Here is a 72,089-nt window from a genome sequence, read left to right as displayed (position 1 = left end):
TACATCCCTGCTGAGAAGGGCAGGTATGCTCTCAATAAAGTATTACATCCCTGCTGAGAAGACCAGGTATGCTCTCAATAAAGTATTACATCCCTTCTGAGAAGGGCAGGTATGCTCTCACTAAAGTATTACATCCCTGCTGAGAAGTACCAGTACTCTCTCATTAAAGTATTACATTTCTGCTGAAAAGTACTGGTACACGCTCTCAATAAAGTATTACATCCCTGCTGAGAAGACCAGGTATGCTTTCAATAAAGTATTGCATTCCCGTTGAGAAGACCAGGTATGCTCTCAATAAAGTATTACATCTCTGCTGAGAAGTACCAGTACTCTCTCATTAAAGTATTACATTTCTGCTGAAAAGTACTGGTACACGCTCTCAACAAAGTAATACATCCCTGCTGAGAAGACCAGGTATGCTCTCAATAAAGTATTACATCTCTGCTGAGAAGTACCAGTACTCTCTCATTAAAGTATTACATTTCTGCTGAAAAGTACTGGTACACGCTCTCAATAAAGTATTACATCCCTGCTGAGAAGACCAGGTATGCTCTCAATAAATTATTACATCCCTGCTGAGAAGACATGTATGCTCTCAATAAAGTATTACATCTCTGCTGAGAAGTACCGGAACTCTCTCATTAAAGTATTACATTCCAGCTGAGAAGAGCAGGTACTCTCTAATTAAAGTATTACATCTCTGCTGAGAAGTACTGGTACTCGCTATCATTAAAGTATTACATCCCTGCTGAGTCGAGCAGGTATGCTCTCAATATGCTCTCAATAAAGTATTACACCCTTGTTGAGAAGTACTGGTACTCACTCTCAATAAAGTATTACATCCCTGCTGAAAAGTACTGGTACTCTTTCTCAGTAAAGTATTACATCCCTGCTGAGACGAGGAGGTATGCTCTCAAGAAAGTATTACATCCCTGCCTAGAAGTACTGGTACTCTCTCATTAAAGTATTACATCCCTGCTGAGAACAGCAGGTATGCTCTCATTAAAGTATTACATCCCTGCTGAGAAGTACAGGTATGCTCTCAGTATAATATTACATCCCTGCCTTGAAGTACTGTATACTCACTCTCAATAAAGTATGACATCCCTGCTGAGAAGAGCAGGTATGCTCTCAATAAAGTATTAAATCCCTGATGAGAAGAGCAGGTATGCTCTCAATAAAGTATTAAATCCCTGATGAGAAGAGCAGGTATGCTCTCAATAAAGTATTACATTCCTGCTGAGAAGAGCAGGTATGCTCTCAATAAAGTATTAAATCCCTGATGAGAAGAGCAGGTATGCTGTCAATAAAGTATTACATTCCTGCTGAGAAGACCAGGTATGCTCTCAATAAAGTATTACATCCCTGCTGAGAAGTACCAGTACTCTCTCATTAAAGTATTACATTTCTGCTGAAAAGTACTGGTACAAGCTCTCAATAAAGTATTACATTCCAGCTGAGAAGACATGTGTTCTCTCAATAACGTTTTACATCTCTGCTGAGAAGGGCAGGTATGCTCTCAATAAAGTATTACATCCCTGCTGAGAAGACCAGGTATGCTCTCAATAAAGTATTACATCCCTGCTGAGAAGGGCAGGTATGCTCTCAATAAAGTATTACATCCCTGCTGAGAAGTACCGGTACTCTCTCATTAAAGTATTACATCCCTGCTGAGAATTACTGATTCTTGCTCTCAAGAAAGTATTACATCCCTGCTGAGAAGGGCAGGTATGCTCTCAATAAAGTATTACATCCCTGCTGAGATGTACCGGTACTCTCTCATTAAAGTATTACATCCCTGCTGAAAAGTACTGGTACAAGCTCTCAATAAAGTATTACATTCCATCTGAGAAGACATGTGTGCTCTCAATAACGTTTTACATCTCTGCTGAGAAGTACTGGTACTCTCTCATAAAGTATAACATTCCAGCTGAGAAGGGCAGGTATGCTCTCAATAAAGTATTACATCCCTGCTGAGAATTACTGATACTCGCTCTCAAGAAAGTATTACATCCCTGCTGAGAAGGGCAGGTATGCTATCACTAAAGTATTACATCCCTGCTGAGATGTACCGGTACTCTCTCATTAAAGTATTACATCCCTGCTGAGAATTACTGATACTCGCTCTCAAGAAAGTATTACATCCCTGCTGAGAAGGGCAGGTATGCTCTCAATAAAGTATTACATCCCTGCTGAGAAGTATCGGTACTCTCTCATTAAAGTATTACATCCCTGCTGAGAATTACTGATACTCGCTCTCAAGAATGTATTACATCCCTGCTGAGAAGGGCAGGTATGCTCTCAATAAAGTATTACATCCCTGCTGAGAAGTACCGGTACTCTCTCATTAAAGTATTACATCCCTGCTGAGAATTACTGATACTTGCTCTCAAGAAAGTATTACATCCCTGCTGAGAAGGGCAGGTATGCTCTCAATAAAGTATTACATCCCTGCTGAGAAGTACCGGTACTCTCTCATTAAAGTATTACATCCCTGCTGAGAATTACTGATACTCGCTCTCAAGAAAGTATTACATCCCTGCTGAGAAAGGCAGGTATGCTCTCAATAATGTATTACATCCCTGCTGAGAAGTACCGGTACTCTCTCATTAAAGTATTACATCCCTGCTGAGAATTACTGATACTTGCTCTCAAGAAAGTATTACATCCCTGCTGAGAAGGGCAGGTATGCTCTCAATAAAGTATTACATCCCTGCTGAGAAGTACCGGTACTCTCTCATTAAAGTATTACATCCCTGCTGAGAATTACTGATACTCGCTCTCAAGAAAGTATTACATCCCTGCTGAGAAGGGCAGGTATGCTCTCAATAAAGTATTACATCCCTGCTGAGAAGTACCGGTACTCTCTCATTAAAGTATTACATCCCTGCTGAGAATTACTGATACTTGCTCTCAAGAAAGTATTACATCCCTGCTGAGAAGGGCAGGTATGCTCTCAATAAAGTATTACATCCCTGCTGAGAAGTACCGGTACTCTCTCATTAAAGTATTACATCCCTGCTGAGAATTACTGATACTTGCTCTCAAGAAAGTATTACATCCCTGCTGAGAAGGGCAGGTATGCTCTCAATAAAGTATTACATCCCTGCTGAGAAGGGCAGGTATGCTCTCAATAAAGTATTACATCCCTGCTGAGAAGGGCAGGTATGCTCTCACTAAAGTATTACATCCCTGCTGAGAAGGGCAGGTATGCTCTCACTTAAGTATTACATCCCTGCTGAGAAGGGCAGGTATGCTCTCAATAAAGTATTACATTCCTGCTGAGAAGGGCAGGTATGCTCTCACTAAAGTATTACATCCCTGATGAGAAGGGCAGGTATGCTATAAATAAAGTATTACATCCCTGCTGAGAAGGGCAGGTATGCTCTCACTTAAGTATTACATCCCTGCTGAGAAGACCAGGTATGCTCTCACTAAAGTATTACATCCCTTCTGAGAAGACCAGGTATTCTCTCAATAAAGTATTACATCCCTGCTGAGAAGGGCAGGTATGCTCTCAATAAAGTATTACATCCCTGCTGAGAAGACCAGGTATGCTCTCAATAAAGTATTACATCCCTTCTGAGAAGGGCAGGTATGCTCTCACTAAAGTATTACATCCCTGCTGAGAAGTACCAGTACTCTCTCATTAAAGTATTACATTTCTGCTGAAAAGTACTGGTACACGCTCTCAATAAAGTATTACATCCCTGCTGAGAAGACCAGGTATGCTTTCAATAAAGTATTGCATTCCCGTTGAGAAGACCAGGTATGCTCTCAATAAAGTATTACATCTCTGCTGAGAAGTACCAGTACTCTCTCATTAAAGTATTACATTTCTGCTGAAAAGTACTGGTACACGCTCTCAACAAAGTAATACATCCCTGCTGAGAAGACCAGGTATGCTCTCAATAAAGTATTACATCTCTGCTGAGAAGTACCAGTACTCTCTCATTAAAGTATTACATTTCTGCTGAAAAGTACTGGTACACGCTCTCAATAAAGTATTACATCCCTGCTGAGAAGACCAGGTATGCTCTCAATAAATTATTACACCCCTGCTGAGAAGACATGTATGCTCTCAATAAAGTATTACATCTCTGCTGAGAAGTACCGGAACTCTCTCATTAAAGTATTACATTCCAGCTGAGAAGAGCAGGTACTCTCTAATTAAAGTATTACATCTCTGCTGAGAAGTACTGGTACTCGCTATCATTAAAGTATTACATCCCTGCTGAGTCGAGCAGGTATGCTCTCAATATGCTCTCAATAAAGTATTACACCCTTGTTGAGAAGTACTGGTACTCACTCTCAATAAAGTATTACATCCCTGCTGAAAAGTACTGGTACTCTTTCTCAGTAAAGTATTACATCCCTGCTGAGACGAGGAGGTATGCTCTCAAGAAAGTATTACATCCCTGCCTAGAAGTACTGGTACTCTCTCATTAAAGTATTACATCCCTGCTGAGAACAGCAGGTATGCTCTCATTAAAGTATTACATCCCTGCTGAGAAGTACAGGTATGCTCTCAGTATAATATTACATCCCTGCCTTGAAGTACTGTATACTCACTCTCAATAAAGTATGACATCCCTGCTGAGAAGAGCAGGTATGCTCTCAATAAAGTATTAAATCCCTGATGAGAAGAGCAGGTATGCTCTCAATAAAGTATTAAATCCCTGATGAGAAGAGCAGGTATGCTCTCAATAAAGTATTACATTCCTGCTGAGAAGAGCAGGTATGCTCTCAATAAAGTATTAAATCCCTGATGAGAAGAGCAGGTATGCTGTCAATAAAGTATTACATTCCTGCTGAGAAGACCAGGTATGCTCTCAATAAAGTATTACATCCCTGCTGAGAAGTACCAGTACTCTCTCATTAAAGTATTACATTTCTGCTGAAAAGTACTGGTACAAGCTCTCAATAAAGTATTACATTCCAGCTGAGAAGACATGTGTTCTCTCAATAACGTTTTACATCTCTGCTGAGAAGGGCAGGTATGCTCTCAATAAAGTATTACATCCCTGCTGAGAAGACCAGGTATGCTCTCAATAAAGTATTACATCCCTGCTGAGAAGGGCAGGTATGCTCTCAATAAAGTATTACATCCCTGCTGAGAAGTACCGGTACTCTCTCATTAAAGTATTACATCCCTGCTGAGAATTACTGATTCTTGCTCTCAAGAAAGTATTACATCCCTGCTGAGAAGGGCAGGTATGCTCTCAATAAAGTATTACATCCCTGCTGAGATGTACCGGTACTCTCTCATTAAAGTATTACATCCCTGCTGAAAAGTACTGGTACAAGCTCTCAATAAAGTATTACATTCCAGCTGAGAAGACATGTGTGCTCTCAATAACGTTTTACATCTCTGCTGAGAAGTACTGGTACTCTCTCATAAAGTATAACATTCCAGCTGAGAAGGGCAGGTATGCTCTCAATAAAGTATTACATCCCTGCTGAGAATTACTGATACTCGCTCTCAAGAAAGTATTACATCCCTGCTGAGAAGGGCAGGTATGCTATCACTAAAGTATTACATCCCTGCTGAGATGTACCGGTACTCTCTCATTAAAGTATTACATCCCTGCTGAGAATTACTGATACTCGCTCTCAAGAAAGTATTACATCCCTGCTGAGAAGGGCAGGTATGCTCTCAATAAAGTATTACATCCCTGCTGAGAAGTATCGGTACTCTCTCATTAAAGTATTACATCCCTGCTGAGAATTACTGATACTCGCTCTCAAGAAAGTATTACATCCCTGCTGAGAAGGGCAGGTATGCTCTCAATAAAGTATTACATCCCTGCTGAGAAGTACCGGTACTCTCTCATTAAAGTATTACATCCCTGCTGAGAATTACTGATACTTGCTCTCAAGAAAGTATTACATCCCTGCTGAGAAGGGCAGGTATGCTCTCAATAAAGTATTACATCCCTGCTGAGAAGTACCGGTACTCTCTCATTAAAGTATTACATCCCTGCTGAGAATTACTGATACTCGCTCTCAAGAAAGTATTACATCCCTGCTGAGAAAGGCAGGTATGCTCTCAATAATGTATTACATCCCTGCTGAGAAGTACCGGTACTCTCTCATTAAAGTATTACATCCCTGCTGAGAATTACTGATACTTGCTCTCAAGAAAGTATTACATCCCTGCTGAGAAGGGCAGGTATGCTCTCAATAAAGTATTACATCCCTGCTGAGAAGTACCGGTACTCTCTCATTAAAGTATTACATCCCTGCTGAGAATTACTGATACTCGCTCTCAAGAAAGTATTACATCCCTGCTGAGAAGGGCAGGTATGCTCTCAATAAAGTATTACATCCCTGCTGAGAAGTACCGGTACTCTCTCATTAAAGTATTACATCCCTGCTGAGAATTACTGATACTTGCTCTCAAGAAAGTATTACATCCCTGCTGAGAAGGGCAGGTATGCTCTCAATAAAGTATTACATCCCTGCTGAGAAGTACCGGTACTCTCTCATTAAAGTATTACATCCCTGCTGAGAATTACTGATACTTGCTCTCAAGAAAGTATTACATCCCTGCTGAGAAGGGCAGGTATGCTCTCAATAAAGTATTACATCCCTGCTGAGAAGGGCAGGTATGCTCTCAATAAAGTATTACATCCCTGCTGAGAAGGGCAGGTATGCTCTCACTAAAGTATTACATCCCTGCTGAGAAGGGCAGGTATGCTCTCACTTAAGTATTACATCCCTGCTGAGAAGGGCAGGTATGCTCTCAATAAAGTATTACATTCCTGCTGAGAAGGGCAGGTATGCTCTCACTAAAGTATTACATCCCTGATGAGAAGGGCAGGTATGCTATAAATAAAGTATTACATCCCTGCTGAGAAGGGCAGGTATGCTCTCACTTAAGTATTACATCCCTGCTGAGAAGACCAGGTATGCTCTCACTAAAGTATTACATCCCTGCTGAGAAGACCAGGTATTCTCTCAATAAAGTATTACATCCCTGCTGAGAAGGGCAGGTATGCTCTCAATAAAGTATTACATCCCTGCTGAGAAGACCAGGTATGCTCTCAATAAAGTATTACATCCCTTCTGAGAAGGGCAGGTATGCTCTCACTAAAGTATTACATCCCTGCTGAGAAGTACCAGTACTCTCTCATTAAAGTATTACATTTCTGCTGAAAAGTACTGGTACACGCTCTCAATAAAGTATTACATCCCTGCTGAGAAGACCAGGTATGCTTTCAATAAAGTATTGCATTCCCGTTGAGAAGACCAGGTATGCTCTCAATAAAGTATTACATCTCTGCTGAGAAGTACCAGTACTCTCTCATTAAAGTATTACATTTCTGCTGAAAAGTACTGGTACACGCTCTCAACAAAGTAATACATCCCTGCTGAGAAGACCAGGTATGCTCTCAATAAAGTATTACATCTCTGCTGAGAAGTACCAGTACTCTCTCATTAAAGTATTACATTTCTGCTGAAAAGTACTGGTACACGCTCTCAATAAAGTATTACATCCCTGCTGAGAAGACCAGGTATGCTCTCAATAAATTATTACATCCCTGCTGAGAAGACATGTATGCTCTCAATAAAGTATTACATCTCTGCTGAGAAGTACCGGAACTCTCTCATTAAAGTATTACATTCCAGCTGAGAAGAGCAGGTACTCTCTAATTAAAGTATTACATCTCTGCTGAGAAGTACTGGTACTCGCTATCATTAAAGTATTACATCCCTGCTGAGTCGAGCAGGTATGCTCTCAATATGCTCTCAATAAAGTATTACACCCTTGTTGAGAAGTACTGGTACTCACTCTCAATAAAGTATTACATCCCTGCTGAAAAGTACTGGTACTCTTTCTCAGTAAAGTATTACATCCCTGCTGAGACGAGGAGGTATGCTCTCAAGAAAGTATTACATCCCTGCCTAGAAGTACTGGTACTCTCTCATTAAAGTATTACATCCCTGCTGAGAACAGCAGGTATGCTCTCATTAAAGTATTACATCCCTGCTGAGAAGTACAGGTATGCTCTCAGTATAATATTACATCCCTGCCTTGAAGTACTGTATACTCACTCTCAATAAAGTATGACATCCCTGCTGAGAAGAGCAGGTATGCTCTCAATAAAGTATTAAATCCCTGATGAGAAGAGCAGGTATGCTCTCAATAAAGTATTAAATCCCTGATGAGAAGAGCAGGTATGCTCTCAATAAAGTATTACATTCCTGCTGAGAAGAGCAGGTATGCTCTCAATAAAGTATTAAATCCCTGATGAGAAGAGCAGGTATGCTCTCAATAAAGTATTACATTCCTGCTGAGAAGACCAGGTATGCTCTCAATAAAGTATTACATCCCTGCTGAGAAGTACCAGTACTCTCTCATTAAAGTATTACATTTCTGCTGAAAAGTACTGGTACAAGCTCTCAATAAAGTATTACATTCCAGCTGAGAAGACATGTGTGCTCTCAATAACGTTTTACATCTCTGCTGAGAAGTACTGGTACTCTCTCATAAAGTATAACATTCCAGCTGAGAAGGGCAGGTATGCTCTCAATAAAGTATTACATCCCTGCTGACCAAAGCAGGTATGCTCTCAATAAACTATTACATGTCTGCTGAGAAGTACCGGTTCTCTCTCATTAAAGTGTTTCATTCCTGCTGAGAAGAGAAAGTATGCTCTCAATAAAGTATTACGTCCCTGCTGAGAAGTACTGGTACTCGCTCGCTTTCAAATATTACATCCCTGCTGAGAAGAGCAGGTAGGCTCTCACTAATGTATTACATCTCTGCTGAGAAGTACTGGTACTCTCTCAATAAAGTATTACGTCCCTGCTGAGAAGTACTGGTACTCGCTCGCTTTAAAATATTACATCCCTGATGAGAAGAGCAGGTATGCTCTCACTAAAGTATTACATCTCTGCTGAGAAGTACTGGTACTCTCTCAATAAAGTATTATATCCCTGCTGAGAATTACTCATACTCGCTCTCAATAAATTATTACATCCCTGATGTGAAGAGCAGGTATGCTCTCAATAAAGTATTACATTCCCGCTGCGAAGACCAGGTATGCTCTCAATAAAGTATATCATCTCTGCTGAGAAGTACCAGTATTCTCTCTTTAAAATAAAACATTTCTCCTGAGAAGTACTGGTACACGCTCTCAATAAAGGATTACATCCCTGCTGGGAAGACAAGGTATGCACTCAATAAATTATTACATCCCTGCTGAGAAGACATGTATGCTCTCAATAAAGTATCACATCTCTGCTGAGAAGACATGTATGCTCTCAATAAAGTATCACATCTCTGCTGAGAAGTACTGGTACTCTCTCATTAAAGTTTTACATTCCAGCTGAGAAGAGCAGGTATGCTCTCAATAAAGTAATATATCCCAGCTGACCAGAGCAGGTATGCGCTCAATAAACTATTACATGTCTGCTGAGAAGTACCGGTTCTCTCTCATTAAAGTGTTTCATCCCTGCAGAGAAGAGGAAGTATGCTCTCAATAAAGTATTACATCCCTGCTGAGAAGTACTGATATGCTCTCAATGAGGTATTACATCTCTGCTGAGTAGTAATAATACTCTCTTATTAAAGTATGACATCCCTGCTGAGAAGTACCAGTACTCTCTCATTAAGTGCCTCAGTGACTTAAGGGAACCTTAGAGGGCTTCAGGCTCAAAAACTTGGCAAGTGGGATTTTTCAATATGCCCCCAAAAGTTGCACGTGGTGGGAAAACCAGACCCAGCGGTGACAATCCGATCGGGACTCGTGCAGCACTTGCAGCAAAATCAAGGCAAGATAACAGCAATAATGAATCAGATAACATCCAACTGGGTACCCCAAAAATTCCACAAATGTTCTCCAAGGGAAAAGCAACAACAATGATTATTAATACTGATTCTCAGAATAATGGAGGGAGTCAGGGAAAGGGCGGTGGATCATCGGTTAACAGCCAAGACCAATATGAGGCGATAGTAGCTGCATTGGAACACCTGATTGTATCTCCTACAGCCCCTTTGGCAATCTCATCCATAAGCGCCTCATTACCTGACCCTCCCGCTATATCAGAGATACAAAATGATGCCACTCTTAATGGTAATGATGGAGGGGCTATAGAATTGGCTGCACCTCAATTTGAAGGGGTAGAAGGCGACGGCGATGGTGACCCCACAGGCAGCAAAGATAGCGAGTTTTATTCTCTATCTGAACACTCAGTGGGTTCTGACTTGGAAGAGGACTTGGACGAGGACATTGAAAATCCGAGTAACGAGAATATATGTAAGGATGCACATGCTAGTGTTTCTGATGAATTGAGAACAACTAGGTCTTGGAGTGAGGAAACTTCAGAAGGAGATCCAACTGTTATAGATCAAGAAATGGAGCTGGATCTAGCAGACTCTATTCAACAAACTAGTTCTAGCCCTAGCCCTGAAACTCCTAATCTAATGCCTATTGATATAATACTGAAAGCTATATCGGAGCAACGACTAGAGGCAAAAGCAGAACACTTGAAAACGCATAATGCGTGCAAAAAACTACAGAATACGGTACGACGCCTAGCTAAATCATGCAATGATTTTACGGACAGGATGGCAGCAGCAGAAGGACGCATATCCTCATTGGAGGATCAAGTAACTCAAATAAAAACCAATTTGGATAACTCAAAAGGGTTGAAAGAAGATGTGAACTCTAAACTGGTTGATTTAGAGAATAGACTCCGTCGTAATAATTTACGAGTTTTGGGTGTTCCTGAAGGAAGTGTGGGGCGTGATGTACGACAGTTTGTTATCGAACTCTTTGAGGAAGCCTTTCCCGATGTCAAGGATTGGGATTGGTCCATGGAGATTCAGAGGGCACACCGATTCCCCTTTCGTAAACAAACGGCACGGAACACCCAAACAAGGCAATATCCTCGTGCCATCTTGATATCCTTGAATAACTTCTTGGCGAGACAGAAATTGTATGATCTGGCTAGGCCAGACAAGAAGCGCTCTGGGAAGGGTATAGAATGTTTTGTGTGTCCTGACTACTGTCATTCTACGGTAGAAAATCGTTGGAGAATGCGTCAAATGATCGAACCATTCCAGAAAAAGGGAGCACAAGCTTTTCTGCTTCAACCTTCCACGCTTAAAATCGTGTATAAAGGCCAAAATAGATTCTTTACCGCCGAAGCTTTAGCAAAGGCATATCTGAATACACTAGAGTGAGAAGTAGGACTTGAAGATTAGTACACTAAGTGTATAGTATGGCATAGACTCACTCTATCTAATGCTCGGACTCTTGGTCTTGCCCAAACATCTGTGGCGCTCTCACATACATCACCGGGGCAATAGGCCCCTTTGCCTTAATGAAGGGGAAGGGTCACGGGGGGGGTAGCAGTGTTGGGTGAGGGATTTGGGGAGGGAGGGTTCTTCACGGGGGGTGTGCGTGGGGGGAAAAAGGGGGGAAAAACTCAGTCAAAGTCATGGAACATTATGTTGAATTAAATAGCTTTTTTGATGTTGGTGGAATGGTACAATGCTATAAAGTAACATTCGCAAGGAACTTCTATTATTTTCATGGCAAACTCTAATTTTCGAATATGCTCTTTTAATGTATGTGGTCTCAATAATGTGCAAAAGCGTAAACGTGTGATGCATGAAATTCGGTTAATACAACCTGATATAATATGCATACAAGAGACGCATATACCATGGGTGAAAAGACAAGTATTAACCGATCTTGGATTTATAGTGCTCGCTGCCTCGCAACAATCAACTACGAATAGAGGGGTGGCTATCTTAGGTCAACGTTCTGTAACTACGACGGGGAAGGTTAAAGTAGATAGTCTAGGTCGGTGGGCAATTGTGGAATGTGTAATTGGCAATGTTGTGACAACGATTTGTACAGTATATGGATCTAATGTGGATGACATCTCAGTTATAGAATATTTAAATGTAGAACTAGCCCTGTGGAGTACTCCATTATTTGTATTGGGCGATTTCAATATCCATGGGGAATTGAATACATGGGACCCAAACTTTACTAGATATTTAGGTAGGAAACCCAAGGTTTTTAAGGCATTACGTCAACTTTTATCCCAACATGGGTTGATTGATGGATGGCCTGTGACCCATTTGAAAGATCCTGGATATACTTTTTTTTCTTCACCCCATAAGAAATTTGTTCGAATAGACTATATTTTTATACCTAGAAATATGGCACAAGGATCCAATATGTCTGTTAAACCACGCATTACCTCAGATCATGCTCCAATTGTTATGGAGCTACCTATATCTAATACATATAGAACACATAGACCTTTCACTTTTAATAAGAAATTGTTATTAGATGAAACATATGTGAATCAAATTATGGATTGGGCCCTGCAATTTTTTGATCATAACAGAGCCTCTACATCTTATGCAATGGTATGGGATTGCTTTAAGGCAGGGCTACGTGGCGAAACCTCTAGTTATAGCTGGAGTATACAAAAGAAAAGGAAAAATATAATGATAGAATTAATACGAGATTTAGCTAATGCAGAGTTTGATTTAATCCGCGATATTAGATTACAACGTAATAGTGAAACATCACAAAATGAAGTCGCGAAATATAAAGCGAAGATAAATGGGATCTGGAGTCAGGACATAGCATTACAAAATAAGGTGTTTCGCGCAGAGAGATATGAATATGGGGAAAATGTAGGCAGATGTTTAGCACAGAGAATGCGCGGGAGACAGAATATGCAGCGCATAAATTCTATAGAAAATAATCAGGGAATTCGTGTAGAATCACCAGAGGGGATACTTCAAGTGTTTTATGAATACTATACAAATCTTTATACTCAAGAAGATTCCTCTCCTGATTCACTTAATCAATACATAGATAATTTGGAATTGCCCCATCTAAATTTAGCACAGCAGGAACAATTAGAGCTTCCTATCACAATTGAAGAACTTGAGATCTCTTTGAAAGAATTAGCCCTTGGGAAGGCCTTCGGTCCTGATAAACTTCCATTAGAAATTTACAAAATCCTATTCCCTATAATAAAAACAGACATGCTTGCAACGTTCCTAGAAGCTCAAAAGGGCCACTCCCCACCATCATGGGAAGATGCTAGCATAGTTGTATTTCATAAAAAAGACAAACCTTTGCATCTACCTGGCTCGTACCGCCCAATCTCCCTTATAAACGCAGACGCAAAACTATATTCTAAAATCTTCGCCAATCGACTGAGCCAAATTGTTCCAACCTTAGTTTCTCAACAACAACATGGCTTTCTTCCAGAACGCGGCACTATTAATCATATACACCGGGTTATTGCAACACTAGACTATGCCACTGCGCAACATAAAGACGTCGGATTGATACTTTTAGATGCTGAAAAAGCATTCGACCGCGTTTCATGGGCATTTTTGTGGGCAGTTATGGGGAAAATGGGATTTGGTTCACGACTTATATCTTCACTACAAATTATGTATAGGCACCCGAGGGCCAAGATCTGTATATCTGGACAAGAATCTATGGCGGTTAATATCACGCGGGGTACACGACAGGGGTGTCCCTGTTCACCATTATTATTTGCTATTTATATAGAACCCTTGTTAAAGGCACTAATGTCATCTCAACAAATCCAATCTATGGTTCTACCAGGAGGCGATATAAAGGTGTTAGCTTACGCTGACGATATTGCAGTGGTAACTTCTGAGCCGGAATCTGCACTAATTGCAATAGAAAACCTTACAGGCTTGTTCGGCAATGTGTCTGGATGTAAACTTAATAGCCAAAAAACTCAGGTTATATGTTCACCAGGCCTATGTACTAACGATAGCAGGGTTTCTATAGAGGCCAAATACTTAGGTATTAAAATTAGACTCATACCTCAACAGTTAGTTTCGTCAAACTGGGCTGATATATTAGTGTCAGTAAAAAATCAACTTGATAAAATAGAATGCCTGCACCTATCGTTAGTAGGGAGACGTAATGTCCTTAAAATGACTATTCTTCCGAAAGTCTTATATTATTTCCGAGCAATACCACTGGAAATACCCATATTAGAGTTAAAAAAATTGCAATCTATAACTGATCGATTTCTATGGAGCGGGAAAGCAACACGGAGAGCATCTAAATTTATGACTTTACCAATCTTAAGGGGGGGCTGGGGAGTCCCGAACTTTGCACTCTACTATTTGGCATGCCTTATACAAAATCTTAAATACTTCTTAATTGGTGGAACTCCACCCTCATGTGAAAGCCCTGATATTTTCTCTCTTTTATTAGGTCCATAATCTCGTCAAATGCTACTTCGTTTTACAGAACCTAGCTATTACAAGAGAACGAGATTCAAACTTATATGGTCCGCTTTCAAAGGATGGCGTTCTATTCGTAAACTCATCTCATTGGGTCGTGTTAATTTTTACACTCCGTGTAATTCTATAGAACTTCTTCCGGAAATCTTCAGGGATCACATTATGGGTATTTGGCGTGAGAAGGGTATAATAGCTATTGGCGATATGGTTAAAAATGGCATCATTGTCTCATTTCAGGAGTTAAGAGATCAATTCAGTCTCTCTAAAAATGACTTCTTTAAGTACTTGCAAATAAGGGATTTTTTCTCTTCACATCCATATATTGTACCATTATGTTCCAATGAATTTATGGAAATATTAAAAAAACCAACACGCATAGGGACTATTTATAATTATCTGTTAAACCTACATCAGGATGATATGGACCAACAAGCATTAAAATGGTGTACGAGACTAGGCACATCAGTAGCTCCATTTCAAGAATCAATAGTCATGGCTGATAAAATTATTCTTTCTGCCAATTTATATTCTCAACATTATAAAACTTTATTTAATCTCTATCACACACCACTTAAAATGTTAAAATGGAGTAATGCATATAATGGGAAATGCTATAGGTGTCAATGTGATTTGGCAGATATTATACATATATTTTCAGACTGCCCTATACTAAAACCATTTTTTGTATCCATAGAACTTTTTTTAGCACATATTACAAAATGTGATGTAAAAATCTCTAGAGAGATGATTATTTTTGGTTTATCGAATGATAATGAATTATTTTCAGGTTATCAAGAGCATAGTTATATTATATTCATGGCCATGGCTGTAGCTCGCCTTTGTATATCATCGATGTGGTTAAAACTTGAGGCACCTGTAGAAATCACTCCAGAGAGTCCAGGAAATATGTAGAGGAGTTTATTCAAGAGACAGCTTAGACAACCACCTTCAGCATAACATCAGTAAGATCTGAATGGATGACCACACATAGAATGTGGGGATAGGAATGTACAATAACAATTCTAATAGGGAATTCTATACTTAACATGGAATACTACACACCTTCCCCCTTAAAAACAAAAAAAAACCAAAAAAATTGAAAATGTGGAAACGAAATAAAAAATTAGAAAGGAGAAAAAAAAAACTTCAGCATAAGTAATTGTTGGAAATGGGATCCCCGGCTGGCCAGGGCTTTCGCCAAAGTCAGTCAGAGACCACCACTCCCAAGTCAGGGCAAGGGAGTTACACGCCAAGATAACCCCTACTCACCCTCTAGGTAAAGTGGCGCGAGCAGCAAGGCTAAACTTGGAGGCGATGTAAGTTAAGTATTTGCACATGCACCCCAGCAACAACAACCAAAGGCCCACCACAAAGGAAACTCCACACAAGGTTATATAAAAATAGCCTTTGTATTACACCAAAACACATTAGATAAAACACACACTTTACAATGTGCCAGAGGCACGGGCAGAATTTACAAGGGGATATTTACAAGACAGGGCCACCTGGACCACTGTCAGGAATCAGAAGTAGCACTTTCAGAAATAGCACTTAGTACATAGAATATAAATTTACTTTAGCACAAAATAGCACACAACCAGTAACTACTGGTAACAGGACCTCACTAGCACCACCTGCACTAGGGAGAAAACAACCACCTATGTATCACAATACCTGTAGGGGTGTAAGAACATACACATGATGCAATGCATAACATTCATTCAGAGGTGTAAGGGGGGAAAACACATGATGCATCACAATACATTCAGAGGTGTAAAAACAATAACAATTGCGCCAAACTCACAAGTCACCACCTGTGACTGTCCATGTGTCCCAATGTCAGGGCCTAAACGAGGCAGCTGCCCACAAAGTGCTGGGCAGCTGGAGATGAGGATGGGGCCAACGCTGGAGCCTCACAGGCTCTGCAGCAACAAAATGTCCCCCTGAGCCTCGCTGGGCTCTGAATAAACAAATGGCCCCTGAGCCTCTCTGGGCTCTTAAACAACAATGGGGGGCTCAAGAGCCTCTCTGGGCCCTTCACAACAACTTTGGCGCCTGGAGCCTCTCTCCGGGCCCTAAGAAATAAAGGTGACCCTCCAGAGCCTCACTGGGCTCTTCACAAATGGAAAGGCACTCAGGAGCCCTCCTCAGGGCGCTACACCAATGACTGGCCCTCCCGAGCCTCTCAGGGCTCGTAAAACCACTGTGCCCCCTTGGAATCCCCCTCCTGCGGACTCGTAGCAAAATGGGGGTGCCTAGAGCCTCTCTCAGGGCTCAGAAACCAATGCGGGTCGTGGGGTTCCTCTCAGGGGACCCGGCGGAACAGGGAGGCACTAGAGCCCTCGTGGCTCTATGAACAAAGGTGCCGGTTGGAGCCTCGACCGGCTCAAAAGAAATGCAGCCCAACAGTAGAGTCCTTCTCTGGGACTTGCAAAGGAAATGCCCCCGGGGCCCCACTCACCGGCTTCCTCCGGACGGGCGGGGCTCTCCTCTTCACACGGGAGCCTCGCTCCCTGCAGCACTTCTCCCCTCTCTCTCCTGGGCTCTCCCTCGCTTTGGGAGCCTGGGGGGACACGAAAAGACGCCGGCTTCTGGCTCCACTCTCTGTCCTGCCCCCGGCCTGCCTGACTTCCGGGTCGCGGCTGCGGGGGCGGGACTTCCGACGGCGAGCTCCCTGATTGGCCGGCCGGCCAACCACTTCCGGGTCGTCGCGGGCAGCGCGGCGGCCCGTTTTCGGCACTTCCAGGCGGGGGGTGAGTTTACCGAGGAGTGGGCTCCCTCGAGGTAAACTAAAAATATAGCGGCAAGGTCCCTGGCAGGGTGGGCACCTGCCAGGGGGCAAATTAACCCAAATAAGCGAGGTGGGCACTCGCTAGGCAGGCAAAGCGCTCCTCAGCGCTAGGGGGCAAATCTAGCCCCGCAAATCAAGGGAAGCGCTCCCAGGCGCTCGGAGGGAAATCCTCAGCGCTCCTAGCGCTAGCAATAATCCCAGCGCTTCCAGGTGCCCTCAGCAGGGCAGGATCACAGGGAAAGTTCCTTGTAGGGGGGGCAAGGCTGGGCCCAGAGCCAGCACACTGGGTCTCCAGGCAGGGAGACACCCCAAGTGGCGGTCCTCTGGCCCAGCAGCAGCAGCAACAGCCCCCTCAGGATCCTGGAAGAGAACAACTTCAGTGGGGACACAGCCCCATTTTTATACAGTGCATTCCTTTGTCTGAGGGTGCAGAGTGGGGGCGGAACCAGTCGCAGCTGGTTCTTGAGTACTCTGTTTACCTCAACCACCCTCTCTATTCACTGGCAGGGCTTGGGTCATTAGACACACCACAGGGGGGCGGAGCCAGCATTGTGTGGGGAAAACCCAGCCCATCCAGGACACAGGTACACTCCTCCCACACATCACTCATGCTAATCTCCCACTCACCACCGGGCAGACCCATCCAGACTTCCTGGAGCCTGGCATGCCAGCCAGCTCCAGCCAATCACACGCCAGCACCCTCACAGCACACGTACAGCCATGTCTAGAAATGGCGCTTCGCTACTAGACACATACATGCTGCATACACCGTTGCGCAGCATTCACTCACACGAGTTCACACATACCAGACTCAAGCCTGTACACCCCACGCATCAGGAACTACCAGGGACACATACATTCCCCATGCATTCCTATGGGCGGGCAGGCCTAGCTCAGCACATGCACTCAGAGTGCGCACGCACTTTCCACTGGGACACAGTGAAAGTGCGCAGAATCCCTAAAATCACCATTGCCAGGTCACCATTTCTAGCAAAAAGTCTAGGGGTGAACCTGCCCTAAGGGCCAAAGTCCAACATAACCCCCTTCCAGCCAAAACGCAGGGGAGACCAATCACCACCGTGATGGACTTCCCTGCTTGGGGCGATAGAACACGGACGCGGGCCCACAACTGCAGGGACACCCTCCTGTTCTACGCCACGGTGAACCCATGGGATTCCTTCTCAACACACTGTCTGGACCAACTGGGCTACCCCACTGGTACTCCCAAGTTGTCCGCGGCCAGGACCAGGCCCTGGGCCACCCAGGTGCCACTGGTCCATGCCAATTCGCAGAGCGGGGGGTAGTAACCCCTGGCACATAGGAGCCATTCTCCACTCTTCCTGTCCGCAAGACAGGACTAGACTGCCACTGGTTCTCCAGCCTAAGGCCTACAACCTCAGGCGGACCAGGAGTCTCAGGGAAGGCTCTCCTCCCCTTACCTCTTCTCCTAGGGTTCCTCCTCCCTCTGCGAGGGGTACCCCTAGAACGCCATTCCAACCCAGGGCTTATCCACTCAGGTTGCACCGGGGTCAGAGGTGGGCTCTCCCACCCTCTGCACCCCCTTCCAGAGGTCTGCCCTCTCCCACCTGGAGAAGTTCCTCTGGAAGAATAACCGGTCAGGACACTGGTTACAGTCGTCCTACCCTTCAGGTCAGGCTGACCCTGAACCTGGCCTTCCAACCTCCGGTCTAAAACCTTTGGTGGAACAATTGCCTGGCACTCCAGGACTTCTGGGGATTCACACGCAATCCCCCTGAGGCTAACAAATGTCACATCTGTTGCGTGACTGTCTGTCTGGCGCAGATCTCCCGCCCTCTGTCCACCTGACAGTGCGTGACGATCCCCCAGACCAGAAGTGGTGTTACCATGGTCACTACACGGGAACCTAGCCCAACTGGGTAGTCCCTGACCCACTGGTCCTTCCACTGGGGAACTCCCCCAATCACTCCTCACTCTGGACTCCTGTACCCTCCCTATCGGAGCGGTACTGCCAGACTCTAGAACCACAGGAGCTCTGGTTACAGACGCTCCAGGTCCTCTACTCACTAGGAGATCCTCCTCAACTGGGTTAACAGGACAGCCTAGGTCCCCAACCTGGTGTTCCCTCAAGAAACCACCCAGGTTCTGAGACAGGGCTTCGGGCCTCTGGGGGCTCTCAGCCACCCACTGACTCCTGCTCCACTGAGCCAGGCAGTCAGCCCCTACACCCTTCTCACTAACCAGGGACCTAGCTGGGCTACACTGAGCCTCTTCCACCACGCTGGGCTGGAAGATCCCTGACCCACTACTTTTGGAGTCACTCACCAATGACTCTACAGAACCTCTGGTCCCTTCCCAGCGGTCTGCTTCCTCTGCCAGCTCACATGGTTCAGACAATCCACACCCTAACAGGTGTTGGCGCAACCCTGGTGAACAACAACTGAGCAACTGCTCTCTGAGAACCATATCGAACAATAGGTCCCAATCACATTTCGTGGGCTCCCGTACCCAATCACACAGGGCTTCACAACAGTCATCCTCAAAGTCTTCCCAAGACTGATGAGACGGTTTCCTAAGGTTCCTAAACCTCAACCTATTCTCCTCCTCTGGGGAAACAGGAACCATACTCTGGGAACTGGGAATTTCTACACTGTGATTTAAATAGCTGCCACCACTGGACCCAACCCTCCCTGGGGGATCCAGACACTCAACACTGCGCGCAGGGGATAGTCTACCCTCCAGAGCTACTTTGCCTCTGGTGGCGGCCCTCTCAGCCTCCTCTATCCTGTCCTGCGCTAAGACCCTCTCGGTCTCCAGCTGTTGCTTCTTAACCTCCAGCTGTTGCCTTCTAATGCCCAGCTGTGCCATAGCCTGGGCATGCTCCAACCTGAGCTTTTCTAAAGCCAGCTGGTGCTCCCTTTCTCTCCTCCTATCTTCCAGCTCCTCTGGGGACAGGGAAAGGGATGAGGCGCTGCCTCCTAAACTGGACCCAGCAAGGGACTCCCTATCTATGGGGTCCTCACTATCTGCTGGCGTCCCTGTGCTATCATCTTCTCCCTCCTCCTCAGACTCTTCAGGGCTCCCCTCTGACCCACCACCCTCATGGTGTGAGACCCGGGCCCTCTCCGCACTGTGCTCACGCTCCCAGTCATCCTTCTGCCATTGGATCAGGTTACCCCTAAGTTGGGACTGGGTGTCTGACTCATTCACTGCAATGTCTCTCTCTTCGCAAAACTCTCTCAGTTCATGCAAAAACAGACCCCAGACATTAAAAGCAGACTCCATCTTGGCAAGATGCTCACAGACACGTGCAACACAGGGGACTGAACAATCTGAAGTAAGAGGACACAATTCCAAAACTTCAACAATCTCCTTATCAAAGAGAACTCATACTCATGCGTCCAGGAAAACACACCATTCATCCACACACACCCTCCCCTCGGATCGGTAAGGCAGTTTCTACCACCCCTGACTTCTCAACCTGACCAAAAGCGACACAGGTACCAAACTCTGGAAGCAGGGCGGGGGACAAATGTACTGAACACAATCAAATGACACTCTTCAGGAGAAGAAACAATGGAATTTCAAAAACAATCCCCTAAAATGTGGTCATCTAAAATGCAGAGTTTTGTGGTGCAGCCAGCCACTACTAAGGTACAAGGCAAACACAAATCCTTATCCCGCCGCTTGCCGCCAATGTTGGAAATGGGATCCCCGGCTGGCCAGGGCTTTCGCCAAAGTCAGTCAGAGACCACCACTCCCAAGTCAGGGCAAGGGAGTTACACGCCAAGATAACCCCTACTCACCCTCTAGGTAACGTGGCGCGAGCAGCAAGGCTAAACTTGGAGGCGATGTAAGTTAAGTATTTGCGCATCACCCCAGCAACAACAACCAAAGGCCCACCACAAAGGAAACTCCACACAAGGTTATATAAAAATAGCCTTTGTATTACACCAAAACACATTAGATAAAACACACACTTTACAATGTGCCAGAGGCACGGGCAGAATTTACAAGGGGATATTTACAAGACAGGGCCACCTGGACCACTGTCAGGAATCAGAAGTAGCACTTTCAGAAATAGCACTTAGTACATAGAATATAAATTTACTTTAGCACAAAATAGCACACAACCAGTAACTACTGGTAACAGGACCTCACTAGCACCACCTGCACTAGGGAGAAAACAACCACCTATGTATCACAATACCTGTAGGGGTGTAAGAACATACACATGATGCAATGCATAACATTCATTCAGAGGTGTAAGGGGGGAAAACACATGATGCATCACAATACATTCAGAGGTGTAAAAACAATAACAATTGCGCCAAACTCACAAGTCACCACCTGTGACTGTCCATGTGTCCCAATGTCAGGGCCTAAACGAGGCAGCTGCCCACAAAGTGCTGGGCAGCTGGAGATGAGGATGGGGCCAACGCTGGAGCCTCACAGGCTCTGCAGCAACAAAATGTCCCCCTGAGCCTCGCTGGGCTCTGAATAAACAAATGGCCCCTGAGCCTCTCTGGGCTCTTAAACAACAATGGGGGGCTCAAGAGCCTCTCTGGGCCCTTCACAACGACTTTGGCGCCTGGAGCCTCTCTCCGGGCCCTAAGAAATAAAGGTGACCCTCCAGAGCCTCACTGGGCTCTTCACAAATGGAAAGGCACTCAGGAGCCCTCCTCAGGGCACTACACCAATGACTGGCCCTCCCGAGCCTCTCAGGGCTCGTAAAACCACTGTGCCCCCTTGGAATCCCCCTCCTGCGGACTCGTAGCAAAATGGGGGTGCCTAGAGCCTCTCTCAGGGCTCAGAAACCAATGCGGGTCGTGGGGTTCCTCTCAGGGGACCCGGCGGAACAGGGAGGCACTAGAGCCCTCGTGGCTCTATGAACAAAGGTGCCGGTTGGAGCCTCGACCGGCTCAAAAGAAATGCAGCCCAACAGTAGAGTCCTTCTCTGGGACTTGCAAAGGAAATGCCCCCGGGGCCCCACTCACCGGCTTCCTCCGGACGGGCGGGGCTCTCCTCTTCACACGGGAGCCTCGCTCCCTGCAGCACTTCTCCCCTCTCTCTCCTGGGCTCTCCCTCGCTTTGGGAGCCTGGGGGGACACGAAAAGACGCCGGCTTCTGGCTCCACTCTCTGTCCTGCCCCCGGCCTGCCTGACTTCCGGGTCGCGGCTGCGGGGGCGGGACTTCCGACGGCGAGCTTCCTGATTGGCCGGCCGGCCAACCACTTCCGGGTCGTCGCGGGCAGCGCGGCGGCCCGTTTTCGGCACTTCCAGGCGGGGGGTGAGTTTACCGAGGAGTGGGCTCCCTCGAGGTAAACTAAAAATATAGCGGCAAGGTCCCTGGCAGGGTGGGCACCTGCCAGGGGGCAAATTAACCCAAATAAGCGAGGTGGGCACTCGCTAGGCAGGCAAAGCGCTCCTCAGCGCTAGGGGGCAAATCTAGCCCCGCAAATCAAGGGAAGCGCTCCCAGGCGCTCGGAGGGAAATCCTCAGCGCTCCTAGCGCTAGCAATAATCCCAGCGCTTCCAGGTGCCCTCAGCAGGGCAGGATCACAGGGAAAGTTCCTTGTAGGGGGGGCAAGGCTGGGCCCAGAGCCAGCACACTGGGTCTCCAGGCAGGGAGACACCCCAAGTGGCGGTCCTCTGGCCCAGCAGCAGCAGCAACAGCCCCCTCAGGATCCTGGAAGAGAACAACTTCAGTGGGGACACAGCCCCATTTTTATACAGTGCATTCCTTTGTCTGAGGGTGCAGAGTGGGGGCGGAACCAGTCGCAGCTGGTTCTTGAGTACTCTGTTTACCTCAACCACCCTCTCTATTCACTGGCAGGGCTTGGGTCATTAGACACACCACAGGGGGGCGGAGCCAGCATTGTGTGGGGAAAACCCAGCCCATCCAGGACACAGGTACACTCCTCCCACACATCACTCATGCTAATCTCCCACTCACCACCGGGCAGACCCATCCAGACTTCCTGGAGCCTGGCATGCCAGCCAGCTCCAGCCAATCACACGCCAGCACCCTCACAGCACACGTACAGCCATGTCTAGAAATGGCGCTTCGCTACTAGACACATACATGCTGCATACACCGTTGCGCAGCATTCACTCACACGAGTTCACACATACCAGACTCAAGCCTGTACACCCCACGCATCAGGAACTACCAGGGACACATACATTCCCCATGCATTCCTATGGGCGGGCAGGCCTAGCTCAGCACATGCACTCAGAGTGCGCACGCACTTTCCACTGGGACACAGTGAAAGTGCGCAGAATCCCTAAAATCACCATTGCCAGGTCACCATTTCTAGCAAAAAGTCTAGGGGTGAACCTGCCCTAAGGGCCAAAGTCCAACAGTAATCATGTAATTTCACAGGAATTTGCTTGGAACGAGAACTTTTCCTCTGCATTGGACAAGGAACTGCGTTTTGTTGAGAAGAAGAGCATTGGGAAATAGGAACATTTTCCTGAACGTTGGAATTATTAACATCACACTCATTAACAACTGGGGAAGTATGAGGAGGAGGATCTAACGCAGGAGTAGGAACAAAGGGTAATGGGCTCTCTTGCAAAAAGGTATCAACCATGGCAGCATAAGAGGTACCATCGTCTTCAACAGGATTCTCAGGTAAATTGAGTGGAGGGGGTTTGGATGCAGATGGAATAATATCTGCCTGACTCAGATTCTTGCATAGAGACACTCTCCTGAAATTCCATACCTTACCTCCTTCAACTCGAACAGCTTTAGAAAAAATTTCAATCACTTTACAAGGATCCGACCATTTGTTCCATTTATTTCCAACAGACCTTCCAAACTTGACTCGTACAAAGTCACCAACCTTGATCTTGCTACTCTGGCTATTTAAGGACAAAAATTTGTTTTTCATTTTCTCTTGGTATTTCAAAACTCTATCTTTGACCTCATCACAATTAAAGGAAGATTCAAACGGGAGCTTGGTTTTCAACCACCAAGGAAGAAGCTTGGAACCAGGCTTCCTACCTCTAAGCATTTCAAAGGGAGATAGACCTGTGACCGAATTAGGAGAAGTTCGGTAGGACAAAAGTGTAGCACGTAAAGATTTCCTCCAATCAAGGTCACTCTTGATGGCCAGTTGAATGGACTCTTTGATAACCCTATTGAAGCGTTCCGTTTGGCCATTGGCCTGAGGATTATAATTGGACACTCTCTTATGCACAATTCCACACCTATCAAGAAAAGATTTGAATTTTCTACTGATAAATTGTGGGCCATTGTCAGATACGATCTCAGCCGGTATTCCTTCCTTACAAAAGACTTCATCCAGAAACTGGATAACCTGTGTGGAGCAAACTTTATCCACAACCTTAAGCTCAGGCCATTTAGAAAAATAGTCGATCAGGACTAAAGCAAATACCTCCTTATTCGGAGACAAAGAAAGGGGCCCAATAATGTCAATTCCAAGTTTTTTCCAAGGACAGGTTACAAATTCAATAGGGGAAACATTCGTGGACAGAGGCTTGACAGACTTGTCACTCTTGGCACAAGGAGAACAGGAACTTACCCATTTATCCACCATTCTATCAATCCCAGGCCACCAGTAAAACTCACGAATGCGTCTTTTAGTGCTGGACATTCCCATATGGCCATCATGCGCCATAGAAACAATTCTTTCTCTCAAAGAAGAAGGAGGAATGATTTTGTCACCTCTGATTACGAAACCTTGGTCAAACATAAGTTCATCCTTAATTTTAAAATACGAGAGAACATCACCAGAAAGATACCTCTCTTGGGGCCAACCATGTTGCAAGTAATCCCCTATTCCCGACAAACATGTGTCATTAGCCATTGCTTCTCTCCAAACAGTCTCAGATATGCTATCAGATGAGTTGGAAGAACCACATTCATTAACATCATCAATATTAAATACAACATCAGCATCACTTTGTCCAAGATAAACAGAATTAATCAATGGTAACCTGGACATACAGTCGGCATGTACATTTAGACGACCAGGGATGTACTCTACCACACATTGGAACTCTTGTAGTTTCGCTGCAAGGCGGGCTAAACGTGCAGTTAAAGTTCTACCACCTCCAGCTGCCAACATATTTATCAGAGGCTTATGGTCAGTTCTTAAACGGAACCTGGTTCCCCAAATAAACTGCCTGAAATGCTCACAAGCCCAAGTACATGCTAAAAGCTCTTTTTCTATAGTAGAATAGTTGTATTCAGCCCCACGCAGTGTTCTTGATGCATATGAGACAACATATTCATCACCTTTGTCATTCTGGATTAAAACGGCACCTAACCCCACATTGCTCGCATCCACGCATACTATACATTCTTTACCCAGATTGAACGGTTTAAGGAAAGGAGCATTAGCTACTTCTTGCTTCATTAAATCAAAGGCAAGTTGTTGTTCGTTACACCAAGCGAACTTTGCATCTTTCTTTAACAGAGATCTTAAAGGATGTACTTTAGAAGCATAACTCTGAACAAATTTGCTATAAAATTCAGTTAATCCTAGGAACGACACTAGTTGTTCCTTGTTCAGTGGTGCGGGTGCCTTTAAAATACTCTGTATATGATTGAACTTAGGCTTGATGCCATCTGATGATATTTCATGGCCAAGGTATTCAATTTTACTTTGCCTGAATTTGCATTTTGATAGCTTTAAAGTTAAACCTTTTTCTTGAACACATTTTAGTACTTTTTCAAGATTGGCATCATGCTCTTCATGATTTTTCCCATAAATAAGGATATCGTCTTGGAAGGCGATGGCACCCAAGCAACCTTCCAAAACAGTCTTCATTAGTCTTTGGAAGACCGAAGCAGCACTGGCTAAGCCGAAAGGCATTCGGCAATACTGAAACATGCCTTCTGGTGTGATAAATGTTGTTAAGAACTTTGACTCCTCATGAAGTAACACTTGATCGTATGCACTAGTTAGGTCGAGAGTAGAAAATACAGAGGCTCCCGACAAAGTGGAAATTAGTTCATGGATATGGGGTAAAGGATGTCTATCGATCCAAATTTCCTTGTTTAAACTCCGAAGGTCAACACATAGACGGAGTTCGCCATTACTTTTGAGGGACAAAACTACTGGCGAAACCCATGGGGATGATTCCACCGGCTCTATGATTTTCTTGTCGACTAGATCTGTTAAAATTCCCTTAAATTTTTCACGGTAGGCTAAGGGAACATTTCTCACTCTATGCCGGATAGGAATAGCAGAATCCTTGAGAATGATGCGGTGCTTGAAGTTTGTGAAAGTTCCCAAATTATCAGAGAAAATGGATGAAAATCTTAGCTTCAATTGTATAATGAAATCATTTTCAGGAGGTACGACATAGACAGGGGGTGAAGCGTTTGGATCAAGCTTGATACCAAGATCATGTTGATGAGGCCAACATAGTAGTGATGCGCCCTTAGAAGAAACATAAACTTTCCCCTTAATAGTTCTATCTTTAAATTTTATGTCTGCCCACATATAGCCTTCAATATCAATCTTCTTACCCGTGTACCCACCAGGATGTACATCAGATGGTACTAACTTAGTAGAGTGCCAATAGCGATCAAAAACATTTTTACCAATTAGTGTATACCAAGCACAAGAATCTATTAACATAGGAATCTCCTTACCATTAATAGTAATGATATCGGAGGGAAACCCTTCACATTTTGAATCACCCACACACAACAAGGTGTTGATTTCGGAAGGTTGTTCGATATCCTCATATTCCTCATAGGATTGTTGTATAGCTCCTATATATCCTTATATCGTGTTAAGTTAGCATAGGTACATTTCAGATTTAAACGCCATTTTTCCTTTCTTGCAACTTCTGCACACGACCCTTAATTGTTGACTTAGCTTTCAACCTAGTAGTTTGCCGTGGTGAATGTGAGAATAATATGTTATTGCTCTGATATCTGCTTTGTTTAATATAACATGTCTGCACGGAGAGTGCTGAAGTTTCAGGAGCAACACGATATGGAATTGTTATGAGGTCTGATCTCCACGCCTTCATAGTCATAACACAAGTGCAGCCTTTGCCAACTTGGGCTTGAGGCGGGATTGATATTGCTTTGCACGAGAATAGTTAACACACTTGATGCGGTGCACATGCAGAGAGAGCTGGTGTATGCTGATGTGATTCCTTCATGCTAGGACACTAAGGTATGGGCCCGCCCTAAAACAACCCAAAGAGACCTTCTTAGATAATAATATAATATATGTGTTAGGGAGGGTGAGATATAAGTGTTGTTAACTCTTATTCATTACAGCATGTTAACATGCTGTCACCATTCGCTTTTTATGTCTTAGTAACTATGCTGATAATTTTGCTACTGATAATAAGTATACTTGTATTATCAAAGATACTGCGCCTGAGAAGACGGCATTAGTAAATAAACATTTCAAATGCACATGTGTCTTCTTTACTCCATGTTCTGGTTTGTAATGATAATATAACGAAAGAGTGTTCATGAGTCCCACGTACCCTGAGGTACTGTAAGTTCATGTTCTGGTTTGTCTAAACATTGGGTGTTTGGTATGTCCAATGAGACACTGTAGCTAGCTCGGTAAGGGGTGAGTTGGTTGCTAAGGTAAGTTTTGGGACATCCTAATTTGCCGAGGTTCCACTCCTCTGTGCACAGTTCTGTGTGAGTACAGAAACCCTGCAACATGGCGCCCAACGGTTTCGGTGGTCTTATATCATGACACTCGAGTAGTTTATCGTTCATGCCTTAACCCCTTCACATCCGTTTCCGGAAAACGGGGTGTTGGTGAAACCTACCTATTTTTTGAAATAGGTCTTTATTCAAGCTTGATTCTTACTCAAACGGTTTCTTTGAGTTACTACCCAGTTGTGCTACAAAGTGTTCTTTGTGTTTTCTTGTTTCCAATTCTGTGATGGCGGCAGCGGTGGCTATTGCGCAGCATAGTCGCGTAGCGATACGCAACCATCTTCAGACGTACCAAGTCCCAGTAGATGGGATGGCTGTGATTTTCGTGGTAAGTGCAGATCCGGCGTTTCCTTACGAGTTGTTTTACTCTTGGGTTACGTTTCCGGCTGTGGACGCTAATTCTGGTTTGTACCACTCCTACGCCGCCTCGGATGTCCCGGCTGAATATACGCCATACAGGGCATTGGAAATACCTATTGATCATTGGCAGCATCGAGTTTGGTTTGATGGCGCCCTCCCCCACTCTTTGTCCCGTGCGAGGTTAGGTCCACTCTCGATTCCAGGTACTAATTGGCCTGCGTTGGGTGGCTTTACCCCGCACCCGAATCACGGGGCTTGTACCCTGGCAGAAATTCGCAGGCTACATGTAGTTTCCATTTCCGTGATTCGTGCTTTAGTGCAATACATCGGTCGACATCTTCCTGGTGGTCCCCAGGGGGGTGCGGCCGCTCCCATGGAACGAGGCGGAATGCGTCTCAATCCAGTGATGGTAAATTCGGTTTTTGGTGCGCGTCCTGTTGACAACGATGACTTCCCATTCTGGCTAGCTGAGAAGTTTGATCAACTGGAGGCGGTTTTTCCGAATTCTACTCCTGCAGATAAACATAGAATGTTGACGATTACTCTACCGAAGGATATTACTCCTGAACTTGCTGACTGTGACAGCTGGGGAAAAACTTTTGCGGCAGTTTATACAAGGTGCTTCGGCACCCCGTCTATGACTGCCCTGCCTGAAATCGTTCGACGTGTTCAGAATGATCACGGTCCAGAGGCAGCGGTTGAATTGGGTATGCGCCTGTGTGGTTCTTTTGAGATTGTAAGTGATCTCATTCTCTCCAATGTTAAAGGAGATGCAGTTAACTTTCAGGTGTCGAATGCTTTGGCTGCTCTGCCCGATGCCGACAACCCCCGCCAGTTAGCAAAGATTGTGGTGGCCGCTTATAAAACGATTGGCCGCACAAGTAGAGGTCTGAAATATTTTCCAGTGAAGGAGAAAAAACAACCACAGGGACAATCTGCAGTGACAGATGCCCAGCCCAAGTCCAAGAAACAAAATTGGCCTAAAAAACAGACACAGGGGAAGCAGACAATGCAGACTCAGGGTTCTTTTCCTGCAATAGAAGCTCCTGCGCCATCCGAAAAAGTTTATGATTTGCGCGACCGCGCGATGATTAAATCACCTGATCGTTTTCAGGGTTCTGATCAACGCTCTCCTCGTTCCTTTCAGGACACATCGGCCCCGAAAACCGGTGGAGGAGGAGGGGGTGGACGTGGACGTGGTGGCCAACAAGGACGTGGTCAGTCCCGCCAGACGGACGGCGCAGTGAAGCAGGAGGATTCTACGCCTAGGCGTCCGCAGTTTGCGAAAAAGAAAGTCGCAGCCTTAACAGCGCATCGATATGCCACAGATAGTGAGAACGCGGCTTCGGAATCTGACTTGGGCTCTGACCTTGCTGGACAGCGCGGCGGAGATAACCATAGTCAGAGAGACGCTGCGTCCACTACTGAGGGTGACAGCGACTGATGTCTACGTTGTGATGGAAACGGCGGATACGAGACTTGCTCCCCCTGAAAGACTATATGAAATTGTCCTGTTAATTGAAGGTGACATACAGCGTACCGTTAAAGGTGTATTTTGGGAGAATATGTCTTCTACATATGATATTTTACTTTCGGAGGCTGACTGGCCCCCACCTTTTGTGCTCGCGGCGCCGCGAGGGGAGGAGGTAATCCTACCCAGTTTCGCAAACACTGTCTCGAAAGAGCATGCGCAGCATTTTGCAGAAGAGTGGGCTCGGGCTCTCGCGCCGGCTCTGTACCGTAACCAATGTGGTTGGGATAAATTGTCGCCTTGCCACGAAATACCGTTGCGGTCTCAGCCGCAGCCTCAACCTCAATATCCCATTCGGCGTGAAGCAAAATCTTCCGTCGCGGAAATCCTTGAACAATTGGAATATCAGGGAGTTATTGAAACGTGTGTGTCACCGATGAATAGTCCCCTTTTTACTGTGAATAAACCTGACGGATCATATCGTTTGGTTTTGGATTACCGGCATTTGAACTCGCATTGCCGTAACTGTGCAGTACAGAATACCCACGGCTCTGCCCTAGTGGATAGTCTCGTGCGTAAGCGTTTCAAGACAACGCTTGACATATCCAATGGTTTTTATGCCCACAGATTGGACAGCTTTAGCTCCCAATGGACCAGTTTTACAAGCGCTGGAGTCCAAAAGCAATTCCGGCGTCTTCCAATGGGCTACAAGAATAGTCCTGGTGTATTTACCGCTCGAATTGTCTCTATTCTGGAGGCACTCGACCCTGATGCTTTTTCGTATGTGGATGACATTTATCTCACAGACGACGATATTTGGGAGCATCTGTGTCGTGTAAATTCTCTTGTTTGCAACTTCGCAGACATGGGTTACAAATTCAACTTTGCAAAATCGCACATTGCTGAACACACAGTGTTGTTTTTGGGCTATGAGCTCAACAATGAAGGTAGAGGTTTGGCTCCTCACTTCTTGGAGAAGTGCGCACAATTGCGCGCACCAACAACACTGAAGAAATTACAATCCTTACTGGGCTTTTTGAATTTCGGCAGAACTTACATTCCGGAATATGCCCAGCGTGTCAAGCCTCTGTATGCTTTGATACAACCAACTTTCTCAAAATCATGCTGGCTGCCTGAGCATTCAGCCATTTTGCAATCCTTGCAGGCTGATCTGCTCGCTTCTAAATATTTACTGACTCGTGATAACCACACCAACCTGGTAATAAGAATAATTCCTGGGACGGTGGGTTTCACCTACCTCACTTTTAATGAAGGTGACACAGTACCCATTGCTTACAAGTCACACTTGTCCACCTCGGCTGAGATGCGGTTTCCCACCATAGAAAAGGTTTTAACTGCTGTACAGATGGCAATTCTAAAAGAACGTGCTCTGTCACAGGGGAAACGCATGCTGGTGGTAACACCCTGCCCTCATTTGGAGGCAGTAACGAAAGCCAGTGTACCAAATTCGAAAGCTTTGCACCCTCGGTGGATTCAGTGGGCTGCGTCATTGTCATCCTCGGATGTCATGTTTATTTTTGACGCTTCCTTACGGTCGCAGGAGTTCTTGCAGTATGAATTCGTTCACCCTGCTCCTCTGGCGATGCGACCTTTGGAGGACTTCCATTGCATCATTTACACTGATGGGTCGGCGCAGGTTGCGCATGGCTCTAAACATGCCTACGTTTCCGCATGCGCCATTGTGGTCGGTGCTATGTTGAATGATGAGTTCATTTCCAGGGAGGTACACACGTTGCCCCTGGGCGATTGCACTGCACAATTGGCAGAGCTTCGTGCTCTATTACTAGCTTTGGAGTACGCAGATCCAAGTGTTACTACTCTAATTGTAAGTGATTCTTACTACTGTGTCCAGTCTTACAATGAAAACTTGTTCTTTTGGATTCAGAATGACTTTCGTGATTCCAAGGGTAGCACTATAAAACATAAAATGATCTGGGTTCGAGTGGCAGAGCTTAAGTCTAGGTTGCCACTCGTTTATGTGATTCATACTCTCGGTCATCAGCGCGTGGGAGTACACGCTCTTGGCAACTCGCTTGCTGATGAAGCGGCGAAATCAGCAGTATCTACATACTTAGTTGCAGCAGTTACTAGGTCTAAAACCAAGATTGATAGCGACATCTTGGCAGCGGTTGCTGCCTCTGAGAAGGGAAGTAAACATCCTTCGGGATTCCCTTCGAAGTATAAATACCACTTAAGTCCCGAAAAGGTTCCTTTTGTGACAATTCCTGATGTTGGGGAACGGCTGATTCCCAACTCGGATCGCAGAACAGACTTGATTACAGCGGCTCATGAAGGTGTGGCGTCTGCGCATGCGGGCGTCTCAGCCACTGTAACGCAACTACAACAACGTTTCTGGTGGCGGGGACTGTACAAACAGACGCGTGATTATGTCCTTCTTTGTGACATATGCCAGCAGATTAAACCTTCAACTGCTACGCGTCCGCCTCAGACTCAGTTGTACATTTCTAATAAACCACTAGGCTGTGTTTATTTAGATCACTGCGGTCCATTTTCATCTGATACTGCGTATAAATACATCTTAGTAGCAGTTGACTCATGCACACGCTTTGTGTGGTTATGGCCACATCGCAGCGCTGATTCCCGGACTGTCATCAGAGATTTGCGTATCTTTATAGGGATTTTTGCCTGTGGTACCTTCCATTCGGATCAGGGTCCGGCTTTCGCCTCTAAGGCGTATAAGGATGCCATGACTTCGATGGGGGTCCAAGTCAAGTTTTCGTCACCCTACAGACCCGAGGGTAATAGTGTAGTTGAACGAATGAACCGTGATTTAAAGCAATCTTTGACAGCCCGAGTTATAGGCACTGGCAGAAACTGGCTGGCTCACCTCTATGGCGTGCAGCGTGCTCTTAATAATCTCCCTAGAAGGTCTCTGGGTGGGCGGACCCCATACGAAATGCTCTTTGGCATCAAGATGTTCGTCCCTGACCTTGACGGTCTAGACTCGGTGGTTCGCGCCACTTCCTTTGACGCAGATGAACATTGCAATGTTTTACAGAATCTACAAAAAACGCGAGACACTCTTGCAAAGGAACATTTGCCCTCCACATCGGATGATGCGTTGCAGATCCCGGTAGTTGGCTGGCTACCCCAAGTTGGAGAACTGGTTCGAGAGAAGATCGACAACAAAAAAGAGTTTGGTCCCTCCTATCGAGCTCCAGTCCCAGTGCTTGGAGTGAAGGGCACAAGAACAGTCATTCTACCACCGCTTCCAGGTCGTAAGGAAAACAGGTTTATTTCTATTGACGATGTCAAGATACACAGAGTGGCCGATTCTTCTTAGCATGACACCGGCTGTTTCCTGTCCTTCCATTGTGAGAAATTCAATTATGCCCACTGCTTCTGATAATGGACCTGAGGTGGCCATCGAATTACCTGTTGTTTCCAGTCCATTATTGAATAATTTACCAGGAACTAACCTTGATGAGACAGACTATACATACCCCACTGATTTGTCCATGCCTGACCTGCAAGCTCGTTTAGCCACGGAATCCAGATTTTCATTTGACTCTGCTTCCCTTGCCTCGAACAAACCCTCTAAAATTGCAGTATATGCTGGCCTGTTTAAAAAACATTTTTTGATACCTCCTTGGATATACATTTGGCTGGTTCTTTTTTCAGTTTACCTTTTTATGTCAATTGGTTTTGTGTTTTATTTTTTTCGGATTATGAATGGACACTATGTCGAGGAGAGAACTTGCATTACTCATTTAAATGGAACATTGGCCCCACTTTCCTCTTCACATTCTACACACAGATTAAAAAGAGACTTGACTTTGGTTAACATCACAGCGTGGCCTGTTCTGGATGGAATCGCGTGGGATGCAGTTCGTTTTCAGATTCATGGTCCAACGGAAGTCGTTAATGTCCCTAATGTACTAAGAGTTAATATGGGGGATGTGGTGAAACAAAACATTCGTTCTGATGATTGGGATGTTAATGCTGTGGAAAGTTTGTTTTCAGATTTGAAATATTATGCTGCTTTTGATGCTGAGGATTTATATTTAGAATCTGCTAATTATGGTGAATTGTTCTGTTACCAACATTATGGCAATCACTTCTTACACAAGACATCTTCCCGAAGGGATGCGGTTAATTTTACTCAGTGGGAACATTGCCCAGCACCAACACAAGGGAGTTCAGAAACGTTTCTTAAGAAGTATACTTATTTCACTGACTTTAATCAGTCCAATCCCGAGTCCTTTTATTTTAAATTTCACAAACAGCCACTGTCCAAGGTTCGACTTACAAATACAAAATTGTTATATTCAAAAGCCTTCCTGGATCGATTAGTTACTGGAGGGTATGAGTTATGGAAGGATACCATAGACCTTAAATCAGTTTGGGGCTCAAGGGCCTGGCAGGTACAAGGCACTGAGGCTTTGCACCGTGCATGTCTCATCCCAAATCATATGTGGTTTTTAAATGAAACCATTTCCCAGACCACATGCTTTGGATTGGCTACATCTAAAAGGTTAAACACCCCGTCTTTCCCGGAGTTGGAGGAATATGAGAATTGGAGTAATTTTACTAAATTGTCCATTAGAGAGATACAGGCTCTGCTTCTGAATTCCTCCTTTAACATTTCCAGTATGAACCCCAAGGGTTGGCTGCTTTGGCACCGTAGTGCTGATTCTTGCCAAAAGAGATTTTTAAATATGACTGACGGTTTTAAGACTGTTAGATCTGATCCCCGTTTTGATTTGAGTCATACTGTCACCTCTTACTCAGTGGGCAAGTTGTGTCAAGCTTGGCTGAAACATTCAACTTTACCTGCGGTTAAGTATCACCTTTCCAAACTGAATGCAGACGTGGATTTGAATGATTTCATTAAGGGCCCAGCTAGTGGCAGGTCGAAACGCTGGTTATATGGTGTTTACAATGAAATTTGGAAACTCTCACAAATTGAGGCTGCTTCACGCCTTAGGGCTATTGATCAGGCGAATCTTGAGAAAGTTCTTGCAGTTGTTGACAATAGCATTAACGTTCTTTCCTCTAGAATTTACACATTAGATAATATTGTGTCGTCTGTTGTTGATATTGTGCATGATGAAGTGTCTGTATTATACCATGGTCAAAATCAATTACGTTCAATCATGCAGTTTGCATGGACACTACAGACTCTAAAAATGGGTAAAGTTCCCTGGGGATACATGAACGTTTCCTCTTTATTTGCACCGTTTAATTTGACAGACAAACAACGCTTGCTTTCAATGCGTGATGCTTCTTTTTCTATGCTACATATTGAAAGGTTGGAATCTTTACCTTTTTCTGTGGCAGAATCCACTGCTGCTACGTGGCTTATCCACGGTTTAATAACACTGCCTTTTGCTTTATATAAGTTTTCAAATTGTATGAAATATGTGCCAATAGGTCGTTTTGAACCCTTAGGTAGCGGTTTTCTTCATGAGGTCTGGTCACTCCCATACACATACAGATGTTTCAAGGATGACCAAGAGGTTTATCTAACAGGCGATGAGTGTACTGAGACGCCAGATCATTCTTTAATGTGCAGACACATACAGTTACACGGTTCATGTAACAAGGACCGCCCGAATATGGCTTGCGTTTTACAGGGCACGCCAGTTCCTGCTATCATCCCCACGTTTAAATTGTTAGAGAATGGTAGTTATTTAATGCTCAATAATGAAAACTGTTGTGGTTTAATTAAAGGTATAGCTTTCATAGTAACGGTTAGTGAGCGAGTTATTTGCTGCAGAAATGTTCTTTATCCTCCCACACGTGAACATAGGGAGTCTTCCATTTGGCCACAGATACCGACCTTGGGAGCAGAATTCAGCGGCATGGCTAGAATAAGAGCTCTATTGTCCCAGAAAGAGGTGGCCTTGAGCTCGGCCCGTGAAACTTTCGTGCTTCACATTGCTAACACCCGCACGGAGGTTCAGGCTCTTTTAAACACTGATTTGCCCTTGCATTTCGGAGCCATGGTCCGTTCTATCTTTAACGCATCCTCCACAACGGGCCTAGCACATTTTTTTAAAGTTGTTAGCGGTGGTCTCGTGACTTCCTTTGAGAAGATTTTTGGAGTCATCCCTACTTTCTTCCATTCTATTTTTTCATCCTTATTTGGAGGGTTCCCGTTTTTACTTGCTTTAGCGGCTGGCGCATTGGTGGTTTTCTGCCTTTTTAAATATGGATGCCCTTCCTGTGCAAGACCACGCTCAGCTGCTACTGAGGCGGTTTCGCAACCGCATTCTTGATTACTATGGCACACTGCCGTTAGCGACTCTAAGCACGGCGTTTGGATTATCTTTTCGGTTCTCCTATTTCACCTGTGTCCAGCCTGTATTTCGCTGCCTGACCTGTGATTTCCTTTGGGCCATTGATTTGTGTCTCTGCGGACCAATATCTGCTGACGTCGATTTTGATCAACTGATGAGTCCTATCATTGCTCACGAGTTGGTTTGTTCTGACGAAAGGATTATGGCCTTGGCGGTGGCACATGGACTAATGGGTCCCTGGGATGTGTTGTCGGCAGCGCAAAGTTTCTTGGAACGAAGTTTTCTTGAAAACCCACCGAGCTGTCCTCTGATGGTTATAGAGGATCCGGTGCTGGAAGATCACGTATGTTCCTTTCATCTTTTAAATTGGATGGCTGAACTGTTTTCGGATGAGGACAGTGACTTCCTCCTGGAGGCTGTTGCAGCTTACTTTTCATATACAGTATTGTCATAGACAATGCCTCAAATTGGCATGCTGATTGATAGCATTTCCTTAATTTTATTGACTTCTGGTCAAGACATTTTTTTTGCGTGCCTATTGGCTTGAGCCACATTATATTTGTGGGCTATTTTTTAGCATTAGTTTTTATTATTGAATTTTTATTCATGCTCGTTTATAAATGGATTCTGCTCTCATGTGATGGCACTTCTGTTACCTTATTTAGTCCGTTCTCGGATCATGGGGGGGTGTTGTATAGCTCCTATATATCCTTATATCGTGTTAAGTTAGCATAGGTACATTTCAGATTTAAACGCCATTTTTCCTTTCTTGCAACTTCTGCACACGACCCTTAATTGTTGACTTAGCTTTCAACCTAGTAGTTTGCCGTGGTGAATGTGAGAATAATATGTTATTGCTCTGATATCTGCTTTGTTTAATATAACATGTCTGCACGGAGAGTGCTGAAGTTTCAGGAGCAACACGATATGGAATTGTTATGAGGTCTGATCTCCACGCCTTCATAGTCATAACACAAGTGCAGCCTTTGCCAACTTGGGCTTGAGGCGGGATTGATATTGCTTTGCACGAGAATAGTTAACACACTTGATGCGGTGCACATGCAGAGAGAGCTGGTGTATGCTGATGTGATTCCTTCATGCTAGGACACTAAGGTATGGGCCCGCCCTAAAACAACCCAAAGAGACCTTCTTAGATAATAATATAATATATGTGTTAGGGAGGGTGAGATATAAGTGTTGTTAACTCTTATTCATTACAGCATGTTAACATGCTGTCACCATTCGCTTTTTATGTCTTAGTAACTATGCTGATAATTTTGCTACTGATAATAAGTATACTTGTATTATCAAAGATACTGCGCCTGAGAAGACGGCATTAGTAAATAAACATTTCAAATGCACATGTGTCTTCTTTACTCCATGTTCTGGTTTGTAATGATAATATAACGAAAGAGTGTTCATGAGTCCCACGTACCCTGAGGTACTGTAAGTTCATGTTCTGGTTTGTCTAAACATTGGGTGTTTGGTATGTCCAATGAGACACTGTAGCTAGCTCGGTAAGGGGTGAGTTGGTTGCTAAGGTAAGTTTTGGGACATCCTAATTTGCCGAGGTTCCACTCCTCTGTGCACAGTTCTGTGTGAGTACAGAAACCCTGCAACAGGATAAAAAGTTCACATTCTGAGGAGACCTGCACATCTTACTAAAATGGCCAGATTTTTTGCATTTAATACAGATTTTGTTCCACGCAGGGCATCCTCTGTAGTTGCCTACGTGGTCATTTGCGCCACATCTATAACAGATAATTTGAGTCTTTTTGATAGGAAACCTATTTTCTTTCCCAGGAAAATCCTTTTTAAAAGGGGTGGAAGTTTTCTTAAAATTGTTGAAACTTTTTACTAAAGAGACCTCAGGGATAGTTACTTTATTTTTGGCATCTTGGTTCCTAATTTCATTTACAAACAGTTCAGATTGTTCTATACCCTTGGCAATGTTTAACACAGCACTGAGAGAAGAATCAGTACCCATCCAGAGACGCTCTTGAATCTTTTTACTTTTAGTGCGCATCATAATTTGATCTCGGAGAACCTGATCAAAATTTATAGTTTCAAAAGCACAGGAGCCAGCTAAGGTGCGTAAAGCAGCTACGTAGTTTTCTATGGATTCATCGTCTTTTTGTATTCTGGAATAAAATTTAAATCTTTCCATTACTACGTTGATCTTCTTTCCGAATCTAGTGCTTAGTTGTTTTATAACTATATCAAAAACATTTACATCACCGGAACCATCATTTTCAATGGGAGGTAAGCTTCCTAGCTCTTTGAGTCCTGCACCACCTAAACAGTTTTTTAATAAAGCTAACTTCCTTTTAGGAGAGCAACCATCCTCTTCAACGACATCCACATAAGCTAAAAATGTGGGGTACCAAAGATCCCATTCTACCTTTGGATCTCCAGCAGTTGGTAAGAAATGTGCAGGTGAACTAATGTTGTTAGACATTGTAAATCAGAAATATTTTCTATACTATAAATGACAGGATTACAAGTATAAACGTGCCCAAAATAAAAAAAAAGTAGTCACCGTTGTCTGTAGTGAAGCGAGGAACAGGAAATATCTCACAGTCAAGTCTCTCAATGTCTGTTTTCTTCTTCTTCTTTTTTTTTTTTTTTTTTTTAAGAAAATGATAAACGTTAAATATATGTAGAAATAGAGATTATTCTTGAAAACGGAGTACTTTGTAGTTGAAATGAGAGGGAGTGACGATCAAAATCACTTAAAGTGGACAAAATACAATTGTGGCTTCGTTGCTATGGGAACGAAGAAATTGTAACAACTAAGATGGCCGCTAAGACGCATACGTAGAGACGTGATGCGTGGTGACGTTGTGTTGGAGTGTTGTGCTCCTTAGTTGCAGGTCGGCGTTGAGAGAACGGGAAGCAGCGCGCAGCGCGCGTTCGGTGAGTACACAGTTTTTTTTTGTTTTTTTTTTTTAAATAATGCTGGAATGGTGCAATTAACACAGCGCGCGTTCGGCAACTTCTAAGTTTCAAATAACGCAATGTGCTAACACAACAGCACAACACGGGAAAAATGTCTAACAAAAAGCAGAATGCGTCACATGAGCAGTACTCGACAGTAAAGGGCCAATTAGAAATGGTTATCCAAATAAAGAGAGTCCCGCAGAAAAAAAAAACGAAATAGATTAAAAAAAACTCCCGCTGGTGCAATCAGGGCACTTGACACTTTAAACAGCCGCTGGTGCGATCTACATACACATTAAACGTGGAAAGTAGCAAATACCTGGTTGGATTTGAGCTGCAAAGGCGAACGCTGTCAGTTTTCTAAAACTTCCTCAAAATAGAAAACGCGAGGTTTTTCTCTTCTCTGGATCACTGGTTCATAAATCCCGATCGTCGCCAAATTTATGTAGAAATCACTCCAGAGAGTCCAGGAAATATGTAGAGGAGTTTATTCAAGAGACAGCTTAGACAACCACCTTCAGCATAACATCAGTAAGATCTGAATGGATGACCACACATAGAATGTGGGGATAGGAATGTACAATAGCAATTCTAATAGGGAATTCTATACTTAACATGGAATACTACAGCACCTACATATGAAATGTGGCGAGCAAAATTTTATAATATCTTTAATTTGGAGTTTAACCTTTATCGTGTCAAATCAATCAGGAAAAAGAGAAGAGGGTACAAAATCTGGCAGACTTTGATAGATCATTTGGATCATTAGTTATTATTATTTATGCCATTTAAGAATTTGAAGATGTTGCCTAGATTGTACTTATCTGTTGTTAAGACCACTTCATGAATCTGTATCTTTATGTATGTCGAATATTCGGTTTTTTCATTTTTTTTGTGTATACATGACTTTGAACTGAATCAATAAAAAAAAATAAAAAAAAAAAAGTGCCTCACCGCAGCTGGGAACTGATGGTCAGGGCCAAAGCTTGGTCAGTAAGATTGAGGGGGATGAGCTTCAGATTTCCCAACAACCACGCTGGAACTAATACATTATACGAGAAGCCGGGCAGGAGGGGGGCTTAAGGTGCAGTTTGAAGGGAAAGGAGTGCGGTTTGAGAAGGGTAATTATAACTCAATATTTTGCAAAATTACACGTTTTTAAGACCTTTAAAAGAGAGTGTGATCTTATGTTTTTGTCTGCATGTATATGTAAAAATACCAAGTGAAATCCGACAAACATTCTCAACATACACGACTTTATGCACCTGTACCCACCTATTTACTACAGAATACATTTATTATGGGGGTGTAACACCCCTGCTGATAGTACATCAGTTTTCAAGGTAAAGGTGCACAGGCTGCTTAATTTGTGGACAAATAAGTGCCTGGGCCCCCGTCAGGACACCACTGCAGCTTGCACCACCTGTCAGAGCTGCCAATGACAGAACCCGCACAACTACTAACCATCACACTCATACAAGTGTATTCTGACTATTCCAGGTACCCACAGCTTTATGAATGGCTTGGGCGGCAGGTATTAGTGTTTTTTAATGGACATTGAAGTAATAAAACAACTGTTGTTATGCTCATCTCTAAAATAGACAAACAGTGCCACCATGTGGCAGACTGTCATAAGTGCTGGAGTTGAATATGAAGTGCTGGGGCTGAGCAGTGGCAACCACCGGCTCAAATTAAGCACTGCCACGGATATTCAGTACCTGCCGATTTAAACCACTGCACATATTTAAGCTGAAAAGATGGAACGGTCCTTTGAAGCAATGAGAGAAATAGTGCTAGTGGTTAAAAAGTGTCTCGAGTGTTTTCATCATATTCTGTGTTGTACGTGGAGTCTTTGCCAGTGGATGGGAGTCCCGGCCTGGAGTTCTTGACCTGTACTGAAACAAGAGTAACATTTCACTGATGCGGCAGAGACATATGTATAGTGGCTTGCATTCTCGTGAAGAGAGAGTGAGGACTTGTGAGTAGGTCCAGAATTTTATGTTGGGAGAGGGGTTAGGCTGATTTGTATGTGATTGGTCTCCTTCTATTGTAGTACAGACTATCTAAGAACAAGCATTAGCAAAGCCAATCATATTGCATACGGCTGAGGCATGCCTTGTGCAGGCTGTTCAAACATCAAACCTATTGACCCAAAGGCTGACACAAGCATCTGAAAAATGGATAATATAGAAGATAAAGCAAACCTTTTTCCTATTGCATCCATTTCAGGTGCTTCAGTGAGCACCGCCTCTCCGTGCGACCAGGTGCATTAGATATTTCTGTTTATAGTTGCTCTCAGTTGGCTTCTTTAACAAGCATGGAAGGAGTGGTTTGCCCTCTCCTAAGTGCACAGTGACTGTTTGTTCGGCCCTCTCGGGCCACCTAAACCAGTCATGCGCACTTTCCCCTTACTTTTCTTGCACCCGCCCTTTCGACCAAGCTCCCTTCCCAGCTTCTCTCCATCTCTGATTACAAGCTCTTTCACGGGGAATTAAAAACCTGGTTATTCGATCTTCAATAACGTTGTCATATCAGATCACCAGCTCATACGGAGTTTTCGCAAGCGCCATGAGACCTTTTTGGTCATTTGTGCTCTCAATAAGTTCCTTTGACTTTGACAATGCATACTCCGCAGTTCCTGCTACTTCGTGTTTTTTGGGAACAATCCCCTCAGAGTGACCTCTCCAGCTTCGGTTGTCTGGTTGCCCAAGGTCCAGGGTTTGAACATGGCCAGCCAATGCCCGCTCAGACCACAAGAGGATGCTTCGTTATCTGTTGCGGGGGACCAGGCCATGCCCAACCCAGCGAAGCCAACCTGGGAGTACCAGTGGGAAAAAGAGTGAATTGTATGAGGACACTGTGACAGAGGAAGGTTTGAAGAAGCAATGGAAATAAATGGAGGTGTCTGTAGGGGTTTCTCCATTGCAACTGGTCATTTCTTACATAATCAAACCCCCAAGGGATGAAAAATGTGGCAGGGGCTCTGAGAGGGGGGCTGATTCACAGAACTAATCTGAGATAAATCCTACATTTATTACGTTTGGTATTCACAGAAGGCATTTAGTAGTAGTAAAGTTAGGATTTGGTCTTAAGTTTGACTTCGGACAAACTTAAACAGACTTAAGACAAACTTAGACAGTCTTAAGAAAGACTTAAGACAAAATCCTAACTTTACTACTCCTGAATGCCTTTTGTGAATACCGAAAGTAGTAAAGTTAGGACTTTGTCTCAGATAACTTCTGTGAATCGGGTCCGGAATTCATGGGTTTCAATTCAAGAGACAGGTAGAGCTGGAGCGGTCTTCTGCTTTCACTTTGTCTTCAAAGGTGTTCGATTAACAGAGGTCGCACTTGGATTCTTTCCGTATCCTACTGAGTACAGCATGGAATATGACCAACAGTCCTGCATCTTAAATTCCACCCCACAGACCTAGACGAACACCCTGATCTAACACACTGCAACGACTCCAAGTGCCACCCATCAGTAGCACCAGGCTTTGAGACCACCCATTCTTGGTGCAAGCCAACAAAAGATGGAAGACCCTCCCATCCAGAGCAGAAAACACCAGATGAGACCACCCATTCTTGGTGCAAGCCAACAAATGGTGGAAGACCCTCCCATCCAGAGCAGGAAACACCAGATGAGACCACCCATTCTTGGTGCAAGCCAACAAATGATGGAAGACCCTCCCACCCAGAGCAGGAAACACCAGATGAGACCACCCATTCTTGGTGCAAGCCAACAAACGGTGGAAGACCACCCCATCCAGAGCAGGAAACACCAGATGAGACCACCCATTCTTGGTGCAAGCCAACAAACCGTGGAAGACCCTCCCACCCAGAGCAGGAAACACCAGATGAGACCACCCCTTCTTGGTGCAAGCCAACAAACGGTGGAAGACCTTCCAATCCATAGCAGGAAACACCAGATGAGACCACCCATTCTTGGTGCAAGCCAACAAACGGTGGAAGACCCTCCCATCAAGAGCAGGAAACACAAGATGAGACCACCCATTCTTGGTGCAAGCCAACAAACCGTGGAAGACCCTCAAACCCAGAGCAGGAAACACCAGATGAGACCACGCATTCTTGGTGCAAGCCAACAAACGGTGGAAGACCCTCCCATCCAGAGCAGGAAACACCAGATGAGACAACGCATTCTTGGTGCATGCCAACAAACGGTGGAAGACCTTCCCAACCAGAGCAGGAAACACCAGATGAGACCACCCATTCTTGGTGCAAGCCAACAAACGGTGGAAGACCTTCCCATCCAGAGCAGGAAACACCAGATGAGACCACCCATTCTTGGTGCAAGCCAACAAATGATGGAAGACCCTCCCACCCAGAGCAGGAAACACCAGATGAGACCACCCATTCTTGGTGCAAGCCAACAAACGGTGGAAGACCCTCCCATCCAGAGCAGGAAACACCAGCTGAGACCACCCATTCTTGGTGCAAGCTAACATACCGTGGAAGACCCTCCCATCCAGAGCAGGAAACACCAGATGAGACCACCCATTCTTGGTGCAAGCCAAGAAACGGTGGAAGACCTTCCCATCAAGAGCAGGAAACACCAGATGAGACCACCCATTCTTGGTGCAAGCCAACAAACCGTGGAAGACCCTCCCATCCAGAGCAGGAAACACCAGATGAGACCACCCTTTCTTGGTGCAAGCCAACAAACGATGGAAGACCTTCCCATCCAGAGCAGGAAACACCAGATTACACCACCCATTCTTGGTGCAAGCCAACAAACGGTGGAAGACCCTCCCACCCAGAGCAGGAAACACCAGATGAGACCACCCATTCTTGCTGCAAGCCAACAAACCGTGGAGGACCCTCCCATCCAGAGCAGGAAACACCAGATGAGACCACCCATTCTTGGTGAAAGCCAACAAACGGTGGAAGACATTCCCATCCAGAGCAGGAAACACCAGATGAGACCACCCATTCTTGGTGCAAGCCAACAAACCGTGGAAGACCTTCCCATCCAGAGCAGGAAACACCAGATGAGACCACCCATTCTTGGTGCAAGCCAACAAACCGTGGAAGAACTCCCATCCAGAGCAGGAAACACCAGATGAGACCACCCATTCTTGGTGCAAGCCAACAAACCATGGAAGACCCTCCCACCCAGAGCAGGAAACACCAGATGAGACCACCCATTCTTGGTGCAAGCCAACAAACCGTGGAAGACCCTCCCACCCAGAGCAGGAAACACCAGATGAGACTACCCATTCTTGGTGCAAGCCAACAAACCGTGGAAGACCCTCCCACCCAGAGCAGGAAACACCAGATGAGACCACCCATTCTTTGTGCAAGCCAACAAACGGTGGAAGACCTCCCCATCCAGAGCAGAAAACACCAGATGAGACCACCCATTCTTGGTGCAAGCCAACAAACGGTGCAAGACCTCCCATCCAGAGCAGGAAACACCAGATGAGACCACCCATTCTTGGTGCAAGCCAACAAAAAGTGGAAGACCCTCCCACTCAGAGCAGGAAACAACAGATGAGACCACCCACTCTTGGAGCAAGCCAACAAACCGTGGAAGATCCTCCCACCCAGAGCAGGAAACACCAGATGAGACCACCCATTCTTGGTGCAAGCCAACAAACCGTGGAAGACCCTCCCATCCAGAGCAGGAAACACCAGATGAGACCACCCATTCTTGGTGCAAGCCAACAAACCGTGGAAGACCCTCCCACCCAGAGCAGGAAACACCAGATGAGACCACCCATTCTTGGTACAAGCCAACAAACGGTGGAAGACCACCCCACCCAGAGCAGGAAACACCAGATGAGACCACCCATTCTTGGTGCAAGCCAACAAACCGTGGAAGACCCTCCCACCCAGAGCAGGAAACACCAGATGAGACCACCCGTTCTTGGTGCAAGCCAACAAACGGTGGAAGACCACCCCATCCAGAGCAGGAAACACCAGATAAGACCACCCATTCTTGGTGCAAGCCAACAAACCGTGGAAGACCCTCCCACCCAGAGCAGGAAACACTAGATGAGACCACCCATTCTTGGTGCAAGCCAACAAACCGTGGAAGACCCTCCCACCCAGAGCAGGAAACACCAGATGAGACCACCCACTCTTGGTGCATGCCAACAAACGGTGGAAGACCTCCCATCCAGAGCAGGAAACACCAGATGAGACCACCCATTCTTGGTGCAAGCCAACAAACCGTTTAAAACCCTCCCACCCAGAGCAGGAAACACCAGATGAGACCACCCATTCTTGGTGCAAGCCAACAAACCGTGGAAGACCCTCCCACCCAGAGCAGGAAACACCAGATGAGACCACCCACTCTTGGTGCAAGCCAACAAACCGTGGAAGACCCTCCCATCCAGAGCAGGAAACACCAGATGAGACCACCCATTCTTGGTGCAAGCCAACAAACCGTGGAAGACCCTCCCATCCAGAGCAGGAAACACCAGATGAGACCACCCATTCTTGGTGCAAGCCAACAAACGGTGGAAGACCCTCCCATCCAGAGCAGGAAACACCAGATGAGACCACCCATTCTTGGTGCAAGCCAACAAACGGTGGAAGACCCTCCCATCCAGAGCAGGAAACACCAGATGAGACCACCCACTCTTGGTGCAAGCCAACAAACGGTGAAAGACCTCCCATCCAGAGCAGGAAACACCAGATGAGACCACCCATTCTTGGTGCAAGCCAACAAACGGTGGAAGACCCTCCCATCTAGAGCAGGAAACACCAGATGAGACCACCCGCTCTTGGTGCAAGCCAACAAACGGTGGAAGACCCTCCCATCCAGAGCAGGAAACACCAGATGAGACCACCCGCTCTTGGTGCAAGCCAACAAACCGTGGAAGACCCTCCCATCCAGAGCAGGAAACACCAGATGAGACCACCCATTCTTGGTGCAAGCCAACAAACCGTGGAAGACCCTCCCACCCAGAGAAGGAAACACCAGATGAGACTACCCATTCTTGGTGCAAGCCAACAAACCGTGGAAGACCCTCCCACCCAGAGCAGGAAACACCAGATGAGACCACCCATTCTTGGTGCAAGCCAACAAACGGTGGAAGACCTCCCCATCCAGAGCAGAAAACACCAGATGAGACCACCCATTCTTGGTGCAAGCCAACAAACGGTGGAAGACCTCCCATCCAGAGCAGGAAACACCAGATGAGACCACCCATTCTTGGTGCAAGCCAACAAACCGTGGAAGACCCTCCCACCCAGAGCAGGAAACACCAGATGAGACCACCCATTCTTGGTGCAAGCCAACAAACCGTGGAAGATCCTCCCACCCAGAGCAGGAAACACCAGATGAGACCACCCATTCTTGGTGCAAGCCAACAAACCGTGGAAGACCCTCCCACCCAGAGCAGGAAACACCAGATGAGACCACCCATTCTTGGTGCAAGCCAACAAACCGTGGAAGACCCTCCCACCCAGAGCAGGAAACACCAGATGAGACCACCCATTCTTGGTGCAAGCCAACAAACGGTGGAAGACCACCCCATCCACAGCAGGAAACACCAGATGAGACCACCCATTCTTGGTGCAAGCCAACAAACCGTGGAAGACCCTCCCACCCAGAGCAGGAAACACCAGATGAGACCACCCATTCTTGGTGCAAGCCAACAAACCGTGGAAGACCCTCCCACCCAGAGCAGGAAACACCAGATGAGACCGCCCACTCTTGGTGTAAGCCAACAAACGGTGGAAGACCTCTCATCCAGAGCAGGAAACACCAGATGAGACCACCCATTCTTGGTGCACGCCAACAAACCGTGGAAAACCCTCCCACCCAGAGCAGGAAACACCAGATGAGACCACCCATTCTTGGTGCAAGCCAACAAACCATGGAAGACCCTCCCACCCAGAGCAGGAAACACAAGATGAGACCACCCATTCTTGGTGCAAGCCAACAAACCGTGGAAGATCCTCCCACCCAGAGCAGGAAACACCAGATGAGACCACCCATTCTTGGTGCAAGCCAACAAACCGTGGAAGACCCTCCCACCCAGAGCAGGAAACACCAGATGAGAACACCCACTCTTGGTGCAAGCCAACAAACCGTGGAAGACCCTTTCATCCAGAGCAGGAAACACCAGATGAGACCACCCATTCTTGGTGCAAGCCAACAAACCGTGGAAGACCCTCCCACCCAGAGCAGGAAACACCAGATGAGACCACCCATTCTTGGTGCAAGCCAACAAACCGTGGAAGACCCTCCCATCCAGAGCAGGAAACACCAGATGAGACCACCCATTCTTGCTGCAAGCCAACAAACGGTGGAAGACCCTCCCATCCAGAGCAGGAAACACCAGATGAGACCACCCACTCTTGGTGCAAGCCAACAAACGGTGGAAGACCTCCCATCCAGAGCAGGAAACACCAGATGAGACCACCCATTCTTGGTGCAAGCCAACAAATGGTGGAAGACCCCCCCATCCAGAGCAGGAAACACCAGATGAGACCACCCGCTCTTGGTGCAAGCCAACAAACGGTGGAAGACCCTCCCATCCAGAGCAGGAAACACCAGATGAGACCACCCGCTCTTGGTGCAAGCCAACAAACCGTGGAAGACCCTCCCATCCAGAGCAGGAAACACCAGATGAGACCACCCATTCTTGGTGCAAGCCAACAAACCGTGGAAGACCCTCCCACCCAGAGCAGGAAACACCAGATGAGACCACCCATTCTTGGTGCAAGCCAACAAACGGTGGAAGACCCTCCCATCCAGAGCAGGAAACACAAGATGAGACCACCCATTCTTGGTGCAAGCCAACAAACGGTGGAAGACCCTCCCATCCAGAGCAGGAAAAACCAGATGAGACCACCCATTCTTGGTGCAAGCCAACAAACGGTGGAAGACCCTCCCATCCAGAGCAGGAAACACCAGATGAGACCACCCATTCTTGGTGCAAGCCAACAAACGATGGAAGACCCTCCCATCCAGAGCAGGAAACACCAGATGAGACCACCCATTCTTGATGCAAGCCAACAAACGGTGGAAGACCCTCCCATCCAGAGCAGGAAACACCAGATGAGACCACGCATTCTTGGTGCAAGCCAACAAACGGTGGAAGACCCTCCCACCCAGAGCAGGAAACACCAGATGAGACCACCCATTCTTGGTGCAAGCCAACAAACGGTGGAAGACCCTCCCATCCAGAGCAGGAAACACCAGATGAGACCACCCATTCATGGTGCAAGCCAACAAACGGTGGAAGACCCTCCCACCCAGAGCAGGAAACACCAGATGAGACCACCCATTCTTGGTGCAAGCCAACAAACGGTGGAAGACCCTCCCATCCAGAGGAGGAAACACCAGATGAGACCACCCATTCTTGGTGCAAGCCAACAACCGGTGGAAGACCCTCCCATCCAGAGCAGGAAACACCAGATGAGACCACGCATTCTTGGTGCAAGCCAACAAACGGTGGAAGACCCTCCCATCCAGAGCAGGAAACACCAGATGAGACCACCCATTCTTGGTGCAAGCCAAAAAACGGTGGAAGACCCTCCCATCCAGAGCAGGAAACACCAGATGAGACCACCCACTCATGGTGCAAGCCAACAAACAGTGGAAGACCCTCCTACCCAGAGCAGGAAACACCAGATGAGACCACCCATTCTTGGTGCAAGCCAACAAACCGTGGAAGACCCTCCCACCCAGAGCAGGAAACACCAGATGAGACCACCCATTCTTGGTGCAAGCCAACAAACCGTGGAAGACCTCCCATCCAGAGCAGGAAACACCAGATGAGACCACCCATTCTTGGTGCAAGCCAACAAACCGTGGAAGACCCTCCCACCCAGAGCAGGAAACACCAGATGAGACCACCCATTCTTGGTGCAAGCCAACAAACCGTGGAAGATCCTCCCACCCAGAGCAGGAAACACCAGATGAGACCACCCATTCTTGGTGCAAGCCAACAAACCTTGGAAGACCCTCCCACCCAGAGCAGGAAACACCAGATGAGACCACCCATTCTTGGTGCAAGCCAACAAACCGTGGAAGACCCTCCCACCCAGAGCAGGAAACACCAGATGAGACCACCCATTCTTGGTGCAAGCCAACAAACGGTGGAAGACCACCCCATCCAGAGCAGGAAACACCAGATGAGACCACCCATTCTTGGTGCAAGCCAACAAACCGTGGAAGACCCTCCCACCCAGAGCAGGAAACACCAGATGAGACCACCCATTTTTGGTGCAAGCCAACAAACCGTGGAAGACCCTCCCACCCAGAGCAGGAAACACCAGATGAGACCACCCACTCTTGGTGTAAGCCAACAAACGGTGGAAGACCTCTCATCCAGAGCAGGAAACACCAGATGAGACCACCCATTCTTGGTGCAAGCCAACAAACCGTGGAAAACCCTCCCACCCAGAGCAGGAAACACCAGATGAGACCACCCATTCTTGGAGCAAGCCAACAAACCGTGGAAGACCCTCCCACCCAGAGCAGGAAACACCAGATGAGACCACCCACTCTTGGTGCAAGCCAACAAGCCGTGGAAGACCCTTTCATCCAGAGCAGGAAACACCAGATGAGACCACCCATTCTTGGTGCAAGCCAACAAACCGTGGAAGACCCTCCCACCCAGAGCAGGAAACACCAGATGAGACCACCCATTCTTGGTGCAAGCCAACAAACCGTGGAAGACCCTCCCATCCAGAGCAGGAAACACCAGATGAGACCACCCATTCTTGCTGCAAGCCAACAAACGGTGGAAGACCCTCCCATCCAGAGCAGGAAACACCAGATGAGACCACCCACTCTTGGAGCAAGCCAACAAACGGTGGAAGACCTCCCATCCAGAGCAGGAAACACCAGATGAGACCACCCATTCTTGGTGCAAGCCAACAAACGGTGGAAGACCCTCCCATCCACAGCAGGAAACACCAGATGAGACCACCCGCTCTTGGTGCAAGCCAACAAACGGTGGAAGACCCTCCCATCCAGAGCAGGAAACACCAGATGAGACCACCCGCTCTTGGTGCAAGCCAACAAACCGTGGAAGACCCTCCCATCCGGAGCAGGAAACACCAGATGAGACCACCCATTCTTGGTGCAAGCCAACAAACCGTGGAAGACCCTCCCACCCAGAGCAGGAAACACCAGATGAGACCACCCATTCTTGGTGCAAGCCAACAAACGGTGGAAGACCCTCCCATCCAGAGCAGGAAACACCAGATGAGACCACCCATTCTTGGTGCAAGCCAACAAACGGTGGAAGACCCTCCCATCCAGAGCAGGAAAAACCAGATGAGACCACCCATTCTTGGTGCAAGCCAACAAACGATGGAAGACCCTCCCATCCAGAGCAGGAAACACCAGATGAGACCACCCATTCTTGGTGCAAGCCAACAAACGGTGGAAGACCCTCCCATCCAGAGCAGGAAACACCAGATGAGACCACGCATTCTTGGTGCAAGCCAACAAACGGTGGAAGACCCTCCCATCCAGAGCAGGAAACACCAGATGAGACCACCCATTCTTGGTGCAAGCCAACAAACGGTGGAAGACCCTCCCATCCAGAGCAGGAAACACCAGATGAGACCACCCATTCATGGTGCAAGCAAACAAACGGTGGAAGACCCTCCCACCCAGAGCAGGAAACACCAGATGAGACCACCCATTCTTGGTGCAAGCCAACAAACGGTGGAAGACCCTCCCATCCAGAGGAGGAAACACCAGATGAGACCACCCATTCTTGGTGCAAGCCAACAAACGGTGGAAGACCCTCCCATCCAGAGCAGGAAACACCAGATGAGACCACGCATTCTTGGTGCAAGCCAACAAACGGTGGAAGACCCTCCCATCCAGAGCAGGAAACACCAGATGAGACCACCCATTCTTGGTGCAAGCCAACAAACGGTGGAAGACCCTCCCATCCAGAGCAGGAAACACCAGATGAGACCACCCACTCATGGTGCAAGCCAACAAACAGTGGAAGACCCTCCTACCCAGAGCAGGAAACACCAGATGAGACCACCCATTCTTGGTGCAAGCCAACAAACCGTGGAAGACCCTCCCACCCAGAGCAGGAAACACCAGATGAGACCACCCATTCTTGGTGCAAGCCAACAAACCGTGGAAGATCCTCCCACCCAGAGCCGGAAACACCAGATGAGACCACCCGTTCTTGGTGCAAGCCAACAAACGGTGGAAGACCCTCCCATCCAGAGCAGGAAACACCAGATGAGACCACCCATTCATGTTGCAAGCCAACAAACGGTGGAAGACCCTCCCATCCAGAGCAGGAAACACAAGATGAGACCACCCATTCTTGGTGCAAGCCAACAAACCGTGGAAGACCCTCCCATCCAGAGCAGGAAACACCAGATGAGACCACGCATTCTTGGTGCAAGCCAACAAACGGTGGAAGACCCTCCCATCCAGAGCAGGAAACACCAGATGAGACCACCCGCTCTTGGTGCAAGCCAACAAACCGTGGAAGACCCTCCCATCCAGAGCAGGAAACACCAGATGAGACCACCCATTCATGGTGCAAGCCAACAAACGGTGGAAGACCTCCCCATGCAGAGGAGGAAACACCAGATGAGAAATCCCGCTTTCTGTAAGGCTGTAAAACAACCACCATGAGTTCAGACATATGTTTGCACTGCTACTAACTGTGAGCAAAGCACCTGTGTTACGGGCACCAACCCATGCCAACGTGGCGGGATCCAGAACAGTGTCCTAAAACGCAGTGACCTTCACCCTTGAGGAGTCCCTTATCCTCTGCGGCTTTACCTTTCCTCTCTGTGGCTACATCTGTCCACAAGGGCTTGGGCTGGCAGGAACATGCTGCCCTCCCTGGCAGCCCACCAATGCTTCATCAGGGCAGTCCTTGAGTTTCTGCACTCTCATGTGTTTGCACATCTCGTGCCAGCAGTGGCTTTGGCATTGAATCTGAGTTGAGTGTAGCGTAGCTTCCTAGACCCGATTGGATCAGATCCACATTAATCGAGCAAAGTCTGACGGTGCTCTACGCTGGCATCCAGATTGTAGCTGGGCCAGCAGGGAACGTGACGGGAAAAGACTTGGGGTATATTTACTAAGAATTTAGGCCATGTTTGCATCACAAAAGTGATACAAATCGATGTTGAATCTTTTTAACCGATTTACTTTCCAGTGCGAAACCTGTTTTGCAATGAAGAATCACTTGAAAGTAATGCAAAGCCGTGCTTAGAGCTGCTTTGCATAACTTGGCACCATGGGGGCATTTCATGGGTGGCCCAAGGCTTCTGAGGCTGAACCCTATTTACGTAAAAAAGTAGACTGGAGTTTGTAGCAAAAAACTGGGCCCATTTCAGATAGGCGCTATGAAGGAGAAATGTTTTTTTTCTCCTTTCTGTCCGACTTTGCATGTGTTCTGCACTGTACAGCACACATACAAAGTGGGAAAAGGTTAGTCTAGGCGTATCATTTTGTATGCTAGACTCATGGAGACACCCTTGAACTATGGTGCAAAGGTGTGCACCTGGTGAACAGCAGCACATTTCAGCTCCGGCGCTTGGGAGAAGGGAAGAGAGTACCATAGCGTAGTAAATATGGCGCTCTCCTGCTCTCTCTTTCTCACGGTGCACATTGCAGCATTTGCGGCTGCTGAACTGCGCTGCATAAGAGACTAGTAAATCTGGGTCTTGATGGGAAGAGAACACAACACAAGGGGAACGACAGGCTTTAAATCACTGTGGTTGGCTCTAGACAGCTGTTAACTGGGCCCTTGAACCCAAGGGTCTTTTCAATTGCTGCCCCAACTCCTCCCACCTCTTCCATTGGGGAACATCTTGAGCAGAGACTCACAAACCAACACTAAGTCCAGCCTGTCGTCCACAACCTCAGGAACCAACACCGAGCCCAGCCTGTCGTCCACAACCTCAGGAACCAACAACGAGCCCAGCCTGTCGTCCACAACCTCACGGACCAACACCAAGTCCAGCCTGTCCTCCACAACCTCAGGAACCAACACCGAGCCCAGCCTTCGTCCACAACCTCACAACCCAACACCGAGCCCAGCCTGTCGTCCACAACCTCACAACCCAACACCGAGCCCAGCCTGTCCTCCACAACCTCACAAACCAACACCAAGCCCAACTTGTCCTCCTCAACCTCACGGACCAACACCAAGCCCAGCTTGTCCTCCACAACCTCAGGAATCAACACCGAGCCCAGCTTGTCCTGCACAACTTCACGGACCAACACCAATCCCAGCTTGTCCTCCCCAACCTCACCGACCAACACTGAGCCCAGCTTGTCCTCCACAACCTCAGGAACCAACACCGAGCCCAGCTTGTTCTCCAAAACCTCAGGAACCACCACTGAGCCCAGCCTGTCCTCCACAACCTCATGTACCAATACCGAGCCCAGCCTGTCCTCCACAACCTCACGGACCAATGCCAAGCCCAGCTTGTCCTCCACAACCTCAGGAACCAACACCAAGCCCAGCCTGTCCTCCACAACCTCATGAACCAACATCAAGCCCAGCTTGTCCTCCACACCCTCCCGTACCAACACCGAGCCCAGCCTGCCCTCCACAACCTCACAAATCAACACAAAGCCCAGCTTGTCCTCCACAACCTCACGGACCAACACCAAGCCCAGCCTGTCCTCCACAAACTCACGGACCAACACCAAGCCCAGCTTGTCCTCCACAACCTCACGGACCAACACAAAGCCCAGCCTGTCCTCCACAACCTCACGGACCAACACCAAGCCCAGCTTGTCCTCCACAACCTCACATCCCAACACCGAGCCCAGCTTGTCCTGCACAACCTCACGGACCAACACCAAGCCCAGCCTGTCCTGCACAACCTCACGGACCAACACCTAGGCCTGCTTGTCCTCCACAACCTCACGAGCCAACACCGAGCCCAACCTGTCCTCGACAACCTCACAGACCAACACCAAGCCCAGCCTGTCCTCCACAACCTCACGGACCAACACCGAGGCCTGCTTGTCCTGCACAACATCACAACCCAACACCGAGCCCAGCTTGTCCTGCACAACCTCACGGACCAACACCGAGCCCAGCCTGTCCTGCACAAACTCACGGACCAACACCGAGGCCTGCTTGTCCTCCACAACCCCACGAACAAACACCGAGCCCAGCCTGTCCTGCACAACCTCAGGAACCAACACCAATCCCAGCCTGTCCTCCGCAACATCAGAAACCAACACCGAGGCCTGCTTGTCCTTCACAAACCAACACCGAACCCAGCCTGTCCTCCACATCCTCACGAATCAACACCGAGCCCAATATGTCCTCAACAAACTCACGAACCAACACCGAGCCCAGCCTGTCATGCACAACCTCATGGGTCAAAACCAAGCCCAGCTTGTCCTGCAGAACAGTACAGACTAACACCAAGCCCAGCCTGTCCTCCACTACCTCACGGACCAACACCAAGCCCAGCCTGTCCTCCACAACCTCAGGTACCAACACCGAGCCCAGCCTATCCTGCACAATCACAGAAACCAACCCGAAGCCCAGCTTGTCCTCCACAACCTCAGAAACTAACACCAAGCCCAGCTTGCCCTGCACATCCTCACGGACCAACACCAAGCCCAGCTTGTCCTCCACAACCTCAGGAACCAACACCAAGCCCAGCCTGTGCTCCACAGCCTCACAGACCAACACCAAGCCCAGCCTGTTCTCCACAACCTCACAAACCAAAACCAAGCCCAGCCTGTCCTCCACAACCTCACGTACCAACACTAAGCCCAGCTTGCCCTGCACATCCTCAGGAACAAAAACCGAGCCCAGCCTGTCCTCCACAACCTCACGGACCAACACCAAGCCCAGCCTGTCCTCCACAACCTCACGGACCAACACCAAGCCCAGCTTGTCCTCCACAACCTCAGGAACCAACACCGAGCCCAGCTTGTCCTGCACAACCTCACGGACCAACAGCAAGCCCAGCTTGCCCTCCACAACCTCATGGACCAACACCTAGCCCAGCTTGTCCTCCACAACTTCACGGACCAACACCGAGGCCTGCCTGTCCTCCACAACCTCAGGAACCAACACCGAGATCTGCTTATCCTCCACAACCTCACAGACCAACACCAAGCCCAGCCTGTCCTCCACAACCTCACGGACCAGCACCAAGCCCAGCCTGTCCTCCACAACCTCACAAACCAACACCAAGCCCAGCTTGTCCTCCAGAACCTCACGGACCAACACCAAACCCAGCTTGTCCTCCACAACCTTACGAACCAACACCGAGCCCAGCTTGTCCTTCACAACCTCACGAACCAACACCAAGCCCAGCTTGTCCTCCACAATTTCACGGACAAAAACCAAGCCCAGCTTGTCCTCCACAACCTCACGGACCAACACCAAGCCAAGCCTGTCCTCCACAACCTCACAAACCAACACCAAGCCTAGCATGTCCTCCACAACCTCAAGGACCAAAACCAAGCCCAGCTTGTCCTCCACAACCTCACGGACCAACACCAAGCCCAGCTTGTCCTCCACAACCTCACAGACCAACACCAAGCCCAGCATGTCCTCCACAACCTCACTGACCAACACCAAGCTCAGCTTGTCCTCCACAACCTCAAGGACCAACACCAAGCCCAGCTTTTCCTCCACTACCTCACGGACCAACACCAAGCCCAGCTTGTCCTACACAACCTCATGAACCAACACCGAGCCCAGCTTGTCCTTCACAACCTCAGGAACCAACACCGAGCCCAGCCTGTCCTCCACAACCTCAGGAACCAACACAAATCCCAGCCTGTCCTGCGCAACCTCAGGAACCAACACCGAGCACAGGTTGTCCTCCACAACCTCAGGAACCAACACCAATCCCAGCCTGTCCTGCACAACCTCACGGACCAACACCAAGCCCAGCTTTTCCTCCACAACCTCACAGACCAACACCAACCCCAGCCTGTCCTCCACAACCTCACAATCCAAAACCGAGCCCAGCCTGTCCTCCACAACCTCACAAACCAACACCAAGCCCAACATGTCCTCCACATCCTCACGGACCAACAACAAGCCCAGCCTGTCCACCTCAACCTCACGGACCAACACCAAGCCCAGCCTGTCCTCCACAACCTCAGGAACCAACACCGAGCCAAGCTTGTTCTGCCCAACCTCACAGACCAACACCAAGCCCAGCCTGTCCTCCACAACCTCATGGACCAACACCAATCCCAGCCTGTCCTGCACAACCTCACTGACCAACACCAAGCCCAGCTTGTCCTCCACAACCTCACGGACCAACAACAAGCCCACCCTGTCCTTCAAAACCTCACAACCCAACACCGAGCCCAGCCTGTCCTCCACAACCTCACAAACCAATGCCATGCCCAACTTGTCCTCCACATCCTCACGGACCAACACCAAACCCAGACTGTCCTCCACAACTTCACGGACCAACACCAAGCCCAGCTTGTCCTCCACAACCTCAGGAACCAACACCTAGTCCAGCTTGTCCTGCACAACCTCACGGACCAACACCAAGCCCAGCCTGTCGTCCACAACCTCAGGAACCAACACCGAGCCCAGCTTGTCCTGCACAACCTCACGGACCAACACCAAGCCCAGCTTGTCCTCCACAACCTCAGGAACCAACACCAATCCCAGCCTGACTTGCACAACCTCAGGAACCAACACCGAGCACAGCTTATCCTCCACAACCTCAGGAACCAACACCAATCCCAGCCTGGTCTGCACAACCTCATGGACCAACAACAACCCCAGATTTTCCTCCACAACCTCACGGACCAACACCAAGCCCAGCCTGTCCTCCACAACCTCAGGAACCAACACCGAGCCCAGCCTGTCGTCCACAACCTCACAACCCAAAACCGAGCCCAGCCTGTCCTCCACAACCTCACAAACCTGAGGGTCTATCTGGGTATTTTATTATTAAGTTTCAATTCATCCAAAAAGCAGTGGCTGCCTCATCCCCGATCTTAGCTTGCATACCCATGTCTCCTCTCCCCTGACTAGCCTTCACCGGCTTCCAATTGGCAAGTGCAGCCTGTTCAAGTCTCTCTGCTTCTGCCACTAAGCCCTCTACAGCCTTCCTACCTGAACCTACATTTCTTCTTCTTTTAGGTTGAGCCTTGCGATACTTGTACCTGTGCTCTCGCTTGCAAGACTTTGGTATTCAAAACCAAACCTGTGATTAAATGATTCGCAAAATGTTGTCTACATGTTAAAATGCCCTGGTGGCATGCTATACAGTGGCAAAACAGAACGAAAGCTTTTATCCTTGGCAAAGAACAATAATCTAAAGGGCCTAGAAAAATTGCCTGAATAGAAGACAGAAGACCTGAAAGCCTGGCTAGTTCCCTCAGAGTTAAAAACTCCTGTTTCAGAACATACCTTATCTCTTTCGAATTTTGGTCATCTTCTTTAAGGGCAAAAAGCAGAATCACATTTACTGTATTTATTGTGACATCTAAGAACCCCAGTGACCTGTAGGGGATAAGAATAGATTTCTCCCTGTCTACCTTGAAACCCAAACTCTCCAGAAAGGACATGAACATGTCCAAGTCCTTCAAAACCTTGGCTTTGGGACATGATAAGTGTAGGAACTGGGGTCACCAGTTCCCCGGGGGTAGTCTGGCTCGAGCGGGTAGGCACCTGAAAGCTTAGGTGTTAAGTGACTACACCGCACACACATCCACTGAAACAATATGTGCACGCAAAGACTGAGACCACACCAGTGAGGCTGATTAAACAATGTACTTTTATCTAGAATAAGATCACGGTTTATAGTTCATTCAGGGTGAACAAGTCATCAAGGTAGCATTAACTCAATTCACATTTCCTTAAAAAGCATACTTTTCATTACTCAGCCATTAATATATAAATACATAAATATTAAATATTAAATAACTGTAGGCCTGGCATCAGCCTTGCTCCTAGTCAGCACCTGCAAGAAATTCCTTAGTGGAAACCACCTTCAATATTGCATTTAGCAGGGGCAGAGCTGGTGCATGAGGTCGCAGTCAGCTTCTCAATACATAAGCAACATGAACATCACATCTGGCCAGGATAGACATTTCCTTACATAAAGTAACCATTACACAATATAACTGTGGGAATTCAGTAAACCTCTCAGGAAGCCAGAAAGAACATCTCATTGTCTGCAGTAGCAAGTACAGCTCTTTTAGCAAACCCTGGTAACATTTCCGGAGGTAACTCCACTATCCCACCTTTACGGGGGCCTACTGCATACTCTGGCCCCAGTTCTGACTCATTTGTGGGCTAATTGGGGGCCAACGGGGCCCAGTCACTAGTTTTCCCAGGGGAGGGGCGCACTTGGAGCCTCCCGCCCGCCTCCCCGGGGATGAGCTTTACCATCGGCCCTCCCGGGCCCTTGCTGGGCATTACAGCGTGTTTGGCTGGGGAGGGGGCTCACGCTGACTCCGGAGCCCCCACGCTGGTACTCTCTGCCTTGACGGGAATTAGGCCGATCAGGGGAGGCCCGACGTTGCTCCGGTGATCCGGGGTTTCTCCCGGTGTCTCTAGGCCAATCCCTGACGGTCCCTGGGAGGTGTGGAGCCGGCCGCCAATCCCAGCGCGGCCGGCAGAGGAGTGCAACAGGCCCAGCCAATGGCGGGGCAGTGGGGGCGGAGTCCAGGATGCGCCCCCTCACGTGACGCAGGTCGCAGGCTTCAAGGCCTAGCGCGGCCTGTCAGAAATTCCGGCGGCCCTCTCCTAACACCGGGGGCCGCCGCGGGAGCAAAGTTCACGGCGCTGGTCCCAAGGGGAGAGCGCCGGGCCGCGGCGCTGACAGGGGAAGCCCCGAGGACTCCCGGGCCGCGGCGGTGAGTCTGGCCTTACCGCAGCGCATCTCAGCCACAGCGCTAAATTCCTCACAAGGCAGGGCAGCGATCAGGGCAGCGCGAGTGCAGGCAGTACGGTGCTGGGAAATTATAGCACCTCAGGGACAGTTCCCAGTGCTTTAGAGGCAATTGACAGGACGGCAGGCTGCAGCGCTTGGGGGACGAGTATAGCGCTTCCCAGGGCACAGCAATTCCGGCAGTCCACAGCACTTCTCAGGGGCACAGTAGGAGAGCGCTGGGAAGGTAGGGCAGCCAGATTCGCAGCCCAGTCAGTTCAGTCAGCGCAGGACAGCAGAGGGGATGATGCAGGGTAGCGCAGGGGTACAGGGGCGACCCAGGGCACAGATGGCACAGCCCAGTACCTGGTTGATCCCCAGTTGTCCTTGATAGCACAGGTGGTTTTCTTCTTGGCGCTTGGTGGTTCTGGCACCCTTTGAAGGTAGTTGCTTGAAGAAGGGGGAGGGGGTTGGAGTTGAAGGCTTGAAAAGTTTCCTCAGCAGATCACTTCAGGTGGTCCCTGGGTTCTCCTCCCGCCGGCCAGATCAGTGGGCTAGTTCAGTGTTCCTTACTCAGCTTGGTGGGCAGCGCCTAAACCCTGTCACCCCCAGTGGTATAGGTTTCTGACTAGGCTCCCTACCGCCTAAGTCTCCTTCGTAGGGTCCCCCAGGTCAGTGATGCCCCAACAGACTGGAAAGTTTCCCTCCCTTTTCTTTTATAGTCCCAGGTCAGGTGACCAGTCTCTGAGATGGCAGTTGGTGACCACTCCCCTATTCCGGAAGGTTCCAGGAGCTTCCTCACTCTAGCTAGGGGCATGGAAGGTAGGCTGGTGTCGCAACAATGTTTAGGGGTTCCAGCCAGATCCTGGCTACTAGAGTGCGTCTACAAAGACCACGCTGCAGTAGGTAGGAGGGGTCAGTGGCAGCCATGTTGGGGGAAGAGAGCACCTGCACCTTAGCATTGATTAGCAATGGGAAGGTGCTCAGAGACCTGAGGCCAACAAAAAGAAGGTGAAAAAAATGAGGCAAGGGCAAAAAAAAATAGGGAAAGACCACCCTAGGGCTGACAGGTCTAACAATAAGGCTATTGTCCAAATAGACGATTATACGGGCGCCTCTCTTAGGTAGGAAGCTACAGTTCTCATTACCTTGGTTAAGCACCATGGTGTTGATGAGAGATCAAAGGGGAGCACATGGAATTGCTAAAGTGGAACCCACCAGGTGAGGTGAAGGTAAGGTGACACTCCCTGGTCATAGGATTGGCTCTCTTGGGGGAACAGCTTGAAAGGGTGTTTTCAGGGAAATGTATTCTGAATCCTTGGACAGTTTCTCCGACCCAAGGATCCTGCGTAATTATTTCCCAGGCCCGGGTAAATAGATTGAGGCAGCCTCCTACTCTTCACAGGGAAGAAGAAGAAGGTGAAATCATTGCACTCAGCCTGGTAACTGGCTGAGCTTTGTCCATGTGACATATTTCCTCTTGCACGATGGAAACATCCTCTTTGGGGCTAGACGGTAGGGTTGAACTGGCTTGAGAGCCTCTGCTAAAGCCTCGTTGCCTGTAGTTTATAAAGTGGGATCTATGGGAGCCCCAGCTGGCGGAAAGTGTTTTTCTGCTGACCTATCCAAACTCACCTGGGTTGAAAACCCTGCGAATATTAGATTGGGCCTTGTCAAGGACAGTAAAGGATGTAACATACTTGCCCAGGGTATGGATCAAACCCTAGTCGAAGAGAAGACCCTTGGGGTTCTCGGAGGCTTGTCTCTCCACTAGATCTCCAAGTTTGGGATTAAGCTTCATGAGCACTACTCTACGCCTCTTGGCACTGAGGGCATTGGTCGCATTTCCAAGAAGAACCACGTCCCTTTGGCTCCATCCCCTGGGGATGTCGATATCCAATGGGAGTTTGTTGACATGTGCCTTTTCAGCCATGTCAATAATCCTTGACAGGCGTCCGACCACGTGAAGGAGGCTCTCCTGGTATGATTTTAGGGACCTCTGAAGCCCCTTCCTAGGGTCTCTACCCAACTAAAAGAGAAAGGTGTTAAGCTCTGGGTCTAGGTTTGTTGTACGGCACACCTTATCATGGATTACAGGCTTGAGCATTCGGCCTCTGGGACACTCCGGGCATCCTTCTCAAGTGGGTTCCTGATCCATTGTTTGATGAACTTACCCACGTGGTCAAGGAACCACCGCTCAGCACGCCTAGCAAAAATATTTCCTCTCCTAAAGGATCTTTTACTATACCCTTGGAGGTAGATGGGGTCTTATCTTCCATAAAGAGATTGTCCCCAACAAAGTCCCCCAGATCAAGGTCTAATACATACCAGAAACAAGATTGAACCCCTCCACTGCATCATTCAATAAAAGCGATTCTTATGACTAAATTCACCTGAACACAGACTAAGGATATTTGGTGATCGATCGTACCCGCTCCTTATGCACGATTGTGACAAGGGTCCAACTTGTCAACCCAATCATGGTATTTGACAGTGGCACGACGCACCCGACTCAAATGTTTTCAAACCTTATTGCTTTGCTTCATGTCGCTAAAGTTGTTATGTACTTGTTCTACCAGCTTTCTTGTCCTATACAATTGTCCTCATCCACTGTAAAACGCACTGATATCCGCAAGGATCTTGTTCGCGCTATATAAAACCTTCAGATAAAATAAAATACTAAATTGTATGGGGGCACTTACCTCTGTTGTTTCTCCTCTCTTAAATCAGTATCTTGCGTGCTGCTAGGGGCACCAGAATCCATTTAGCTGCATTGGACACCTCTCAATGTTGTGCCACAGAGGAGAGCAATCCCTTTCATCGGTGGTTAGACCGCCCATCTTATTTGAGGTGCTTATGACCCCCCATCATTTTCGAGGTGCTTGGACCTTCCATCCTCTCAAAGGGTACAGACCCTTACTCAATATGTTTAGTCTTCCTCCTGTTCTTACCTCCTTTGTCCCTGTAATCGGAGTTTCCCTCCGAGAAGGACCTGCAACCATTTTCATAATCAGTGCGCTGGGATGAGGAGTTATATACACGTAAACAAACAACTGGAACATAACCCGCTACAGTTGATCTCACCTCGATGGACATTAGTAAATACTAACATTTTTATCAAAGTTAGTACCATACCAATTTTAACCCACAACAGTTAGGAAAAGTGCTTTCATAAATTGGAAACAGTGTGACAAACACTGGTAAGAAAAAATAAACAGCGCACAAAGACAAACATATGATTATTACAGTAAAAGGAAAGTACTTCTCTGCTTTCAAAAGTTAGGTTTTCAGTAATGCACGGATTATACCTAGTGCAAATGTTTGTTTTTTATCGATTTAATTTAAATAGACAAATGTCAGCGTCTACGAATCAATAAATCCTCTTCTGTCTCCCAGCAGAGTCTAGGTTTGCAGATTAGCCAGGTGCCACGTTTCCATTTCTTTCGGGTAGCAGGCGCTGTGAAGACAAGCATTACCCCACCCCCTCTCCCCTTTCAAGCTGCGGCAAGACAACGACAGTTCAGGAAGAGTTGTGTTTTCACTGATAAAGTATTGCTGTTCGGCCCACTGCTATGGTTACCAGATATTCACCCCCTTAAATGTGAAAATGTTTAACAAGTTATTAATGTTATTATTGCAATGCTGTTTTACATTTTGCATGCTTTTCATTATATCTCTCCCTTTTTTACCTTCTTGTTCCTTCCTTTCCTTTTTGTCCCTACCTCAAAAATTCTAAAATGCATATGCTTTTGTAAAATTGTTTATATTGTTCAAATCGGTTTTTGGTGTTGTTATTGTTAAATTGTTTATATTTTTCTTTTTTTATTCACAGTACTTAATTAGAAGTGATAGAAGTGTTTGAACATTATATGTATATTTTATACGTATATTTTACTTCAAATATTATGTCAATAACGCATTCTAAACTTAAGTAATAAAGTATGGAAACTGTTTTAATCAAATTGCTAAAGATTGGGAACGCCGTCCCCCTGCCCACTTCGACCTCCGGTACGCTAATCCAGGTGCGAACTTTCAGCAATAAGGACATGTGACGTCACCGAGGCCACGCCCCTGGCACGTCTTCTGCACAGGTGGGTGATGGACAGCCCTGGGCACTGCCCCCGCCCCCTTGTGACAACCCAGGAGGTGAGGCTTCCTAAGAAGCACCCCCCTGGACCGAATGCGCCCTCGAGCTCTTCACCGCTGCCTGCCGGGCCTGTCTGAAGACATCTTTATGGCCCCGTTTAATCTTATACTCTTGAAGGATGTGCTGATAAACACGAGGTGACCCCTGGCTTATCTCTCTGAAGCTGAGTACAAAGTGTCCGTCTGTCTGGGGCCTGTCATTGTTCACACATCGCCCCATCCGTTATCTGTCCGGGGCAGGCCGTGCTATGCACCATCACGTGCACACCTGGGGCACTGGGGAGCAGTGCAATGGCTTTCGCCACTCCACGCAAAATGTCATGTTGCTGTCGGAGCGCTCCCTCTCGCCTGAAGCCCGCTGGAATACGGGAAATGACAGTGACACCCCTGTGCCAGACAGAGCCTGCTGCCTGGCACAGAGCGGGGCACTAGTGTAACACGACTGCCAGCCACCCCCCACCCCCACCCCCCTGTACTACAGTGGGGAGAGGAAGCACTGGCCCCACGGGGCGCTGTCCTCGTGCCGGCCCATGCGTGACCAGGATGGCACGGAGCTGAGACCGTGGTGCAAAGGTGCTGGCTCCACCCCTCGCCGTGGGCGGGGCATCACCTCATGCCGTGTGATAATAAACTTTCTTCAGGCCTGTAACTGCCATCTTGCGGTAGAAAAGGGCAGAGCCAGGGTAACAAAGACCACCAGGGACAACAGAGGCCCCCCTTGAGTCCCCTAACTGACACTCACATACCATTCCTGCTAAAGATCCTCCACCCTGCCAGGTGATGGTTTCAGAGCCCATGGTCCCCTCAGCAGCACCTCCACACGAGGAAACTCACCCCTTCCTTCCCTCGCTGCGAGTCGCTGGCCTTTCCACGCTCCCACTGATTTCTTTGCCATCACTTGTTTTGTAAAAAGGGGAGTTTGATCCAATTCTTGGGCCCTGATCACTAGTTCCCTGTTAACTCTGTGGGGAGATAATAGGGCGGGAAATTATTCCAGCCAGTGTGCCCCATGAATTGATAGGGATTTTGAGAATTTCCCCCCTAGAATGTGTAGTAATATGCAGACCCGGGAATACATGGGCAGGTTCTCAATAACAGGCCTAAATTCACACAAATTTGCTTGAGTCTGGTGGTAAATGGTGCAGGGTATTTTTTCCTTGGCCTTGAAGGGGTTGGAGAGAGGCCGGGGGTGGTGAGAGGACAGAGTTTATTTTACTTCACCTGGGAAAGCTTTTTCTGCTCCGCCCATGTTGAAGGTTGTGGGGGCGGTGATGTGGGTGCACCAGCAGCACGTGACCCCGCTGCTCTTCACAGGTCTCCGGGTCCGGGGTTTGGAGTTAGAGGTCTCATTCCAGGCCTGAAGACAACCCACAACTTGTAGTTGGCTGGAGCGATAACCTCTCCTGTGCAACCTATAATGAGGGCCTCAGCTTGGAAATAGTTTCATAGTTCACAGCATTCGAAGGCAAATACACATTTTTATCCATTTCCACACATTGAACACATTTGTTGAATTGAAAGAAACGTATTTACTGATTTAACAATATAACATCGATGTATTAAAATGTATCTGATGATTGAGCTTAAAATGTTACGTCATGAATTCGAATCTCGGATTCTCATCTTGCCCGCTGGGCAGAGTTAAGGAACAAGGGGTAAACGAGACAGAAGTGAAAACCAGAGCTGCAACGGCACATAACACCATTGAAAAGAGACCAAGGGCTTTAAGTGGGCCGGGTCTCACCGGTGCTGAGCACCGGCAGTTTTTTTAAGGGGGCACAGGCGGTCCGTTTTTTCCGAGCTGCAGTGACAGCAGGGACGTTGATGGGCGCTGCTTACACTGCTCACTTCTCACTAGTGGAGAAATTACGGCATGACTTCATGGCAGGTGAGCCTTGTAGGGAAGGGAAATCCTTTAACCCCTTGCATGCTTATGACGAGCTCAGGTTGTCATGAGGCACAGTGGAGCTGTGCTCATGATGAGCGGAGCTCGTCATAACTGCCGTAACCGACCCATGCGCGGCTAATTCCCCGCCTGTGCAAGCGTTCTATGGGAGTGGGCGGAGTCATGACGAGTCCAGCTCGTCATAAGCACAGCTCCACTGTGCAGTAATGATGAGCTGGACTCGTCATGAGAACCGCGGCGCCACGCGCGGCCCCTCCCCCCCGCACCGCAGGGGAATTAGCCCAGCGTGGAAGGTGTTAAAAAGAGTCCTTTTCTCTCTGGATGTCTCTTCTCTTTTTGAAACTCAGGAGCAGTAACACTGTCCTCGTGTCACCAGGGCTTTAACTGGAAGCTTTTTCAATATTGTATATAACAAGCCATAGGTGCTGCTTATTTATCTCATGCAACTAACAACCATTGACAAAGCCAATAGTGCTGACCTGTTGTAGGTATGTTACTTGTATCATATATCTGGATGCAGTGCCAGAAACAGCAAAATACAAGTCGGGCGGCACACTATGCTAAGCCCAGATTTTTGACTACATGTTTTTAAGCCACACCCTTAATTACATTGGCCATGCCCCTTTGGAGCCCCTCCCCCCCCAGTTTTGTTATCCTCCTTAAAGCCCTGAAGAGACCATAGAGGTAGGGGGCTTATTTAGAAGTCCCTTGTGCCGCTGGTGCGTCACTTTTAATATGGGAAAACGTTACATGATGACAGTGCATGGACTTATAAATAAGCTCCAGGGACTCTTCTATGGCAGAAAACCCTATGACTAGCACAAAATCTCTTAAAACAATATCCTTTCCATACATGCCAACAGACCCTATTCAGATGAGAGACTCACGGTTTTCGAAGCCAAAAAAGGGCTTTATTTTAGCTGTCTGCTGCCTATAAATGCTTCTACTTCAATAGAAGTCAATGGGGAAAATACATTCCTCCTGATTCCGTTTTTTTTTGTTAAATATTACACTTTTCTGTTTTAAAAATGTCATTAGCACCTTCAGAACCTATAACGACAGAACTTTTATTTCCTAAAACATTATTTTGTTGAGAAGGGCACGTTTAGGCTAATTCTTGGTAAATATAGCCGATTCCACCTGCCTGCAGTCCCTCCAAAGCCCCAAGTCAGCCGGAAACAGAAGCCCACTCCCAGGCAACTTGCAGCGAGAACCAGGAAGGAGCAGATTCACAGCAGCCGGAAGATATGATTCTCTGCCACTAGGTGGCAATCAATACCCATAAAAGCGGTAGGCAGGCTGACAAAAACAGAGAGTCAATCGGTAAAATGTCAAAGGCACTATAAATCAACTTTTATGCTTATGGCAACGTGGAGTTGGATCTACAACAATTGCCTTGTAAATATGATTAAAAAATACAAAATATTGTGATGCATTGCCTACCACACGAAACCTAAAAAGCAGTGACCTGTCCCAGTTTAGATAGCCACGTAATCTTAACTCCTCCTAATTCTCACCACAATGCCCATGGCTTCACTTATGACAACAATGACATTACTGATGACGTCATTGATGACATCGCCATTGGCATCACTATTGACAGCCTCAATGATGCGACAGATAGTGCTTGTTCCTTTTCACTTTTCGGTTTGGTCTGTATAGTGCTTGTTGAAAAAAACATAGTTAATCACAGAGATTACCGACAGCAGGATCCCCAGACATCAGCAACAGAGACCCCCGACTGAGAAGGCAGATGGCAAATATGAAGCCGGCTACACGCACACAGATCTTAGTATCGATCATGTCACTAAATTCTCACCAAAAGAACAAGCGGTACCGCGCTGAGCTCACAAGCGATAGTAGACACCTTTCCGAGTAACAAAAGTACAAGCGGGTCCTCGCTGAGCTTACAAGCGTCAATAGACGCATTCACGAGTAACAAGAGAACAAGCGGGTCCCTGCTGAGCTCACAAGCGTCAATAGACGCCATCACGAGTAACAAAAGTACAAGCGGGTCCTCGCTGAGCTCACAATCATCAATAGACGCATTCACGAGTAACAAAGGTACAAGCGGGTCCTCGCTGAGCTTACAAGCGTCAATAGACGCCATCACGAGTAACAAAAGAACAAGCGGTGCCTCGCTGAGCTCACAAGCGTCAATAGACGCCTTCACGAGTAACAAAAGTACAAGGGGGGGCTCGCTGAGCTCACAAGCGTCAATAGACTCCTTCACGAGTAACAAAAGTACATGGGGGGCTCGCTGAGCTCACAAGCGTCAATAGACTCCTTCACGAGTAACAAAAGTACATGGGGGGTTTGCTGAGCTCACAAGCGTCAATAGACGCCTTCACAAGTAACATAAGTACAAGCGGGGCCTCGCTGAGCTCCCAAGAGTCAGTAGACGCCTTCACGAGTAACAAAAGTGCAAGTGGGTGACTCACTGAGCTCCCAAGTGTCAGTAGACGCCTTCACGAGTAACAAAAGTACAAGCGGGGCCTCGCTGAGCTCACAAGCGTCAATAGATGCCTTCACGAGTAACAAAGGTGCAAGGGGGGCATCGCTAAGCTCCCAAGCATCAGTGGACGCCTTCATGAGTAACAAAAGTACAAGTGGGTGCCTCGCTGAGCTCCCAAGAGCCAGTAGACGCCTTCACGTGTAACAAAAGTACAAGCGGGGCCTCGCTGAGCTCACAAGCGATAGTAGACGCCTTCATGAGTAACAAAAGTACAAGCGGGTGCCTCGCTGAGCTCACAAGCGTCAATAGATGCCTTCACGAGTAACAAAAGTGCAAGAGGGGCATCGCTAAGCTCCCAAGCATCAGTGGACGCCTTCACGTGTAACAAAAGTACAAGCGGGTGCCTTGCTGAGCTCACAAGTAATAGTAGACGCCGTCATGAATATCTAAAGTGTAAACAATTTCGAATGAGCGAACTGGGTTGAAAATTTCGAGCCTTAGGTGCCAAAGCCCAATACATACCAGCCTCTAAGATGGGGGCATCCAGATGGCCAAGTTGCATGAGTTAAAAAAAACATGGCAGCTGTGGTGACTCTACACTAGAATAAAGGAAACACTTTCTAATTCAAAATCTGCCCCTCCAGAACATTTTATTGCACAACCTAACCAATGATTAATTTGTAAAACAAAAAAAAAAGGAGGTGGCCAGGACCCTTCTCAGGAAGCCACTGCAGCTTGCACCACCTATTGCCTCTGCTGGTGCTGCCAATGACAGCAACAACACAACTACTAACCATCACAGTCCTGCAAGTGTGACAATTCAGACTATTTCAAGCCACCCAAAGCTTTAAGAATGGCGTGGAATAGTCTGAATTATCATTTCTAATGTATAATGAATTATAAACACCATTGTTATGCTCAGCTCAAAACTAGACAGATAGCACCACCATGTGGGAGACTGTGATTTGTGCCGGTGTAGAGAGCAAAGTGTCGGTGCAGAGCACTGGACATCACCAGCTCAAATTAAGCACTGAGCCTAACTCATTAAGATAGTTTAATATTCATGAAATGAAAACTTCTTGCCCTTCATCATCTTTTCTGCTTACCATCATTAAAGTTATCATCAACGTCATTATCGTTGTCATCATCAACATTAAGAGCTGTAAAGGGGTCTGTTGAGGAGTTTCGCTGGTTATAATGAAACTTCAAACAGAGGCGATACAGGCTTGAACGAGAACAACGGAAATTACCAACTTTTAAATATTTTCATTCCTCATCCTCCCAAGATATTTCTCAACCATGACCATTCTAATTATCCATCAATCATGTGTAAACATATAACACTTTCACACATATAAATCTGTTCTTGAAACCCTACAGAAGTGTCTGGGACAAGATTCAGTGCCAGCATTGGCACTAACACCACCCCTAGCAGCTGAGACAATATCGAAAGCCATCCTGTTCTATAACATTACAGTTAATTGCGCCAGTAATTGGGCATTCATTAGCTCAAGAGCACTATCTGGTGGTTAACCACTACCTCCAGTGCTTTAGAGCATCAACAAATCTTTTTAATGCAAAGGGTCATTCCATAGCTTTGCATTAAGATGGAAAAGAACCCAACAGTCTCTGAAATGTCTCTTTTCTTTCGCCCACGGAATTTCGAGTGAGGTGTCTTGAACCACCCAATGGTGGGCACAACATATCCACGGAAGCATGATCCAGATCAGCTGCTAGGTGGCCAACATAGTCTCTGTTACCACAAACTTAGGAAGTTGGAGTTTGATCAGAAACCCCACCGAGCGAACAATACACCGGTTGAGAAATAGTTCTTGGGATCTCAACTTGGGAAATAAACCGCAAGAGAATTGGAGCAGTATGTGTGGGGATGGTCAAACTGCACTCACAGCATCCCCTGAAAATTCTGCAATTCCTTTCTTTGCAAACCAGACTATGAGCAGCTTACCCTGAACAGACAGCAAGAGGCAGAGGCTCTGGGTTGGGTGAAGGCACATTCAAGTCTTCAAGGGTAACAACGGTGAGATAATTATCACAGTCAGGAATAGAGTGCGCTCACAAGCATAGATAAGTGTTCCCTCAGGTGAGTAATGGCAGCACAGTGCTCGTGAAGGTCATGTGCAGGGCCGGCGCTAGGCATGAGCAGTATGGGCAGCTTCCCAGGGCCTCGCATTAAGCCCACCAGCATGGGGCCCCGCACCAGTGCAACACACCACCAAACCTCTTGTGCCCCTACCGATCCCATTGAAGAAAGGTGTCTGTTTGCAGTTAGGCTTACAGGTGGGGCCCCCCTCCCTAGGCCTCTCAGGGATGGGGGACACTTCCGATTTTACCAGTTGCAAGGAGATGTATTTTGTCCTGGAATTAGGCCTCCTGCCTGGCTGCCCATTGAGAGACACTGTGGGACACCCATTGTCAGCACTTTACAGTCTGCACAGTTTTAACTCTCAGCCCCCAAGCTATTCTCACACCTTTCAGCTCAATATGAGCTGTAAAAGAGGTGCTTGAAGGTGGCAGAGAGGGGAGCTTTGGCCCAGGGGGAGTCTTCACAAAGCAGCTTTTGGAGCCCTTAAGTTTTCACTTATGTAAATTAGAGGGGCCTCTCACATTCCCCTTTGCCCAGGGCCCCAGAAATCCTAGAACCAGCCCTGGTGATGTGGATAATAAATACACAAGAGCTTGCTAATGAAACCAAATAAACCAAGTCTATGACGGCAAACAGTCACCTCAATGTTATGCCAGTCTGTTAATGAATGCCTGCTTCAGCTTGTTACTTCTGCTGCTTGCATGATTCCCCCCCCCCCACCCTTCTCTGGTGCTCTGTGTCTTAGTGCCGATATCGGCAACCCCCCGCTTAGCAGTAATTAGTTGCGCAAAAGAAACAGTCCACACAAATTTTGTTGGGAAACAGTTTGCTGCAGGTTTTCTTACGGCCAATCCAAGGGCCGGCCGCAGTGACTAACCTAAGCTGCCCTGCCCGCCTAATGAGCCAAACGGCACCGTGCCAACCCAATCGGTGCTACCATTTTGATGGGGGTTATCCCTCTTCCATATCGTGGACCCCTAGTCCATCCCTTTACTCACATCTTTTAAGGGGCGGAGTGTATCCAGTCAAGCCCCTGGTTGCTCAGGCTTACAACTGCCTGGAGGATTAGTGGGGCACCATCGCTTTTCTCCAGGGTCCTGCCTTAAAGACTCCTGGGGTTTTGGCATAATGCACCCCTATTGTGCTCCTGAAAGGGGACCCCTCGAATCAAAGAGCTTCCGGATCCCCTTGTAACTCCGCCAAAGCCCTGGATGTGGCCGCCTCCATATCCGAGGCCTCCTCACCATGGCAGGCTCCATAACCTCCTGCAACGTGCAGTAATCACTGCAAGTCAAGTCAAAAACTTTTTTATTGTTTCAGTTATTTAAAACCATAACAATACAATTTACTAAAACAGAAGGCTGCAATAAAATGTTGTTTCTTAAAAGTCATAAAAAGTCTTTTGTTCAACTGGAATTATGTATATAGAAAAATCATTGTTAAGAAAAGTGCAGACGTTATCGACGTGCATAGTTTACAATTAGTGAGTCTGGAGGGTTGGTTGACCCCTAGACCGCTATGTAAGATTGAAGAATGTTCCTCCCAGTGTTCTAGTATTATTCTGCATTGTGTTCTGGAGTACAATCTGCTACTGAGCTGACCGTCTTATTTGAAGTTAGCGAGCAGGGCCCAGGGTTCCTTTTTAATGTTTGCGCATGAACCGAGAGGAACTTTATTAGTTGGCAGTTCAATGAAGTGTCTGTTGGTTCCAAGGCCGCTATAATTGCCGATCTACATGTCCTTATGCCTCTAATGTTCATGGCTTGTTTTTAATAAAGTGACTTGTGCTTGAGATAATTTAGGACAAATGCAGACAAGGTGAACAAGGTCCACATGCGGTTACCAGTCCTTATAGCTGGACAATTCCCATCTACCTCTGCAGGTGCTCCCCGTGCCTATCGGGGGAACATTGTGGTGTATGCACTAAAGAGAACATGCCTTATTTACAAAGCCCTTCTTATTTTATCTGATTTTGAATTAGCAACAGAAGACGTATCGCGGTCGTTCTGGTTCCAGTATCTTTTTGGTGTCTGCCAGCGGTCCCATTTTAAACTGACTGGGACATTTAATTCTCATATTTTCCTCTGAGATCACGTTGTTACTTGGAGTCATGGCTACTATGGATACCAGTTAGATTCAGTATTGCAGCTGTCTTTGGCTTACACGCCGGACGGTTATATACGTCACATTGCTCTTTGGAGAACAGCGAATCTTTTTCAGTCACTCTGGATACTCTTATTCTATATCCATCTTGAGAAGCGTTATTCATCCTCCACTTTATCTGCTCTTCAGAATCTTATGTGCCATGCTCACTAGAAGCCTTCACTACTTACAGAAGCCCTGAATAAGTCCCTAGTTGGGACGAAACGCGGCGGCTGTATGGTGCTTCATCTATTTTTGAAATAAAGGAAAAACAATCTGAGAAACCTAATGCTTTTGTGACTCTTTGAAATTGTCTAATTAAATGTCAAATGTGGTGGTGCACCTTTACTTTTATAATCAATTGATTTAGTTTCGTAAGGAACGAGCGCAGTTACAGTGGGTGCTGTTCAGTGTGCACACGATCCCCCAAGTAGAATATTGGGATATTAGCTATCACACAGGGTTACTTTTGTTAGGTGCTGCTCCTTAGAAGGTTCCACTGTTTGGCCTTTTGTCTTTATGATTTTGAATTAGCGTTGAACCAAGCCCTACAGTTTGGTGGGCTTGTGCATTGCTTATTTACCCTTCTGTAGGCAAGTTTAATGGCCGCCACTTAAATTGGGAACTACTGCGCTCTGTTTTAGCCACAGCTTTATTTACCCATCCATATGCATGGCCCCCCCCGGAACTTGGGAATAACTGTTCACTACTTTAACCAGAGTTCAGGCTGAAATCCCTATGGTGCC

Source organism: Lissotriton helveticus, chromosome 1_2, assembly GCF_964261635.1.
Source record: "Lissotriton helveticus chromosome 1_2, aLisHel1.1, whole genome shotgun sequence".
Classification (NCBI taxonomy): domain Eukaryota; kingdom Metazoa; phylum Chordata; class Amphibia; order Caudata; family Salamandridae; genus Lissotriton; species Lissotriton helveticus.
The sequence above is the reverse complement of the archived record's forward strand: the minus strand, read 5'-3'. Positions refer to the sequence as shown.